General features: G+C 34.4%; 3 protein-coding genes and 1 long non-coding RNA gene across 5 annotated transcripts; 3 read left to right on the forward strand and 1 right to left on the reverse strand.

Moving 5' to 3' along the window:
- The first annotated feature begins 22729 nt into the window (after positions 1–22729).
- LOC138886837 (uncharacterized) lies at positions 22730–27552 on the forward strand. 2 transcript variants are annotated; one of them, XR_011405750.1, is made up of 7 exons: positions 22730–23235; positions 23346–23414; positions 24764–24885; positions 26232–26322; positions 26454–26576; positions 27187–27289; positions 27384–27552. It is a non-coding gene; the product is annotated as an uncharacterized lncRNA (long non-coding RNA). The 2 variants fall into 2 exon arrangements; XR_011405751.1 differs by lacking the exon at positions 26232–26322.
- A 2876-nt stretch (positions 27553–30428) lies between these two features.
- LOC104211400 (adenylate kinase, chloroplastic) lies at positions 30429–37813 on the forward strand. The gene is made up of 7 exons (XM_009760449.2): positions 30429–30696; positions 30781–30879; positions 34143–34271; positions 34399–34533; positions 34764–34910; positions 35433–35507; positions 37401–37813. Exons 1-7 carry the CDS (start codon positions 30490–30492, stop codon positions 37503–37505), a joined length of 897 nt encoding a protein of 298 aa, XP_009758751.1. The 5' UTR covers positions 30429–30489; the 3' UTR covers positions 37506–37813.
- Positions 37814–45358: 7545 nt separating this feature from the next.
- Positions 45359–45988, forward strand: LOC138886830 (secreted RxLR effector protein 161-like). The gene has a single exon (XM_070168525.1). The coding sequence runs from the start codon at positions 45359–45361 to the stop codon at positions 45986–45988; it is 630 nt and encodes a 209-aa protein (XP_070024626.1).
- A 5230-nt stretch (positions 45989–51218) lies between these two features.
- LOC104222309 (serine/threonine-protein kinase-like protein CCR4) lies at positions 51219–53930 on the reverse strand. Its single transcript, XM_009773536.2, has one exon. The coding sequence runs from the start codon at positions 53680–53682 to the stop codon at positions 51298–51300; it is 2385 nt and encodes a 794-aa protein (XP_009771838.1). The 5' UTR covers positions 53683–53930; the 3' UTR covers positions 51219–51297.
- Positions 53931–72089: the final 18159 nt, after the last annotated feature.

Consider the following 72089-nt stretch of genomic DNA (forward strand, 5'->3'; position numbering starts at 1 on the left):
TCACCACGCTCCCCTACTCCTATAAAGATCGGCGGAAGGAATGCTCTGCTCATCTTTCTTGTGATGTATTCTGAAATTAGCAAGTCCATTGCTTTGATTCATTTTCTTTTCTTTTTCCGCTCCCCCGGGAAAAGACTTGTGAAGGAAAGTGCTTCTACTCTCTCTGAGCCCTCCATACAGTGGCACATCACCAGCCTTGCCTTAGTTCTCTTCTCGTTCAATGCTATCTTTTCAGCGTTGATGGAAGCATGCCAAGGTGAAGTTGACGATCTGTTTAACCTTTTTCAAAGAATCCTCTCAGAAGCCCATGTTTATTGACTACAAAGTATTCTGCTATTTTTCTTGATTATTGTTCCCTGCCAGATACACAAAAGCCTCATTTAATCTTCCAGGAATAGCCCATATGATGTTGAATAAGTTCAGAAACAAATCAAGTAATTTCCAGGCCACCATAAAAGGAAACACATAAAAACAAGTCTCCACCTCCATTACACACACGCAGCACATATCAGAGGCGTACGCAGAATTTTTTGTAAGCGGTGTCACATTAAAAAAATAAACAAATAAACAAATTACTATAATGCTACACATTAAAATAATACAAATTCGAATCTGATTAAAAAATAAATTCAAGTATATTGGAGTACTACAATCCCACTCGACAAGTTTTCATTTTTTGAAATATATTTAGAATATCCTTATTAGAAATAATACTAAAAACTACTTTTTCTATATATAACACTAAACAATCACTTAAAAACTTTCATTATTTGACTTTGCAAATTGATTTGGACCAACTTCATCGTCCCCTAAGAAAATGATAGAAAGAAAACGTACCATGGAACATACTTAGAGGAAAAATATTATTAATGGAACATAAATTTTACAAAGAGGGGCAGCTGTGAGCACGTGATTTTTGCCTCACGAAAACTACTCTAAAATAAATCAAAAAAAAATAAAACAATTCTCTTAGTATGCAATTTTTAGAATTTATGTGGCATTTATTAATTATTTGTGTTTTGTCCGTAAATGTTTGCTTTGTTATAGTTAAATGAAAATATAAAATATAAATACATGTTGCATGCATATTTAGGATTTAATTATGCATTTAAGAATTGATTAAATTCAAAAAGGAAATCACAAAAAATGCATTTATCTTATTTTCGTCATTTAATTATGTCATTGTGTGATTAATGTTTTGTCTATGTGTTAATAGTTGTTAAAAGGTAATTAATATTTTTGTAAGGGTAATTTTGTTTTTATAATTAGGAATTTAATAATTAGGAATAAAATTAGAAAATGAAAAGAGTGAGAAAATAATAGAAAAAACGGACTGGGCCATTTAATTAAAAAATATCAGGCCCAAAATGATGCACTTACCCAGCCCAGATCTGTCAACCCAAAAGACATCAAACGACGTAGTATAGGGCAGAAGCTACGTCGTTTTGATGGTACCCATTTAGGTGATTCCTAGACAATCAACGACACCGTATTGGTATGTTTATCTGAACCGTTGATCAAATTGATCTAACGGCCCAGTTCAGCTCTTTCATTAAACCAAACGACGACGTATGTATCATATTTAATCAGGACCGTTCATTGTTTCTGATCCAAGGGCTCCTAGAGTTTTGACCTAACCCGTAACCCCTACCCGACCCATTGCCCCAATTCAATTGAGAATACCTCGATTAAAGTCTATTAGACCTCAACCCCTCATTTAATTTGGGTAAATTTCATGATTGGAAATTTTTTAGGGTTTCAGATTCTTTGATCTCAAATTCGAACACTTCTAGATATATTCGAACCAAACCAATGGTGTTTTAGGCACGAGGGAGGTCAGGTGGATAACTGGTGTGAGTTTGGGGTACATTGGGTAGGGCTAGGTGTTACTCGAATCTTCAAATGAAGATTCGAGTAGTTCCAGGAAGATTTGAACCATGCTATTAACAGGTTCATGATGAGGATGGACAGGGGAGACTGTGGTGTTAATTTGGAGACCATCGGAGAAAGTTGGATTTTCAGACCAACCTTCGATCGAAGATTCGAGACTATGTGGTCTGATTCGAGGGAAACTAACACCAGATCCGTAAAGAGGGGGTTGTGAGGAGTCGAGGGTGTTAAGGTGGGGTTGTTTGGACCACCGGAACCGCCGTGAGGCGATTTCCGGTGGGCGGTGCACGGTGGTGGATGGTGGAGTTCATCTGATCTCTTGAAAGAGATGATGAATAGGACATAGGGGGTATTTGGTTTGGGGGGGCTGGGGTAGGATTTAGGCTTTTATAGGGGTGGGGTGGATTGATAATGACCGTCAGATCAAACATGATCCACGGTCAGGATCAGTTCATTTAACCAAATGATGTCGTTTGATTTAATGTTGGGGTCGGGCTGAATTGGGGCAATGGGTCGGGTAGGGGTTACGGGTAAGGTCAAAACTCTAGGAGCCCTTGGATCAGAAACAATGAACGGTCCTGATTAAATATGATCATACGTCGTCGTTTGGTTTAATGAAAGAGCTGAACTGGGCCGTTAGACCAATTTGATCAACGGTTCAGATAAACATACCAATACAGTGTCGTTGATTGTCTGGGAATCACCTGAATGGGTACCATCAAAACGACGTAGCTTCTGCCCTATACTACGTCGTTTGATGTCTTTTGGGTTGACAGATCTGGGCTGGGTAAGTGCATCGTTTTGGGCCTGATATTTTTAAATTAAATGATGCACTTAAAAATTTTACACGTTGCACTTACCCTGAATCAAACCAACTTTATACCCTGAATGATGGGATAATGAGATAAAAAAATCCAACTTTCTCCGATGGTCTCCAAATTAACACCACAGTCTCCCCTGTCCATCCTCATCATGAACCTGTTAATAGCATGGTTCGAATCTTCCTGGAACTGCTCGAATCTTCATTTGAAGATTCGAGTAAAACCTAACCCTACCCAATGCACCCCAAACTCACACCAGTTATCCACCTGACCTCCCTCGTGCCTAAAACACCATTGGTTTGGTTCGAATATATCTAGAAGTGTTCGAATTTGAGATCAAAGAATCTGAAACCCTAAAAAATTCCCAATCATGGAATTTACCCAAATTAAATAAGGGGTTGAGGTCTAAGAAACTTTAATCGAGGTATTCTCAATTGATAACTTCGAATAAAGTCTGTTCAGCCTCAAAATGTCTGAATCCAAAGTTGAGCTTTTGTCTGTATAAGATTGAAGATTCAGAGGTATTTTTCTACTTCTTTTTGTTTCTTACGTGTATATTATTGCCTATTTTAGTAGTCTGTATAATTTTTCTATTTTTTGTTTATTTGATTCTGTTTATTTGATCAAAATTATAGCATTGTCTCTGTTTGTTGTGATTGTTTACAATGTGTATAATCGACTCGATTAAGTTCGTCGATTAGTTATTTTGTAAATTCTTGTTTCTGTTAATGCTGATTGTAATAACCTGTTTATCTGTTTTGGATTGATTATTATCATTTTGTTGAAATCAGTTAATTAGTTCTTGCCAATTAGTTGGCTCTTGTTTAATAAGTCAGAAAGTTTGTCAAACATTTGTGTGTTGATTTCTGAGCAGTTAGTTTCAGGCAGTGTCAATACTGACAATGCTCCTGCATTTGTTGATCTTAGTTTAGTTTTGAATTTCAGTTGAAATGATCCTGCAGGTTCTGTGTAATGTTAGTATGTTTTATTCAAGTTCAATGTTCAGTCTGTGAATTCCATGTTTGAATTCAATTCTTGTCAATCAGTTATTAGAAATGTGGTATACTGTCTCAATCATAGATTGCATTTCTTTGTTTAGAACAATCTGTGAGGATATAATAGCTGTTTGATGTTAGGCAGATTAGTTTAAACAATTTTTAAGGTTTGGGCAGTTTTTTTAGTCTGGGTCAGTAATAACAGTAGGATTATAGGGGTATTTTGGGAATGAAATAGTAAGAGCAGTATGTTAGTATTAGTGTGTTATAGTGGAATGTTAATGGCTATAATTTAATAGGATAATGGGAAACAAAGGGTAATGGGAGTACTGGTCCAGACAGCATTAGGGGAGGAAAACTTGTATAAAGAGAGGGTTGGGACTGATTTTAGAGATATACACACAGGGAGAGAAGAACCATATAGAGAGGAATCTGAAAGAGAGATTGAGAAGAGAAGAAAAAACAGACTAAGAAAAATAAAAGAGAAGAAAGAATCTGGAACAGAAAAATAGAAGGGAAAGAAAGAAAATCTGAAACATTGTTTCTTGAATCTGTTCGGGTTTTGTTTGTCGATATTGCTTGGTTTTAATCTGAAATTCTTCTTAAATTTCTGTTACTGTTCGTTTGGTTTCACGGGACTTGTTGTTTTGCTCAAATTTGCTGCATTATTGGTATATTCTGTTGGTTTTGTTGCTGCTGCTACTGCTAAACTTTACCTCTTTCACCCTTATTTCCAGGTACATATCTGTAGACTCATGTCATGAAAAGTTTCAATATTGTCAGTAAATGAAATCTGAAATTTTAAATATGTCAGTTGTTCATAGGCAATAGTTGAATTTAATTTTTATTAACTATTAGCTTGTGCTTGACATGATGACTATTAGTTAATCATTCCCTTTTGAAGTTCGTATAAGTGTTGTAATAATGTTATCTATTTCAGAATTTCATTAAGTATAGTTATGATTGAATTGTCAAGATAGGGAACATGGCATAAAGTTGGCCATTAATTAAGTGTTGTGACATTGTTAGTTAAGTAAAGAATAGTATAGAAATGTCAAAAAAACTATATTACCAGCCTATTTTGTCAAATATCCGATTTAGTTGTGGATTGAATGATGTTAGTTGTATTTTGTTCATATATGGCGTAATAATGGTTATGTTTATAATCAATAGTTGAAAGGTGCATTGATACAATCCGTTATGTTCACAATGTTGGAATATGGCGAATGGTGTAGATGTATATTTACGTTATATGTGGTATCATCTTATTAAGTCAACAGGTAGATTAGTTCTCTTTCTTAATAACAAATGGCCTAGTTATTTGAATGCGATCAACTCATTTCTTTAAAAATAATAATGTAAAAGATAACGTCAACAATTTTTACAACGTGTAAAGTTAGTGTTTGCCAATAGTTCGCATAGGTTGAGAATAAAAATTGGTTTGATTATGTATATCCCAAACTCAATCATAAGCAGAATTAACCAAAATAATCATGCCTATTGGATTAAGAACAAGTGATGTAGAAGGAGATTAGGCTTATAAATTGTAACAATTTTAAGAATGTAAAAATAGCATTCGCTACAAATAGAATAATGAAAATTCTTCGAAAATATCACTTCCTTTCATAAATCAATTCTTTTTTCTAGTGTTATACGCCATTCACTTTTTGGGTATACACATATTGTATTTACGAGAAAAATGGTAGTATTAATCACACGTTGTTTATATTTTACTCTTTAAATTTGAATGGCTTGGAGGAATATAATTCATACGCGAAAAAATATAATTTGCGGTCAACATCCAATAAATTGTGAATTCTTTTCGAGGAATTTAGAGGCGTCCCAAATAGTGATTTCTCATGACTTTCACATAAAATATATGAATGTAATAAACAATTTGTGGAAAATTTATACTACCATCAAGAATATTTTGTGCAATTAGGGATGCGTTCACGTGACCTGATTATACTCCCAAAGGCAATTCGGATTATGCGTTCGCGCAACTTCGAGCATACTTTTAATAAAAGAGGTTCTTCTGAGGATGTTAAATCAAACCCGATATGTGCAGTTCACTATTTAATCATACAAGGGTGACGATGTTCTTAATTTTATTTTAAATTGCGAACATATGATTTTTTTTATAATAAAAATATAAAATAATATTATCAATCTTATTGTGTACACGTATGCGTGACACGATTCTTCACGCTTATAAAAAATATATAACACGAATATACATACGCGTGATTCGTTTAAGGGTCTATAATTATAAACAATCTAAGGCGGTAACGGAATTATATAACAACAGAAAATATATTTAGTAAATCAAGATAATTAAGCCAAGTATAAAAATGGTTAAGCGACCGTGCTAGAACCACGGAATTCGGGAATGCCTAACACCTTCTCCCGAATTAACAGAATTCCTTACTCGGATTTTTGGTTCGCAGAATAACAAACAGAGTCATATTCTCCTCGATTCAGGGATTAAAACCGGTGACTTGGGACGCCTTTAAAATTCCCAGGTGGCAACTCTGAAACAAACAAACAAATCCCATTTCGACTGTCCTTTAATTGGAGAAAACTCCCTACGCCCCCCGCAGGGGCGGAAAAAGGAGGTGTGACAGCTCTGGCGACTCTGCTGGGGAACAAAGTGTAACCCAGAACCACTGGTTCAGGGTTTAAGAATTCGAGCTTAAAATAACTGTTATAGATGGCTTTATTTATTATATGATTTTTACATGCTTATGCTTAATATGCTAAATGTTGCTTTTTACCGCTTTAATATTATTTGAATTGTAAATGTAAAACTGCTACGAAACCCACATTCTTTCTGAGTCTTCTAAATTTATGGTGCACACGTGCGCGTGGCCCACCTTTCTGTTAAAGGTCATACCAAATAAGACGAAGTTGGGACAAGTAACTAGGCCGGGTAGACTTTCGTGCTCCCGGTACGTTGCCCCCACTTCGGCTCAAGCTGTCCACTTGGGTAAGCCAGGTTTAGAACAATATGCCTAAGGTTTTCACTTAGAATAACTCAGCCTCGTACCGGATCCCTAGTAGAAACGTCTATTTGCATCATATACATTTGACCTTGGAGACTCAACATAGGGATTGGGTCTGTCTAGGACAGGTGAACCCGAAATGAAAAGACCATTCTAATGCATCCTACTTGCTACTTGTGCATTCATTTGCCTCGGATTTGCTTGTTGACCAGCTTAAATGGGAAAAAAAATCATTGCGAGAGCCGAGAAATAAAATGTTTTTTTTTTAAAAAAAAATATAGTTTTAAGTTTTGAAAAAAAATAAGAAGTGCTAAACAAATAGAAAAAAAATTGATTTTTTTTAGTGTCTGTTTTCAAAAGGAGTCTTGATTTTGTTAAAATTAATTTCAGATACAAAATGAGCACCACACAAAACCCACCGTCCGCAAATGCAGACGAGTTTCTATTTTGGCTTCAGATGTGGTGGTATGAGTTAGGCGAAGATGGTCAAAAATGGGTCATTAAGCATTTGGGAACTCTCACAGATATTATGAAAGTTAAACCGCGTGATGATCTGATTGCGGCGTTAGTAACTTTTTGGGACCCTGTTCACAATGTCTTTCATTTCTCTGATTTCGAGCTTACTCCTACATTAGAAGAGATAGCTGGATATGCTGGTTTTGACGGAGATCTAAGAAATCAAAATCTGATATTCACAAAGGCTCCCTCGGTGCATCGATTCTTTGGTCTTCTAAACATCAGTAATCAAATCAGAAAAAGCAATGTTGTCAACGGGTGTTGTTCTTTCAACTTCCTATATTCAAGATTCGGAAAGCCGGACGGGTTTGAAATTCATGAAAAGGGCCTTACTAACAAACAGAACAAAGACACCTGGCAAATTCACCGACGCTTCGCTTTCATAGTGGCTTTTCTGGGAATCATGGTTTTCCCAAACAAAGAACGAACAATTGATATTCGCACGGCGAAAGTCGTACAGGTCCTCACTACCAAAGAGAATCACACCCTTGCCCCGATCATTCTCTCAGACATTTATCGGGCGTTGACTTTATGTAAATCAGGGGCAAAAGTCTTCGAAGGATGCAAAATTTTGTTGCAAATGTGGATGATTGAACATCTCCAACATCAGCCCAAGATCATACAGTATGGTCAAAGCAATGATAATTTCATCGAGAGTTATGAGGAAAGAATAAAAGATTATAAGTCCATAGAAGGGATGGAAGCCTGGGTATCTCATCTAAGGGCTTTAACGGCGAATCAAATTGAGTGGACTTTGGGATGGCTCCCGATAAAGGAAGTGATACACGTCAACCTTGAAATGTTATTTGCTACTATTGGGATTGAGAAGCATCCAGCCATATGCGCCACAGAGAGTTCTAAGACAACTAGGGAGATACCAAATGGTTCCTGATGATGAAGATTTGAGTATGCAAGTAATCGAGTTACACCCTAAAGCCACTCTTCCCGAGGCTTTAATTCAGCAGATGTGGAATGGATGTCGATACTTGAAAGATGATACTCAAGTTCCTGACACTACAAAGGGCGAGATAAATCCAGGATATGCAAGGTGGTTTGAGAAATGGTCCCGTAATGATGATGCACCAGAACTCGATCTAAGAAGGCCAACAAAAAGACCCCATGTTCAGACCTTTAACGATGACTGATTTTAGAGATATACACACAGGGAGAGAAGAACCATATAGAGAGGAATCTGAAAGAGAGATTGAGAAGAGAAGAAAAAACAGAACTAAGAAAAATAAAAGAGAAGAAAGAATCTGGAACAGAAAAATAGAAGAGAAAGAAAGAAAATCTGAAACATTGTTTCTTGAATCTGTTCGGGTTTTGTTTGTCGATATTGCTTGGTTTTAATCTGAAATTCTTCTTAAATTTCTGTTACTATTCGTTTGGTTTCACGGGACTTGTTGTTTTGCTCAAATTTGCTGCATTATTGGTATATTCTGTTGGTTTTGTTGCTGCTGCTACTGCTAAACTTTACCTCTTTCACCCTTATTTCCAGGTACATATCTGTAGACTCATGTCATGAAAAGTTTCAATATTGTCAGTAAATGAAATCTGAAATTTTAAATATGTCAGTTGTTCATAGGCAATAGTTGAATTTAATTTTTATTAACTATTAGCTTGTGCTTGACATGATGACTATTAGTTAATCATTCCCTTTTGAAGTTCGTATAAGTGTTGTAATAATGTTATCTATTTCAGAATTTCATTAAGTATAGTTATGATTGAATTGTCAAGATAGGGAACATGGCATAAAGTTGGCCATTAATTAAGCCTTGTGACATTGTTAGTTAAGTAAAGAATAGTATAGAAATGTCAAAAAAACTATATTACCAGCCTATTTTGTCAAATATCCGATTTAGTTGTGGATTGAATGATGTTAGTTGTATTTTGTTCATATATGGCGTAATAATGGTTATGTTTATAATCAATAGTTGAAAGGTGCATTGATACAATCCGTTATGTTCACAATGTTGGAATATGGCGAATGGTGTAGATGTATATTTACGTTATATGTGGTATCATCTTATTAAGTCAACATGTAGATTAGTTCTCTTTCTTAATAACAAATGGCCTAGTTATTTGAATGCGATCAACTCATTTCTTTAAAAAATAATGTAAAAGATAACGTCAACAATTTTTACAACGTGTAAAGTTAGTGTTTGCCAATAGTTCGCACAGGTTGAGAATAAAAATTGGTTTGATTATGTATATCCCAAACTCAATCATAAGCAGAATTAACCAAAATAATTATGCCTATTGGATTAAGAACAAGTGATGTAGAAGGAGATTAGGTTTATAAATTGTAACAATTTTAAGAATGTAAAAATAGCATTCGCTACAAATAGAATAATGAAAATTCTTCGAAAATATCACTTCCTTTCATAAATCAATTCTTTTTTCTAGTGTTATACGCCATTCACTTTTTGGGTATACACATATTGTATTTACGAGAAAAATGGTAGTATTAATCACACGTTGTTTATTTTTTACTCTTTAAATTTGAATGGCTTGGAGGAATATAATTCATACGCGAAAAAATATAATTTGCGGTCAACATCCAATAAATTGTGAATTCTTTTCGAGGAATTTAGAGGCGTCCCAAATAGTGATTTCTCATGACTTTCACATAAAATATATGAATGTAATAAACAATTTGTGAAAAATTTATACTACCATCAAGAATATTTTGTGCAATTAGGGATGCGTTCGCGTGACCTGATTATACTTCCAAAGGCAATTCGGATTATGTGTTCGCGCAACTTCGAGCATACTTTTAATAAAAGAGGTTCTTCTGAAGATGTTAAATCAAACCCGATATGTGCAGTTCACTATTTAATCATACAAGGGTGACGATGTTCTTAATTTTATTTTAAATTGTGAACATATGATTTTTTTTTATAATAAAAATATAAAATAATATTATCAATCTTATTGTGTACACGTATGCGTGACACGATTCTTCACGCTTATAAAAAATATATAACATGAATATACATACGCGTGATTCGTTTAAGGGTCTATAATTATAAACAATCTAAGGCGGTAACGGAATTATATAACAACAGAAAATATATTTAGTAAATCAAGATAATTAAGCCAAGTATAAAAATGGTTAAGCGACCGTGCTAGAACCACGGAATTCGGGAATGCCTAACACCTTCTCCCGAATTAACAGAATTCCTTACTCGGATTTCTGGTTCGCAGAATAACAAACAGAGTCATATTTTCCTCGATTCAGGGATTAAAACCGGTGACTTGGGACGCCTTTAAAATTCCCAGGTGGCGACTCTGAAACAAATAAACAAATCCCGTTTCCATATTAAATGTTTGTATTCGGCATTATTTCGAAGATTGGAATGACAAAGGCAATTTATTCTGCTATCCAAACACTGTACTCTTTGCTTCCCCTTTGAGCCACGGCCGTTTCTTTCCTACCCTCTCTTGGAATCAATAAAACAAAACAAAATCATTATTATTGAGGAGTGAACTACGTTTGACCTGATTCCTCAAAGAGGATACGTAGGCGCCTCGCGGCTCGGTCATAGGGTGCATAACATGCATAATGTGCACAAAGTGAAACATCAAGAAACCCCCAATCAAGAAGCAGGGGCAGGAATTGTATTGGCAATGAGAAAAATGATTCCAAGGGTTGTAATTTTTAAAACCCCTATCAAAATTGTTTAACTTTTGATACCCTTTCATTCCAACCACATACCAAAAGACCTTTCGACCAAGCTTAGAAAAGTGTCGAGTCAAGCAAATGGAGATGGTTCATAACACTCTGGTCCAAACAAGAAAAACGATGAAAATGAGAGAGTCTTATAGGTGAAAACCCGCACGGGCACCATGAGATGACGAAAGTTGAGAGAAAGTAAAATGAGAGAGTCTTATTGGTGAAAACCTTCGCAGGCACCATAAGGCGAAAAGGAATTAAGAAATGAACAAATGAGGAAGGTTTGTCGGTGAAAACTCTTTTAGATACTGCAAGTCGAACAAGGTTTGTAAATTGGCAAAAGTAAAATTGGGTTGTGGAAATTTTAGGAAAACAAAATGAAACAATTGAAAAAGAGAATTGGTTAAAAAGACTGGGTTGATTAATCCAAAATGCATACCCTGATCATTGGTGCCAGTGACTCCAATCAGATAAGTTCTTTATTCCAACTTTCTCCGATTAAAAAAATCCAACTTTGATTGGAATTTGTTTTCCAGATCAATTTGATCAACGGTTCAGATAAACATACCAATACGGTGTCGTTGATTGTCTGGGAATCACCTGAATGGGTACCATCAAAACGACGTAGCTTCTGCCCTATACTACATCGTTTGATGTCTTTTGGGTTGACAGATCTGGGCTGGGTAAGTGCATCGTTTTGGTAAAAAATATCAAACCAATTTTTATTCTCAACCTATGGGAACTATTGGCAAACACTAATTCCAGATAAGTTCTTTATTCCAAATTCCAGATTATAAAATTGGCTTTTATAGGAGTGGGGTGGATTGATAATGACCGTCAGATCAAACATGATCCACGGTCAGGATCAGTTCATTTCACCAAACGATGTCGTTTGGTTTAATGTTGGGGTCGGGCTGAATTGGGGCAATGGGTCGGGTAGGGGTTACGGGTAAGGTCAAAACTCTAGGAGCCCTTAGATCAGAAACAATGAACGGTCCTGATTAAATATGATCATACGTCGTCGTTTGGTTTAATGAAAGAGCTGAACTGGGCCGTTAGATCAATTTGATCAACGGTTCAGATAAACATACCAATACGGTGTCGTTGATTGTCTGGGAATCACCTGAATGGGTACCATCAAAACGACGTAGCTTCTGCCCTATACTACGTCGTTTGATGTCTTTTGGGTTGACAGATCTGGGCTGGGTAAGTGCATCGTTTTGGGCCTGATATTTTTTAGTTAAATGGCCCAGCCCGTTTTTTCTATTATTTTCTCACTCTTTTCATTTTCTAATTTTATTCCTAATTATTAAATTCCTAATTATCAAAAACAAAATTACCCTTACAAAAATATTAATTACCTTTTAACAACTATTAACACATAGACAAAACATTAATCACACAATGACATAATTAAATGACGAAAATAAGATAAATGCATTTTTTGTGATTTCCTTTTTGAATTTAATCAATTCTTAAATGCATAATTAAATCCTAAATATGCATGCAACATGTATTTATATTTTATTTTTTCATTTAACTATAACAAAGCAAAGATTTACGGACAAAACACAAATAATTAATAAATGCCACATAAATTCTAAAAATTGCATACTAAGAGATTTTTGTTTTATTTTTTTTTTGATTTATTTTAGAGTAGTTTTCGTGAGGCAAAAATCACGTGCTCACAGCTGCCCCTCTTTGTGCGGAAACTCGAATAGTTTTCGTGCAAAGATAAAGTGAGCGGATACGAGCGATTTTTGCCTGTTCGAATACTCTGTGGGAAGCATATTTTGAAAATTTTGACCGAACCTCTGCTTCAAAGGTTTCCTACATATCCTTGGTTATAAAGGAATCAGGTCAATGTAGTTCGAGAGGTTTTGGGTAGCTGGGACTACCATGGGACTGTGATGTTACTGCTGTTTTGTGCTGCTTTTACTGCTTGCTGACCTCCTTATTACACCCTGCTTTAAAGGTAAAACAAAAAGCTAAACTAGACTATGGTATATGAATTACAAAATCTTATCTAGATCATGCCCTTGCGTTTCTTGTTGTCTTGATGTCTTGGTGACTCTTGGGCATCCTTTGCTTCTGACTTGTTCCGCATTTCCTTTCATTGTGTATCGTATTTCCTTTATCTGTTTAGGACTCTTGTTGTTTCCCGCTGGGGATTTGGTTGGACTCCTCTGCTTTATTGACTCTACGTGTGCTCCTTTCTTATATGAGCGGGCTCTTGACTGCTGACACTTCAATTGTATTCCCTTATTCTCCAGGTGGGCGCCTGACTGCTGATACTACCGGTGACTTAGGACGCCTTTAAAATTCCCAGGTGGCGACTCTGAAACAAACAAACAAATCCCGTTTCGACTGTCCTTTAATTGGAGAAAACTCCCTACGCCCCCCGCAGGGGCGGAAAAAGGAGGTGTGGCAAATGCATAAAAAGTTTACTCGGTTTAAAATATATTTAGAATATCCTTATTAGAAATAATACTAAAAACTACTTTTTCTATATATAACACTAAACAATCACTTAAAAACTTTCATTATTTGACTTTGCAAATTGATTTGGACCAACTTCATCGTCCCCTAAGAAAATGATAGAAAGAAAACGTACCATGGAACATACTTAGAGGAAAAATATTGTTAATGGAACACAAATTTTTAAGAAGAAAATGCATAAAAAAGTTTACTCGGTTTAAAATATATTTAGAATATCCTTATTAAAAATAATACTAAAAACTACTTTTTCTATATATAACACTAAACAATCACTTAAAAACTTTCATTATTTGACTTTGCAAATTGATTTGGACCAACTTCATCGTCCCCTAAGAAAATGATAGAAAGAAAACGTACCATGGACATACTTAGAGGGAAAATATTGTTAATCCTAACACAAATTTTAAGCAGAAAATGCATAAAAAAGTTTACTCGGTTTAAAATAAAGGCTGCTGGAGTTCGAACCCATGATCTCTCCTATAAAAGAGGAACACATGACCAAGAGAGCTAGCAAGATATATCTGCCAATCAGCGTCATTTCATCTTATTTAACAGAATATTGATAATTTACATATTTTTAGTGAATTTTTCCGGCGAAGTGACACCGCTTACACCAATGTTTTGAAATCTCTAACAACATTCTGGAAGGCCATAAAAGATTGTGGACCAATATCAATTATTCTATGCAGCAGCCTTCAGAAGGATCAGCATTATCAAATAAAACTATTAAACTACTGTTGACATCCCTCCTTTCTTTCAATTAATTTTTTTTGAGCTTTTAAGTTATTAATAATTTAAATACCTTATTTTTGTTACTACTACTACTATTGGTATTAATATTAGTATTAGTGTTGCTATAATTACTACGGCTACGACCAACATTTTTTAGTAGTATTATTATTTTATCATGAAATTATTACTATTTTTGTCGTTATTGCTATTAGTGTTACAATTTCACTATACTAATACTATTGTTACTACTACTAATTATTATTATTACTATTATTATTATTGTTGTTGTTATTATTATTATTTTATTACAATTACTAATTAGTAGTATTATCATTATTATTTTGACTAGTATTACTATTAATATTCTTCTTTATATTGTTATTATTGTCGCTATCATCAGCGTCATCATTATTATTTTTTAAACTATAATTTTTATTGTCAGTTTTCGAAAATATAACTTTTCTTTATTTAAGAGAAATAATAATATTTCTTTTATCCTACACTTTATAAATTATTAGACATTTCATGCAATAGTTATTTTATAGTATTTCATAACTATTTTATTAAGTTGCTATAAATTAAATCTTGTTAAGGCTTTTGAATACTTTAATTAACTTATGAGAATATTGTTCTATTTAGAAGCAAAATAAATTAAATGAAACAAAGGAAAAGTCCACAAAAAATACCCATCAGCCCACCTACTCTACTAAAGCATACTCTACCCTACTCCTTTGTCCTCATTTACCACAATCAAATACTCCTTCCGTTTCAATTTATGTGAACTCATTTGATTGGGCACGGAGTCTAAGAAAAGAGAGAAGACTTTTGATCTTGTGGTGTAAAATGAGGCACATATATTTTGTGTGGCTATAAATCATTGTGTAAAGGTAGATTGTTTCTAAATAAGGAAAGGGGTCATTTTTTTTGGCACGGACTAAAAAGAAAATAGGTTCACATAAATTGAAACTTCCTTGTTCTTTCTCTATCCTCTTTTTCTATGGCAGAGATTTCCTTGTCGCCATAGGCATTTTTGGTCAAAGCAAGATGCCAAATAACTTTTGAGAAAACCTTCAAGCTTTTGCACTATTTTAGTGTTATCTCTTTCTTCCCTCTTCCATATTTGTGCTCAAGGGCGTACGCAGAATTTTTCATAAGTGGTGTCGAACAGGAAGTGCCCAAATGAACGAGCCACTATAATAACATTATTAGGGTTTTAAATCAACTCGAGTTATTGCGATTTTTTTTTTTGGACAATAAAAATTACTTACCACTTCTGTGACCTAAAAAATCTTTGAACCTTTACAGCTTCCACTTTTTAATACAAATGAGGATTTACTTTTTAACAAAAGTGGCTTAAGACCTCCAAAACAACACGCGTGCAATCAAGTTTCGAACCCTCGAACCTTGGTATGCTGTAAATTTGATCGCTCGACTAGCAAACCATATGGCACCTGCTGTCTTGCAATGCCACTTACTTTACATATATCTGTATATTCTATATGGAAACAGTATATATAATTAGTAAAGATTTCCGATAAAGCGGTGTCGAGTGACACCGCTTCGTCTAACGTAAATCCGCCCCTGTTTGTGCTTGATGACTCGTGAATCTTCAAGGTCTCAGTCAAAATCACGACATGTCGAACAAGAAGCTGAACCAAATCACGTGAGCACACAGATCGCCTCAACGTTCGGATTCAAACGGACTCTGACTCGATTTTGAATCCCTAATTTTGAAATCCCGCTCAAAAATTCAAACCCTAGCTCTACATCTCCTATAAATACTTGCATTCGGGAGAGTTTAGAACAGGCGGGGAGCCGCCCCTCTATCCCCTCTAAGTTTAAGCTTCAGCCCCCTCCTTTAACCTTAGGACTTCAGCCGCATCTTTCATCCTAAACTTGTTGCTCCTATTTCCTCTAAATATATCTTTATTTCTGTTCGGCATAGCCATAGCCATAGCCGAAGCTTTAAAATATTTTCTAAATCATACCTGAGTTGACGAGTTCGTGGGAATAGCTTGTGACAAGCGCTCTAGTTCACTGCCCGCAAAAAGGTCAGTAACTTCGAAATCTTTCTTCTCGCTTTTTCCTATATTTGAAGTTCTAAAATGTTTGTTTGTTTGCTTTAAAAATCTTATCTCCAGTTTACTTTCCATGTAAAAGGCGTGATTCAACATTTGTTCATGGATGAAATCATGAAAGATTATGTGTTTAAACTATCTCTTAATTAATTAAAATAATTTGTCAATGGACATATGAATATATTTGCACGTTAGTTGCTCTCTTTGTTGTTGTCTTTTTAATAGTGATTTGTGCTGGAAACTACCTTGAATCTGAATGTATATCCATAAACACATGATTTGGTTTCTGTTTAAGTATATATCTTTTAGTCGTCGGTTTTGTCGAAAATTCGGTGAACTGAAATTTTCTTGGAAGATCTAAAGTGGTTGTATGTTCTTTGAATAAGTTTTATATTGTTGTTTTGTCGAAATCGTGATTTAGAGCCAGTGGCGGATGTACATGGACACTTATGGGTGCTTGAGCACCCATTACTTTTAACCAGATTTAATAAATTTACATAGGCAAATATAAAAATCGTTAGATAAATATAGAGTCAGCATCCACAACTAAACTCTTTTTTTCTCTTTTTTCGGATTTTTTATTGACGAGCACTCATCACTTTAAAATTCTGGATCCGTCACTGAATTTGGTCGAAGTTCCAATGTTACCTCTTCGTCCCAAACGTGCCAAACACAATCTCTTTATATATCTAGTACATGTATAGAAGTCTGCTTGTTCTTAGCATTTGGGTTCAAGATCATGTTTCTAAGATTTTTCTCATATTTCTAAAGAAGCAAAAATTGTGGTTATTTAAGGTAAAATGTAATTTCAAGTTTTAAAACACTCCCTTGAGATGTTGTATGAAATTCTAGTATGTGTCTTATACTTTGCTATGATGGTAAGCAACCTCCACTTCCAACCAAGAGGTTGTGAGTTCGAGTCTCCCCAAGAGCAAGGTGGGAAGTTCTTGGAGGGAAGGATGTCGGGGCTCTATTTGGAAACAACCTTTCTACCTCAGGGTAGGGGTAAGGTCTGCGTACACACTACTCTCCCCAGACCCCACTAAGTGGGATTATACTGGGTTGTTGTTGTTGTTGTTAGGAAACACTTGGGTGGCGCTTATTTGTGGATAATTTTTAATCTAAATCTCGTACGAAGATTTTCTTTCTTTCAACTACTCAAAGTCAACTCTTTATTTCACCATATTTTACGATTTTAATTACGATTTCTAGAACTGGATCTGGTTTCTTTTTCCTTTTTATAGTTTACGTAGTGGTCTGATGGTAAGCAACCTCCACTTCCAACCAAGAGGTTGTGAGTTCGAGTCTCCCCAAGAGCCCAAGAGCAAGGTGGGAAGTTCTTGGAGGGAAGGATGTCGGGGTCTATTTGGAAACAGTCTCTCTATCTCAGGGTAGGGGTAAGGTCTGCGTACACACTACCCTCCCCAAACCCCACTAAGTGGGATTATACTGGGTTGTTGTTGTCTTATACTTTGTTCTAGTGATCGTAATGCTAGGTAAAAGTGTTTTGCTTTTATTAATTTTGATATAACAAGTTGAAAGCATCCTGGTTTCTTTTGGTTGATTTTCTCTTTGACAAAGAGGAAACATTATAAATATTACTTTTGTATGTAGTATATTGCTTTTTTTTTAGCTTCGGGATCATTACAAAACTAAAGAAGTAATGATATGCTTATCTTGTGTCTTCTATTTTTGTATATTACATAGAACTAAATCTTCCTCTCTAATTTTGTTTCTTTATTTTATTTGCATATACACTTGGAGCAAAAAAATGGAGTCTCACTCGAAACTCAGCACTACCCGAGCATGGAATCGTCATATCTCATATTTTTATAGATGCACCGGATAGCAAGAAAACAAGCGAAACGCTTGGGACGACTATGGCGTCTTTCATTTTTCTCTTATCATCTGTTTAATTTCTTTATGATTGTCGATTTATTTGGGGTTTTGTCTTATATTAGATTTGGTACTTAAACCTTGTTTTGTTTAGTGGCATTTACTCTAGTTAATAATAAATCGCCAATTTTAATTACATGAGTCTTAAGGGTTTTTTAAATCAACAATTTGAGATAATGGCTTTATTTATTTATTTCTTTATTTCTAAAATATTTTCCCACATCAATTTTGGAAATACTTAGTTTTCTTTGTTAGCATTTGTCCATAAAAAGTTTGCTTCTTTCTTACAATGTTCAAGTCTAATTAAGATTTTTTTTTTGAAAAATGGCCTTTGTAGCATTTTTTTGGCATATCAAACTCAAGTTTTACGCATTTAGTAATATTTTAGTATATAAAAATACTCACATGTTATTTTCCAACTATGTATAAAAATATTAAATTTTTTACTTATAATAATTAACCTAAGTTTAGTCAGTTAACCATTTTTAATGGATCTTAAAAGGTGTCTTACCCCTTCCTTTTGAGATAACTAGAACCCTTACATAGAATTTTTAAAACTAAGCAGGCCATATAAAACAGAGCTAATTTTAAGCATTACTTAGTTAAAATTGGTATCCTAATTCACCGTTAAAATAATTAGGTGGCGACTCTCTTTAATTAATTAAACCTTCAGAATTACCAATATGTTATACTCTAATTTGACCCGTGTTAAAATGGGGTATAACAACTACTATTGACGAATAAGCAGATTCTGATTTTTTAATCTCAATTGGATTTGAGTGTAATTGGATGTAATTACATAGTTTGGCATGCTTGTCTGGCCAAGTAACTACTTGGTCAACATGGAATTGGGTATAATTGGAGAGGTGTAATTACACTCCAATTCTCAAGGAGGAGGTGAGAATTGGTGGTAATTACACTGTGTAATTACAAGGTAACTTTTTAATTTCTTTCCTTTTTGTTTTTACTTTAATTTATTTTCTTTATAACTTTTTGTTTCTATTATTTTATTTTTTTATTTTTACTTTTTAATTTCTTTTTAAAATTTTAAATATATTTTTCTTTGTACATTATTTATCTTTTATTTCTCTACCTTTACTTCTTGTGATTTCATGTAATTGCTTGTATATTTTATTTTTTATTTGTTTTATTTTCTTCATTTAGTGTAACTGCGTTATTATTCTAGTTTTTGAAACTATACCTCCTGATATTAGAAATAATAAGTCATTAACAAACTTGACATATAATGAGTGATGTCATTAAAGTAGAACTTCGTTGTTGAATGATGTTATAAATTCATTATGTTTCTTAATCTTAAGTTGTATTGGAACTTATTTTTATTATGTTGGAATTTGACATATGTTAAACTATTTTTTTTTAATTTGAAATTGTGATAGTTACACTTTACTTGTTTTAGCAATATTGGCTTGTTATTCATTTTTTTTAGTTAGAATTGATAGATTAGTTTTGTCAAACATTTGAATAATGTTATAACATTATATTAATAAATATTAATTTATTTTATCAAACATGCATTCCATGTTGTTCTTACAAGACGTATGTTTTTAGATTTTATAACTAACTAAAGTAAATATTATTAATTTAGAAAATATATATCAATTATTTTTACAATATTAATTATAAATATATGATGACTAATTAATTTATATTCTAGAAAAAATATGCATCTTAAATACCAAATCTAACATCATTTATATATATTTATATAAAATCATTTATAGGCATATATTTATTATATTAACTTTTAAGTTTTGATAATTACTTCATTTAAAATTTAATCCAAGTGTGTAATTACACTTGTACAACCAAACAGTACGCTTGTAATTACACTGTAATTACATTATGACAAACAAACAGGTCGTCGCAATTACAATACTGTGTAATTACTAGGCTGTATAATTACTAGCCTAGTAATTACACCAATTCCAATTACCTGGTGGCTTTCCAAATAGACCCTAAATATGTTAGCAAATATTTACTTTGTTTTCCTACACCTGGGACTCCAAAAGGTCCACAAAAACATTTACATCACTGTCATATTTGAAGTTGCACCAAGAGCACAAAAATTCCAAAACTATAGGGCTGCTTGATTCAAGGTATTAAGTGCATTATCGCGGTAAAAATTTTGGGATTCAATTTATCCTATGTTTGGTAGGAGGTATTAGTTAAAACCACTATTATTTTTATACCAAAATCTTGGTAAAAGTTATCCCACATAGAAGGTGGAATTGATTATCCAGAAGATAATCCTAGTTTTGCTAAAACCAGTATTTTTTTTTTATCCTATATAAAAGGTAGAATTGATTATCCAGGCTACAATCCCAGGATTATAATCCCATATAAAAGATGGGAGTGGGATATCCTAATTTTGAACCAAACGACCCCTAAAGATGTTGTGTATCTATACTGTACTATTTCTTTCTCTCCACAATGTTCAACAAGTACAAAGTGGGACACTTTTTCATGTGTGTCAAATTGCTTAATTACTTTGTCTGCTTACCAGCTTGTCACAGAAGCCTTCAAGAGTAGATTTTGTTTATGTAACTTCAACATTTTCACTCCTATGCAGCCCCACTGTTCCACATAGCTACTATAGACCATTTCACTGGCTGGATCCTATGTCTTTCTGGATTTCATTCACATAGGAAAGGTCTTCTTAGTTTGTCCAATTGATTTACAATTACCTTACGGATTGGATGTAAGGATAAGCAGTATGTTAGTATCTCGTCTACTATGCTATTTACAGGGTGTCCCTCTGTCATAGATAAATAATCTGCTTTTATATTCTCAACTACATTCTACCACATTAGTCTGTCTTCCTTTGCCCTTAGAATCTGCCCCAATTATGTAGAGGGGAAGTTTTCCGCTTCACGGCCCAAAATCTTATTCAAAAACGGAATGTTACAAACTGAATTGACTGGGAATATCATTAATCAACAACAACAACAACAACAATTCTTCCGTATAATCCCACTAGTGGGGTCTGGAGAGGGTAGAGTACGCAGACCTTACCCTACCCTGGAGTGGTAGAGAGGTTGTTTCTGGAAGATAGGAATATCATTAACCCAAGAACATAAATTCTTCATATCCATCAAAACCTAAGTCTCAATCACGTCCCTCAAAATCCCAAATTTCTACACTGGAGGAAAAAAACATTTTCAATCAACCCAATTGGAGAAGTAATCCTCAAAGGACTTTGTTTTCTTCTTCTTTTCATAAGAGTTTTTTTCTATACTTACATGTCCTACTCACCATTTTTCCTTTTTCTGAAAATTATTCCCAAAAGGATAGTCATTTAACCAATCCTAAATATTTCAAATAATCAAATAAGATCTTGTATCCATATAAACAACAACAACTATGCCTTAATCCCAAACAAGTTGAGGTAATCCTCAACCATGTAACTCCATTTAAACCATCTCATGCCAATATTATGCATATACAAATAAATGTTACTCCTTCTAGATCATCTCAAGCCAATATTATGCAAAGACAAATAGAAAATACTAGAAGTTCTGTATATTTATAAGATGTATAAAATCTCTCAAAGGCTAAACCACTTACAGAAAGCATAAGCCCCAGAGTAGAAGTGCTAACATCTAACTCTCCTCTACTAATATGTCTCGCCTATATCGATCTTTTTCTTCCATTGTGCCCTATCTTTTCCTAAGCCTGCATGCCTCCCTAGAACTAGCCCCATAAAAATCTTATACTGAAAAGTACATTTAAACTCAGCCCAAATTCAGATATTATCCTTCATACCATCTTTTTTTTTCAGCCAATTTCAAGAAAGAACATGATAAGAGAAAATATACGCACAACAGAACCTTAACATTGAATTAGATGCCAAAAAAAAAATTGAATTAGAATTCATTCAAAGCAAAATTTCGATAACATTTGAAAATTTCAAAATATACGTACAGGAAATCCAAAGGCGATCAATTATCTTCGCAATTGCTGGTACTGGCTTCACCGCGATCCTCCGATTTACAGCAATGGTGATCTTTTTTATCTGATTGATTTTCATTTTCATCGCCATCGCTGTCATCCTCATCAAAAGGCTTTTCCTTGTGAAATATACAGCAAATCTTAGAGCTCCTCTTGTCGAGGAACTCGTTGTCCACAGTACCTTGCTTCCATGAAACGCTCTTCTTCTTCGGTTTCAGTTTCAGAGTTAGGGTTTCTGTTGGATGTTGCTGCAGCTGTTCAGACGATGAGGAGGAGGATTCCGATGAGTTGTTTAGGGTTAGGGTTATTGTTGCTGTTGTTGTTCCGGTGGTCGCCGGTAATGGTGATTGTCTTCCGCTTCTCGCCATTGTCGGGGCTCCGGTTCTAGCGGTTCTTCTTTTGGAATTTCAAAGTGTCGGTTAACAAAAGGCCAACTTGTTTGAGCCATAAGATTTTGCCATGTAGCAATTTTAGGCCAAATTAGTTAAAGTTTAGGTAATTAGTTATTATAATTTAGGTATAACTAATTTCTCTTTTTAAAAAGTCGATTCCGTTTTACATTGCGAAGAAGTTATCACCACATATAACTCTATTCTTTTTTAATTTTTAAATACTACTATATTTTTAAACTAAAAAAGAACCCACACGCATTCACATTCCAATTCCCACAATCTGCACGATCTTAGTAATTGTATGAAAACAAAGCGTCATATAACTAACGGGATCCATGTAATTGCTCTCTAACATCCTCTTCAACTCTAACCATTTTCTTCTCCGATCAATCCTCTACTACATCGAGATTCTGCCTCCTTTAAGATCCTCTTCAACTCTAACCATTTTCTTCTCCGATTAATCCTCTACTGTACCGAGATTCTGCCTCCTTTACGGGTACCTTTCAGCCACAAAGAGACTCAGAGATTTATTGCACGTATCTTTCTATTTTTTGTTGAGATTAACATTATCAAAAGTAATACTAGCATGTTTTTGTCTTTACGTTGTGGAAGTGTGTCTTGTCTTAAATCGAAACTTAAAAGAGTCTCGTAATTTAAGTATGTGTTTGAACCCAACAATCGTTTAATCAAAACCTAAAATCGCTAAATCCAAGGGCGAAAAGAAATCAACAAGGGAGAGAGGTTTACCGATTGTGATAAAGATTTGAAGGTATAAAGTTTCATGCTTACGTCATGTATCTTTGTATGAAATTCTTCTTCTTCTTTTTCATTTTTTCCATAGTAGGCCTTATATTGGGTTTCCCCCTTTTTGGGATTCAGTTGTCGGAGCCGGAGCAACAATCTATTGGATCACGGGAACTCCACCGAATATTTTTTCTCTTTCTTCAGGTACAGCCAAAATTAGTACATAACAAATCAGTATTTGAATTGTAATTATCTTCTTTCTATCAACAAGGAATAGATTTTTTGAGAGACTAGAGAAAATATTTTGAAAGTTGAAATCTCTTCAATTCTCAAAAGTATTGTGCCCATTTGCCTCTGTTTCCATCTATTGTTCGTTGCTACTGTTGTTGTTGATGATACATAATATGGCATGTCTAGATTTCTTTCAGTTTCCCTTTGTGTAATATGCGTTTAAATCCAAAATTTCATATTTATAGTAATTTGCAAGTTGTGAAATCCTCAAGTACACAAAAATGGGGTGTTGCATTAGCAAGCAGGCGAAAAAAAGGTGTCTATATCAATGAGGAATAATCTGTGGAATCCACTGATCATGAGAGCTATTGCTCAAGTTTTTGGTCATAAATGCTTGTGCCTAAATAAAGTTTTTGCATTTAATTCAGAGGAAAAATTTACCTATCAAAGGGTTTAATTGTTGAGTCTGAAAAAGCCTATTTTGCCCTGCAGCGTAAGGCCAGAATTTTTGAAAAATCAAAATATCTTTTTTTACAGATAAATTAATTAGAGAGGAAACAATTGTAGATAACGGAACGGTCTCTAGCCAACCTAAAAAAAATTCTTCAATTCTATCACTTTATGCCTTTGGGATAGTAAGTACATCCATAACTCAAACCCTTAGAAAGGTTTCTCCATATAGACGTGCATGAGAAACAAAAATGCTTTAAGATGACTAGACATAGTTAATAAGCATCTTGAGAATTGATTTAGTGAAGATTTCTGTGTGTTTTTATGATCATTGGACAAACAAGTGTGCATCGCAAGTGTTGCAGTTATCGAATACGACAGACCTGATAGTCCTTTTTTAATTGAGGTTATTTTGATGGATGAAAAGATTAGGTTTTTACACTTTAGACTTACTTCTATTTTGAACTATTTACATATTCGTTAATATACTACAGTCATATACTATTGTGTTCATTTTAGCACGTTACATATTGACTATTTCTCAATATGCGGTATTAGCACTTGATGCTCATTCTGTTAAGATTGTCCATGGATGAGACTAGCATGGCGAATCCGAGTTGCAAAAAGAGGATAATGGAGTTGAGCTACTATTTTAGTAATTCTCTCAAGAGTTGCTCGATCATTTTGTCCACAAGGAAGTAAATTTATGCAATTTATTTTTTCATTAAACCATTGATTAAAAGTGGAACAATAACATGTTTTTGTTGATTATTGCTTGATTTATTAAGAAAATGGTAATTCCCTATTTGAGCATACTTCCAAGGATGATTTTTCTAGGCTATTTTTTTTGTCCATCATATTGGCTATTGCAGAGGTTCTATTTGATGGTGTCGGGCTACTTTGAAGGATGAGAAGCGATCAAGATTAAAGCGACTATGTGATTTGTATTGGCTCTGCTTAAAATAAAATTTTGTGCCATTTGGGGCTCATTGAGGTAAACATTCTTCTACATTTAATCTACTTCGTACATAGTTGCTCTCTAGGAGTTCTGGTGCTACGTATGATTGTAATGAATTAATATGTTGCAAATTTATTGGCTAAGTAAGGATTTTTGCGTAGAAGATCATTCCTGACCCTCACCAAAAACAAATTATCAATTTTTTTTTTGTAATTACCATAAAATGAACTTTAAACCCAAGCTAAGCAGTTTGATTCCATGACTCTCATACACATCCATGACAGTTCCATTCCTTTGGTTCTCCTCCTCTCTTCGGCATCTAGCAACTTTCCTCTTTCGTGTGTATCTATATTTCTTGATGATTTATGAAGAAAAACAAACTTAAACTTCTTTAGTAGTTTGTACAGTACTTAGAATATAATTGATTTTTTACTATTTTGAAATTGGAAAGACGCTATCTTTCGCTATTATTATCATGGATAAGATCATTTTCATCAACAACAATATTGTGTTTGCTTATTCTGTATTCACTTTGTTGGATTCAATTAGGTAATACTTAACTTTGATCGCAACCTCCACTTCCAAGAGGGGTTGTGAGTTCGAGTCTCCCCAAGAGCAAGGTGGGAAGTTCTTGGAGGGAAGGATGCCGAGGGTCTATTTGGAAACAGTCTCTCTACCCTGGGTAGGGGTAAGGTCTGCGTACACACTACCCTCCATGAACCCCACTAAGTGGGATTACACTGGGTTGTTGTTGTTGTTGTTGTTGTTAACTTTGATCGCAGCGTAAAGTGTTATCACCATCTTGTGTTGTTAGAGAGTTATAAACTTTTATTTGATATTTATTCTGATTATTTGTTGAGAATGTGAAATTCTTTATAATAAAAAATATTTTTAAAATTCTAAACTATAGGAACCCCCCCCCCCCCTTTGGGATAATAACCTCCCATTATAGAACTTTTGGATGGAAAATAGGAAAGAATGTATTTCGAAATCTTACACGCACCATATATAACTATGCTTTTTTCCTATCTAAATATGTTTGCATCTTAAATGGTTAATCAATAATGAAGATGTGCATATACCAAACATGGATCCTTCTAACATTATTTATAGATGATTAGAACCAATCGGCTAGGACTGTTATTTCTTGGCATGACCAATGCACCAATAAATCTGACACAAAATTAGCGGAAAGGAAGACGAGAACATAAAAAATATGCTATGATGGATGTGATGGGTTTAAAATAAACTTTAAACAGAATCTAAGTGATTTGGGAATAAGTAACAACTATTCTACTTATGGTCTTACGTTGTTGTGATGATAAAGCAATAATCTTATTTTTAATAGTCTACATGTTGAAGCGAATGAGTTCCTGTTGCAGATACATATAATATTGTACAACCAGTTGTCATCCGTGACTCTCATGTTCTATAGCCTCAATGTTACAACAAAGTTATGTCAAAATTAGGCATGTAAGTATATCAACAGGCTCATTATGGGGATTGTCTAGAATTAGATTTCCAGCAACAGTATAAAACTTTCTTGATTGTGAAAATATTGTACATCTCTCACTGATATTTGCTTCTTTCGTTATGTACTTCAGGATATGAGACGGCAATCAAATGAAACTAGGGAGACAATAGTAATACTTACTGTGCCACAACTAGAGGCTATAGTGAATTGAGGTGTTGCTCTGCTTTTGGATTGAGACCCTTTTTTGGGGAATGTAAGAATACTCTTTTCTTGATTATCTATGTTGATTTTCTTTTGAATTTGAGATAAATTTTAACCTTGATCTTTACATGAGTGCATAAGATGGAAGTTCCTTTTAATGTCTTTGCCTTGAAGTTTTCATGTTCAAGTAATCTAATACATCGTTGTCTTTTGCTAATAAATAGAGAACTTTTTATTGCCTTATAGCTGGGTAAGTTTATTTTTTTTGCCTTTATTGATACCTGGTTTTACTGCATGACATACCCTTATTAGTTTTTTTTTATTAGATACTAAATTTAGCAGCACACGGTAGGGTGACCAATATTAAAGAGGAACGAGGAACAAATGTTTTGCCGATCAATTCATCTAATAGTTTGTAATATACATCTGTTTCTACGGGTAGCAATAACTTACCTTAAGTATGCAACAGAGAACTTTGTTCCTAAACTGTAAAGGAATAAGTAGTTTCTAATGAAGGTGTTTTCGATTGGAACAACATGATGGCTGCTATATCAATAATTGACACATAATCTTGATGAGAATTAATGTTCTTATTGTATGCATTTTATCTAATACTTAAAACTGTTATATAGATTCTGCTAACAAGGATTAGGTATTTCTAGGATTTTGGTTATCGATACGAGTCTTCATTTGTATCATCGACCAACATGATTGACTTGCTCATGTGCGCATATACTTGTGATCCAATGTACAACACAATTGAAGGTGATGTCTTAATTACTGTGATTATATATATCTTTAACTGTTTTTTATTTTTTGTTGATCACAACATGAGACAATTTTTTTTTTGTATTCTCAGGTGGACTAATCCTTTTAAAGCCAAGTACTGGTGTAGCATTACCCCAGTATGATGTAACTTCTCTTGATAATTGGTGGTCCCTGTCAATAATTTTATAGAGAAAATCCGATAAAATTCATCTATTTGTTTTTTTGGTTTAATTCCTCTGAATGTGATTGCTAAATGTAGTCTGCAATTTATATATGTTTCTAATATCTTTTTCCCCTCTTTTTTCCTTTGAAACGATCCGCGCATCGCGCAGGTAAGTATACTAGTAACGTATGTAAAAACAAAGGCAACTTGGGGTGTGTTTGGTATAACGAAAAATATTTTCCGTGAAAAATATTTTCTTGGAAAACAAGTAGTAATTTTATTCATTTTCCAGTGTTTGGTACGCAAATTAAGGAAAATGACTTCTAAAGAGTATTTATAAATAATTTAGATATAATAAACATGAAGCCATAAACTTTCAAACCAACAACCTTCTGAACCCACAAATTTCATAAACTTTCGAACCGCTAAACTTTCTAAACTGTGGAATTTTGAACCCGTAAACTTTATAATTTCTAAACCCGTAAACTTCCAAACACATAAACCTCCAAACTCATAATTTTAAAACTTGTAAAATTTTGAACCTTTAAACCGATAAATAAAAAATTAAAACTGAAAAATATATTTAAAAAATATTTTTTTTCCGGAGGGGGAGGGGGTAGGGGCATGGGGAGCAGTAAAACAAAAAAAAAACAGAAATTTAAATTACAAAAAAAAGCAACTTTTTTGAGCGGGTTGGGGGGTTGGTGCAGAAAAACGAAAAAACAAAAATTTGAAATTGTAAAAAAAAACAGTGTGGGGGTGAGAGTGTGAGGGGGTGCAGTGGGATGGAGGGGTAGTAGGGTGGGTGGTAACGGAAAAACTGAAATTGAAAAAAAAAGCCTTTTTTGGAGAGGGGGTGGGGTTGGGAAGGTTGAGAAGGAGTTTTGGAAAATGTTTTTCTTGTTTTTGATAAGAAAAATATTTTCTTCCAATTAGAGGAAAATAAGTTCATAAGGAAAATGTTTTCCAAAACATTTAAGCCAACTAAACATGGGAAAATTGGAAAATATTTTTCGAAAAATATTTTCCTTCATACCAAACACACCCTTGTCCTTAAACAAATTTGAACTTTTCTAAATTTTACTTCCACTAAAATATTGTGTACAAATTATGTTGATATTATTATATAAGGATTATAATATGGAATTAAATAATAATAATAATACTTATAAATATATTTTTATTGGTAGTTATTTGGTTTATTAGTATAAAATATGTATTTGATTTTACGTGAGGTATATTATAAAATGAGTTACATGGGGTGTAGTATAAAATATATGTTGATTTTACGTATGATAAATTTGGATAAATTTTCATTTTCAATTTTAGTCTTGACTCTCTTAAATGTCTTTGGAAGAAGAACTTTTAGGAAGGGCATTTTTGTTATTTGATTATTTTATATAATCCCTAGATTGCTATTTCACGTTAAGTTAAATATAAATATACAATTACGATATAATTAATTCAGAGATCATATATACAACAACAACAACCACTATAATCTCATGTGTGGGGGTTAAGGATGATAGTGTGTACGCAGACCTTATCTCTACCCCAGAGGATACATAAATTATTTCCGAAAGACTCTCGGCACAAGGATCCACATATCATATATACCAAAATCAAAACAACAAAGCGTAAAATAAAATAATCTCATATTTTGTTCCCAGATTTTTATCTCTTATTCTTGCAATCAAATGTATAATTATGTTAAGTTGAGATAAACCAATAGAATAGACTCTAAACTATTAAGTTTGAATGAAAAAGATCAATTACAAATTTACTATAAATTTCATTAAAAATTGAATTTGATTTGGAAAGAAAACGAGTATGAGCTCAAATTTATATTCGAGCTTTTATTGCCCCACTCATGAACGTGTCTGGGTTTATTATCGTGTATTATGCCTTTATTAACAACGGCTAAGGGGTCGTTTGGTATGAGACATAAGAAGGTATAATGGTTGTATAAAAATTTAATACCATCTTAATATTTTGTTTGATTAGCAAACTAGATATAAGTTATCTCGGTGTTAATTTTAACGCCGGAATAACTTATACCTTATAGAAGGTGGGGTAATTAGCAACGGTATAACTTATACCTTCTTTATTAGAAATTATGCAATTATCATTCTTAATACAATATACCAAACAATGAATAAATAACAATCCCAACATTAGGGGTGGGCATATATCGGGTAAAACCGATAACCCGAACCGTTAATTCTTTATTAGGTTATCGGGATTGGGTTATTGAGTTAACGGTTCGGTAACAGGTTAAATTTTATTTTTTATTGGGTTATCGGTTCGCGCTCGGTTCGCATTTTTGTTATTGGGTAAAAACCGATAACCCAATAAGAATGATGTAATTTACTAATTTACCCTTAAGTATATACTAGGGTTATTTATTTTCCTAATTCCCTCTTCACTCTTCACTCTTCAGTCTTCAGTCTTCAGTCGTTTGTCTCTCAGTTCTCATTCTTGTTTCCGTCGCAGCCCCCAAGAGTCAAGATGCAAGACTCACCACCAGTTCTCCGCCAGACATCAGTAGATACTGCATAGAAGTGAGAGCGTGCTTTTGTTAAGAAACAACAAAAGTTGGCAGTTTACACGTTCTAGCGTTTGATTTCTTTGTTTTATGTATTGCAAATTTTTTTAGTTGTTTTATCTTATCGGGTAAACCGATAACCGAACCGATAACGATATATAACCGATTAACCGATAACCGATAACCAATATCTTATCGGTTTGGTTATAGGGTTATGATATTTGTAAACCGATAACCGATAGACAAAACCGATAATGTTCAAAACCGAACCGAACCGACCGATGCCCACCCCTACCCAACATAACTAATTTCACCACAACTTATTCCAATATAATTATACCGGTATAAATCGTATTCCAACCAAATAAAAAGAAAATAGGAAAAAAAATTGCAACAAAACACACATAAATTCACTTAAACTCCAAAAACGTGAGGCTATAAATCAGGCACAAAAGGAGATAGAGAAAGGGACAGCAGAGAGCAGCAGCCATGGCTTTTTGCTCCTCTCTCAGCTTCACATCTATCTCGTCGAAGTCAAACCCCCAAAAGCATTCCTCCTCTTCATTAGTCCCTTCTCACCGACCCTTTACCTCCTCCCACTTGTCGTTTTCTAAATCTTCTTCCCTTCACTCACGTCAAACCCTTTTCAGAACTCATTGCCGGAGAGTTCCGCCTCCCAACGATGCCAGTTTCCTGGTATTTCGAGCTTTGAATTGCACACCCTTTTGATTATTTCAGCTAATTTTGAGTTATGATTGAATCTTGATTTGTAAAATTTAGGTTTTGGGATGTGCTAAAAAGGCAGAGCCTTTGAGGATAATGATATCTGGTGCTCCTGCTTCTGGGAAAGGGACACAATGCGAGCTCATTACCGACAAGGTACTAGTTCTATTCTTTGTGTAGAAGTGTTGACTTTTCTTTTCCTAATGAGTTGGTCTAGGATTTCTAGTATGCATTTGGACAAAATTTGAACTGAAGCTGAAAGAAGTGAGAAAGATTAGATGAAGTTGAATTTGAATGAAAACTTGCTTAAGTTGAACTTGGGTTTCAATAGATCTAATAGATTTTTGGAAAAAAAATTGTTAGTGAAAGCTAAAGATTTGTGAGGGATTCAGCCTCAATAGGACTACCATCACGGTCAGCCTCATGCGATCGTGAATTATGTTCCAAGGATCACTGCCTCATTTTCTCTCTTTGCTCCGACCACAAGTCTGCTGTTGCGACCGCAACATCACTTGATTTTGGGTTGTTTTTTCCTTTTCAATTCTGAACCTCCTTAACTTACTCGTAACACATATTTCACCATCCCAAATCATAGTGTTGTTGAATTGTGTCACCGTCTCATCTGAAATCTTAAACTTTTAGAAAGAACATACTTTTGATTACTTAGTTATGTTTTGAACACGCCCCCTCACATACGGGTAAAACTCTTTTTCTTGTGCCAAACATGTGAAAATTCTTTTCAATTATTGGGTCATGGATGAATGTGAGACTTGAAATTAGGAGCTCTGCTTGCTATGGTACCACGCTCTATACCATGTGATTGTCATAGAAACTTATGCTAATAGAAGAGGTTCACTTTGAATTATTTAATTATGTTTTCGACAAGTGCGAATTGTCACGCCCTGAACCTGGGCGGAACATAACACTGCACCCAGTGCCTAACTACATGTGGTGGCTGAATCAACATGCAATATCATAACATACTCTATGCGGAAGATAAACTAACATATGCTGATATACTGAAAGTCTGGATGATATAAATTAAAGTACGAAATATAAGTCTGAAACATATTTGTAGCCAACATTATTTAACATGAAAAGCCATTGTTACTCTAGTCTATGAATCCTCTAATGAATTACTGAAAATACTGACTGTCAGTAAATACTAAAAGACTGTAAACTAATGATAATGCCCCGAAAGAATTGGGGCTCGCCAAATAGCTGGTACGAGAATCCTAGCGCTCTGGATTGTCAACCTGGAAATCGTTACTTGCATCGCAAGATGCAGGCCCTGGGCGAAAGGGACATCAGTACATTTGAATTGCATTGGTATGTTTTTTGATAAGATAAAGGTTAAATTGCATTGGTATGTAAAGCAACTGAAAGAAAGAACCGTAAATACTGAAACTGATAACTGAGAACTGAACTGAACATAGGAGTAAAGACATGAATACTACCTGTTCTGAATGAGAAATCACCTGTTTATCTGAGTAAGTAAGCTGCGGCCTCAGGCCCAATATAAATGTGCACAAGCTGCGGCGTGGGGCGCAAGTATACGTATACATAACTGCGGCTTCAGGCCCAATGATGTATAAAGCATAAACTGCGGCCTCAGGCCCAAATACAAGTGTTCAACATTTATGGATTTAAAATCAGGGACTAAGAATCATACTGCAATATATGATACTGAATCATACTAAGTTACCTAATACAGGAATGTTGAATAGGACTAGACTGAGATATGTATTCATGAACTGAAGCTTCAATTGTTTATGACATGTTGAGTAATCTAGACTGAGACTCATGGGCATTAAACACAAGTCTATATTGATTACGTATTGAGCTCACAACGTTCGGAATGAAAGTCTTGAACTAATTACGAAGCTAGAGAATAGATTCTGCAACTATTCAAGGAACTAAGCTTAACTATATTTCTGAGGCAATCAGTAATGCTGTAAAAGAAAAATAGTGTAGGGAGAATCATTAACATTCCCAAATATAGAGAGTTAATCTGACATACCTTGACTTTGGTCTTTTTAAGCGTATCACAATGTTTGTCGCCTCTTTCAACGATGATCTATGGCAATATATATCAAGAGGAACCAATATTAGCACTAATGCTCATGTTTTAGTCACTTAGGCATTTTATCAAACACCTTATGGGTGTAAAGCCTCATAGCCCTTTTTAATGGTGTTTTCTTCAGCCAATTCTCATTCTACTTCTTCTAGGTGATTCTACAATCCCAAATAGATGTAACTAACACTGTTTCTCATTACAACAATCTTAAGTCAACAACCCCCTAGCATAGTTCATATAATTCTCTTTATCAAACTCATTTACTATTCTCCCAAGAACTCATCAACTCATGGCTATAAATGATTAGGGAGTAGAAGCATTACCTTTTTGAAGTTCAATTCTCTTGAATTCGAGTTCTAGGGTTTCGTTTCTCAACCAATGATGTCTCAATCGAATATCTAGTGATTTGCAAGGTTTACCCATGTTAATAAGGTGGTGGGGAATTGAAATTAACTTAGAGACGTCATTAGAACTTACCTTGGATGATGGAGGGACCTTGGAGGAAGTTGGGTTCTCGAGAGCTTCCCAAATCAAATTTATGTATTTGGCGGGTAGGGTACGGGTAGGGCTTAAGTATACACGTCCAAAGTTGATGAGGAAATAAAAGTGGCTCGGATAGACAACGTCAAGGTCTCAAGTTTGAAACTTCCCACAATCATTTGCACACACCATATTACTGGACAACCATGTACTTGAACTTGACCAATCCTGCATCAGCTATGCACTAGCAATTGCTTGCAAACACTTCTTTGCTAGTATCGTGCTTACAATCTCCAGCTCTTGTTTTATCCAGGATTTTTTGGATTTCTCTAGATACCGTAAACTACATAGAACCACAAGAGTGGTCACTCAGCTCCAGAGTAGGCTAAAAGCTTTGTTCTCTGGCTCATACTACATTTTTGAAGGAGACTCTTGGTGTCCTAAACCAATATTGCTTTCCCTATGCTTATTCCGTTATTAATCTTAGGTATCTTTATTTGTGTCTAAAGTGAATTCTTATCAACATTCCTGTCAATTTGATATGTTCTCTCATGTACATTGTGGGCTTAACCAATATGTAGAAAATGCCTCCCAACCAAAAGTGGGAATGAAATAAGCTTCTCTGTCTTATTTGTAATGGAAGCCCAGGCTGCTTGAATTCACATGCTTTATGGGTCTCGGATAATTTAGCTTTTGTTTGATCGATGTGCTGTTTAAGTGGTTATTCCTTTCCTCATTTGGGATGTAATGTACAGTGGTTCCCTGAATATGCTTTTAGTTGCTTCCTATACCCTCTGTGTTCCTCAGTATGTAGTCATCTGTGAGGAGAAATAGTGTCAATCCAGTTTTCATGTGTGTGCAGTATGGTTTGGTGCATATTGCTGCTGGAGATTTACTGAGGGCAGAAATTGCTGCAGGATCCGAAAATGGGAAGCAAGCAAAGGAATACATGGATAAAGGGAAATTGGTACCCGATGAAATAGTTGTGACGGTAGGTTTACTTCATGCACTGCCTGCTTTGGTCAGTATGCTATTGCTTAGTATGCTTTCTAGGTCGGAAACTGACATTAATTCAGGCAATCTTATTGATTGGTAATAAGTGGTTCCTTCTGGTGCAGATGGTCAAAGAACGGTTAAATGGTCTAGATTCTCAAGAGAAGGGTTGGCTTTTAGATGGATACCCTCGGAGCTCCTCTCAAGCCATAGCACTCAAAGAATTTGGCTTCCAACCAGACCTCTTTATTCTTCTGGAAGTGAGGTTCTGCAGTGGCCCTGTGCCTCGTGTTCTTTCATTCTTTTCTTAGTGAAGTTCCTTTTGTTAAGGCCATACGGAAAATTATGTGATTTCATTACTTAGAGAGAAACTTTAAAATACTTTGAGGTTCCTTGACCTTTCCTTTGTTTCTCTTGCAGTAGACTGTAACTCCAGGAAGTTTCACTATGTAATCCACCTTCATTCTATCACAAGTTTTTTTGTGTATAGGTACCTGAAGAAATTCTTGTTGAGAGAGTGGTCGGCCGTAGGCTAGATCCAGTAACGGGGAAAATTTACCATTTGAAGTATTCTCCACCAGAGACGGAAGAAATTGCTGCTAGGCTTACTCAGCGCTTTGACGACACTGAAGAAAAGGCATGTTTTAGTCCATGAATTAATCAACGTTACCTTTCTTGGTTACTTATAAAAAAATACGGTATCATTGTTGGTTTAACTTTCCTGGTATTTATTTGCAGTTGGTTTGATGTGAAGCTTTTGAATCAAATTCCTTCATGTGAAACTCATCTGGCTCTCAGTTGACATTTGCCTCCCTTTTGACTCATTAGTTTGCCTTTAAATAAAGTTATCCCCCTTCTAAGCTCCTTCTCTCTTCCTCACAACTGCGGTCCACCCCCTCCCCCGCCCAACACAAGCCAACTGTCTCGCCCTCCAAAAAAAGGTGAAAAAATTAGAAATCCAACCGGCAATCTTTGACCTAAAAGGACCGTTTGGACCTGAAAATGCTGCTGCTGTTCTGCAATTTTCCTCTTCAACTAAACCATTTTGTTATTATGTTCTCTTCTTATTCCAGATTCAGTTTATGTATCTTTAAAGCCAGAAGTATATATTATTATAAGCTTGGTTTTTCTCTGATCGTTCTTATAATTACCTTTTCAGGTTAAATTGCGTTTGCACACTCACCATCAAAATGTGGAGGCAGTTCTCTCCTTGTATAAAGATATCACAGTCAAGGTACTCCTTTTGCCAATCTTCTTTTGAAAAGTTACTTGACCTTAAACTGCGAAATGAAATGACTGGATACTGAAACTGTTGAATTTACATAGCAAATGAAAACCCCATTAATGAATTATTGCTTGATAATTTTTGAGGTATTATGGATCAATGTTATTTTCCTAAAAAGAAAAAGGGTATTATGGGTCCATCAATAAGATATGGATTCTCAATTATACATGCATTATATTTGCTCTAAGAAATGAAGTAATCAATTGTTGGTTCAAGTATACCATAAATCTCGTCTTGCTGTCCTTTCTGTTCATTAATTGACTTTGATTAGAAAAATAGTACCAAAAACTGCAATTTTATATGGGACACATTGGTAGTGAGGCACAGAAAATCATCTAAGCTTGTGACTAGTGTTGTTGTGGTTATAATCTGCTGTCCTCTAAACAGATACTGCTCTGCTGTCTTTTTGATTGATAAATGAGAAGCTCTTTCAATTTCTTCGATAAAGCATTGCCTTGGCCGCATGATAGTGTCTTAACTACCACTTTCTTCACCGCGTTCTTTATCCTAGATGCTCTTGTTTGTTCTTCTCTTTCTCGATGCAATTCTTTATCTGTTCAAGTATCTCCTTGCTTATTGAAGAACCTATTCAACTTTCTTATTAATATGTAAAATTTGGAATAGACCCTTGAATAGTTCATTGACCGACACCATGCAACATCATAAGTAGCTTTGAGTTCATCGACCGACACCGTGCAACATCATAAGCAGCTCTAGAAAGAGGAGTTATAGCCTGTTTGGCCAAGCTTCTTTTTGGCCAGAAGTGTTTTTTTTTTTGGCCAAAAGCACTTTTGGCCAAAAATTGAGGTGTTTGGCCAAGCTTTTGGAAGGAAAAAAAAAAAAAACTTTTGAGGAGAAGCAGAAAAAAGTAGCTTCTCTCCAAAAGCACTTTTTAGAAAAATACACTTAGAAGCAGTTTTTTAAAGCTTGGCCAAACACTAATTGCTACTCAGAAGTGCTTTTCAAACTAATTAGCCAAACACAAATTACTTCTCACCAAAAGTACTTTTGAGAAAAAGCACTTCTCAAAATAAGCTGATTTTTGTAGCTTGGCCAAACGGGCTATTAGTTAGCATATCAACCATGGAGCAATTCTAGTTTTTAGTTATCCTAATTCTTAAAGCTGCTAGTACATAAACTAGTTGTAGAGGTAATAAAGAAGTAAGAACTAAATGTATCTAGAGTTTATGGTCTTAAGTTCCACCTTATTTTCCTTAATGCACTTGTCACATCATCGTTAAGGGAACGGAACGGTGTGATGCTGTATAACAAATGAATGCACCCTGATTGGCATCATTATGCTCAATAAAAGGACTGAGAGGAGTTACAGCAATACCTTGCAAGATTTAAACAACCCAACCTCCCCCCTCCCCCCCCCCAAATCCCACCACCCAAAAGACAAAGGAAAAGTATTTTGAAGATGAATCCTATTCTGGGTACTGTGAATGTGTAAAATGTAATAGCCCAAGGCTTTGGTTGAAGTTGAACAATAATAGTACACACAGGACGTGTAATAGATGCACGCCATTAGTTCAAATTTCGCAAGGTGTCAAAGTGAGGTTTTAGTGTTACCCCCATAAAGTAACTTCTTGAAACTTTCTCATATGAGATGAAAAGAAGCTATTCTCTCTCAATTGGTACCAAACATCTTCGATGAGCGATATTATATTTTAGCTAAGGGAAGAAGCAAATCGGTGAAATGGTCCCTCTTAACACTCCTCTATCCCTTACTTGATCGAGACATATTATAATTCCTCTATTTCCAGGTGCGTGCATGAGTTATCATCTCTTAACCTTAAAAAGGCAATATGATTCTGTTCTTCTGAATTATTTTCGTTTTAGGTGAATGGAAGCGCTTCCAAGCAGGATGTATTTGCTCAGATCGATGATGCATTAACACAGCTTCAAGAGCAAAAGCAAGGAAAGTTGGGAACTGTGGCAGCATAGAGGAACAGAACAAATTAGCATGTAAAGAGAGGAAGTATTATCCAATTAGGTGAAGAAAAGAGTTCAATCATAGGATGCATTTTGAATATATCATGAATAATTGTCATTGTTTATTGCCATTCCTCTTGTATTAATATGCTGAAATACCATGTATAGACGAGAATAAGTGAAAAAAGAAAAATTATTTGTCTGGTTTTCAGCATCTAGTTGTATACTCATGGTTTTTGCTTTTGATTTTGGCCCCTCTTTTGTATAATTGGAGATTGGTACAACACTTAATTGTTTTTAGAAAGTTTTTGGCCTCTTAAGTTTGTTAGTGTTCTTCTGTTATCCACAGGAGGCATATCAATTGGGGGGGGGGGGTCTTAGGGCGCTCCCCTCCCTAAATCATGTATATATATACACACACACATATTGTGTGCACGCGACACCCAAGCTCAAAGTATCAAATGATTATGATACGATGTGTATTGAGTGTACCTCTCTAAGGTTTGGTAGTTCAAATTTTATGTCAATCTTCTTGGTTTTTTCCTTATTTTTTTCTAGAATTGGGCGCACCCACGGGGTACGGGAATGAGGCATCTGTGGGGGGGGGGGGGTCTTAGGGCGCTCCCCTCCCTAAATCATGTATATATATATATATATATATATATATATATATATATATATATATATACACACACACATTGTGTGCACGCGACACCCAAGCTCAAAGTATCATATGATACTGATACGATGTGTATTGAGTGTATCTCTCTAAGGTTTGGTAGTTCAAATTTTATGTCAATCTTCTTGGTTTTTTCCTTATTTTTTTTCTAGAATTGGGCGCACCCACGGGGTACGGGAATGAGGCATCTATGGTGTCAATTTTGTGTATTAATTAAGTGCAACGTGTAAATATATAGTTAATGAGTTAAATTGATCCCAACAATTCTGATACAGAGTATAGATATATGTAAGAAATTACTATTTAAAAAATTAATTTTGAATTTATAATTTGAAAAGCATAATCATTGCAATAGTAAGAATTAAAGGTTAAATCCGTAAAATTTATATTTTGAATTCACCTCTTTGTAATAGTGTATTTGTCTTTCCAAAATCCTCGATCCGCCTTTGATTATCCACTCAACATGTGTAAACTAAAAGCACGTTGATTTTGTACACGTTGGCGTAGGGTTCTATTTTCAAATTATGGGAAAGCATTAGAAAAACTATGTGAATCTATCTTCAAAGATTGATTCTTTCTTTTTTCTTTTGACTTTTCGTCTTTATAGTGTGTGCGTGTATCTCATTTTGTTTAACAACTTTGAGTAACAACTTGTTTGGATGAATACAACGTTTGAATAGATTTTATTATTTTTCGTTATTTTATAATGTCACGCACCAACAATATAAAGAATTAACTTGTAATATTATAAAGAAAAAGTAGGGTACATGGTAGGATTATTACATAAAAAGGTAAGGTAAATAATAAAATAGGATTATTTAATAATAAGGAAGGACAAGATGAGAGAAAAAAATATGGTAACGATATAGTCACACCAAATCGGTCATTACCCAAAATGACACTTTTCATCGTTATATAACGATGTATTTAATGATACGATACAACTAAATTTAAGTAACAATCAAAATAAATAGTGTATATAAAGTAACAATCTATAGTACAATAGGTAACAACTAACAACCGTCCAAACAAGCTATTAGTTAAGTAAAACTATTGTTTTTTTAAAAGTTATTTTTTCTGTAGTTTTGAGGTAAATTATATGACATTTGAAGTGAGAAATTGGAAAAATGGGGATATAGAAGTTGGAATATCTAAGTACATCTTGGAGAACCTAGGTTTGATGATTCCAAGTTTTGGCTTGAGTCTTAATACTTGTATTTGTGGATTGTAGCTTGTTCGTTGAATCAGTTAAGATGTATGCAAGCTGATGTAGAACTCTATTTTAAACAGTAGACTTTTCAACCATTTTTGCTCGTGCTAGTGCCCCCAGAAATTCTTGGATTTCTTGCAATATGAGATTGAATGCCATAACTCTTATTTGTATTTTACTTTTTATTGGTGCTGTTGGGAAATCTGGAGTGGATGTCTAGATCAGGGTGTCGGCATCACACATATAGCATGTGTGCCGTGAGTGAGCGGGTGATCGGAGTAGTTAAATAGAAATATATTCCTCGCCCTAGAAATAGCCCGCTCTAAAAAGAAGTAGTCCGTTTATCGTCGTAAAATTAAAAAACATAAAGCTAGATGGAAGTAGGGGCGAGGCTAGGTGGGCAGAAAGGGGATTCGCCAAAATCTCTTCACCGAAAATTATATTATGTATATAATGTTAGACATTTTTTGTGTATATAAAATAGATGTTGAATCCTCTTAGCTTCTTTGCGTGTTTACTTCTTCTTTTTTTGATTTCCCTTGGTGAGTGTTGGGTATTAAAATTCGGATACCGGGTCACTCTATATGGGCTGACCCAACCCATTTGGGAAGAGATGGAGTTTGAGTACAAAGTTACTTCTCTGGAGAAGTTACTACACGTTGGATGCAGTTGAGCAAGTTTCCCATAACAGTTAATTTATTTTCTGCATAATAACTTGGCCTTCATATTGAAAGGAAAGACACGAACAGAAGAAAAACAAAAGGGTGGGTTCTTGATCTTCCTTTTCCATCTATTTTCTTCTTCCATAACAGTGAAGATTTCTCTTCTTCTTTTCGCAAAAACACACAAGAACAAAGACATATAGTTTGTGAAACTAAACTTTGTTTTCCAAGAGATTCAAAGTTCGTCTTGGGGCAATTCTTTTGGTGGTGAGTTCAACAATTCTTCCGCAGCATTGACAGGTACGCTAATGTTGTTCTCGCCCCGCGATTATTAATTAACATTGGTATCATAGCAGGATTGTGTGTTCTGTTATTTTAAATACACGACTGAAGAATATTGCCTTAAAGTTCTTGAACAATTTGTTTACTGGAAACTGAACGAAGTGAACAAAAGATATTTTTTTTCATGTCAATGGCACTACCTGCAAACTTGCCAGAGATATGATCAACATTGAGATATACACACAACATGCATATTTTTTTTAAAAGGAAAAACACTGAAGAAACCACCCCTCTCACAAATCTTCTGATTACAGAAGTGGTTGATGTGATGCTGATGTTTTGTTTGAATCAAAATATCAAAATTTTTAAAAGTTAGTTACAAGTAGATATTTGACCACACCTTCTTTTTTGGTCAGAAAGTATCTTTGGCTATATGATTTATTGTTCTTACATGAATTTGTGATTCATTTTAGTGTAGTAAATATATTTATGATTTGTCAAAGTCTTCTTGGGAAAATGACTAGACAATGACAGTGGATCAAATGGTTCGTAAAATCAATGATATGTCTTTGACTGTATAGAGTTACTACGTGATTTTGTTATATATCTGTGACAGATTGACTCATTTTTTTTTGAATAAGGTGCATGATATCCATATTTAACATATCAACAATATGTACTGATTATTCTAGACTGCCATAATTTTTTTTTGAATATATATATTAAATAATCACTTCGTTTAAGCCACTCTTATATTGACATACTTCTACGAGTTATTGTGACATATGTTGTCACATTGAATGGTTTTAACCATTCTAAGTGTTTCCCTGGTCCTATTTCAGATATGGTTGAAGAGGGACAAATTCGAATTACTCCAAGTGGGAGTTCTCGAAGACAAGGAAGGGGACAACGTAGAAGGGTACGTCGTCGCAGGACTTATTTCTATAATGATTCAGACTCGGAGCCTGAAGTCATCAGGAATGTCCCAAGGGCGAGAAAAAATCAGTTAAGAGATCGGGCTGAACGAAGGGAAAGAGAAAAGAAATTTAGGGAGTTTAAGGAATTTAAAATGGGCCCTGATGTTTCCATTCCTGAACATGTACACCTCTTTAAGATAAAAAGAGCTGAATTGGCTAATTACGTAGAAATTACTGATTGGGAAGCATTAGCTATTTTAGCGGACTCTCTTCGAGAGCCTTGGGGTGAAATTTTAATTGAGATTTATCATGATGTTTGGCCTAGTGCACCTTTTAGCGTATATGAGCAAGAGTTAATGTTCGATTGGTATATGGATATCCTAGCAAACATGTAAATTGTTATTATGTGTTTTATTTTAATGAAATTCATATTATGTTTTTTGTCTCACTACTTACATGCATTGTTTATTGTATCCTTTTGTAATGGATTGAGACTTAAAATATGTACACACTAAGAAGTTATCTTAATATTAATTAAAATATTTAGATATAGATGATGAATGGAAACGTAGTGACCGTTCGATTCTATACTAAATGTAGAATTAATATTACAATTAATTTTCTTGAGTGTGTAATCACATGCATAAATTAACTGAAGTACATATTGATGAGTTAAACTTGTAATATTGTCTCTAATAACAGACATGGCATCAAAAAGTATCATTACTGACTTGAACAAGGGTGACAAACTGAACGGTGAAAATTACGATATCTGGAGTCGTAAGATGTGGTATGTACTCGAAGAGCAAGATGCTCTTGAAAGTATTAACCATATTATGAGTCACCCAGAGGAGGGTAACACTGCCCAACACAGGAGGGATCTGGAAACTTACAATGTTTGGAAAAAGAAAGATTCCACTGCACGTGGAATTATTGTAAGTTCAGTTGCTGATGATCTCATTCACGAATGTGAGCAATATCCTACTGCTCAAGCCATGTGGGCACATTTAAGGGAGGCATATGGGGGTACCACTGTGACTCGCCTTCGACAGCTGACAATCAAGTTTGACACGTACAAAAAGTGTCATGATCACGGTGTCAAGCAACATCTAAGGGTGATGTCAAATATGATTGCCCAACTCAAAAGTGCTGGCCATGTTCTCTCTGATGAGCAACAGGTTCAGGCAGTGATTCGGTCTCTTCCCAATAATTGGGAACATTTAAAGGTCAACTTGACCCACAATGATAGCATCAAAACTTTTGCTGATGTTGCCCGTCATGTGGAGCTTGAAGACGAGCAGCTTGGTGCTGCTAAAGCTGTACCTAATACCTTTGTGGCAGAATCAAGTGGTACAAAGAGATCAAGCTTCAAGCGCAAGAGAAACTGGAAAAATGACGGAAAGGGTAAGGAGACCAGAGAAGTACCCTCCAAGAAAAGAAACAAGCCAAATTCCAAGAAAGGAAAACGGTTCTTCAAGAAGAAAGACAAGAGCAAGATGAAGTGTTACAATTGCCAAGTTCCAGGGCATTTTGCTCGTGAGTGCACTGAGCCGAAAAAGGTAGCATTTCAAAACGCATCTCTTAGTGCTATATATGTTTATAGCACTGTTTTACTAACTGAATCTTATCCTGTGTGGATTGTAGACTCAGGGGCCACCGACCATGTGAGCCGCGATAGAGAAGCGGTTATAGAGTTTCGTCGAGTTCCACCTGGATCAAAGCATGTATATGTGGGAAATAATGCAAAGCTTGAAGTCAAGGGGATATGTACTTGCAGAATAGACATGCGTGGTGGCCGATCTTTGATGTTGCATGACGTCCTATATGTTCCAGAGATTCAACGAAACTTAGTATCTGTGTCTGTTCTTCTAAATTTAGATTTCAATTTGAACTTTAGTTGCAGTGGTCTTAGAATTACTCAAGACAATGTTTTTTATGGTTTTGGACATCGTTACGATGGTTTTATTGTGCTAGATTGTAATCCTTCTACGTATAACTATTATGTTGACCGTTGTGTTATGGCATGTTATTCTAGTAACAATGATGTTGATGTTATTACATGGCATGCAAGATTAGGTCACATAGGGCAGGATCGAATGAATAGATTGGCTAAGGAAGGACATCTAGGTCCTTTATCTAAAATTGAAATGGCAACTTGTGAAAATTGTCTTGCTGGAAAGATTACAAGTAAACCATTTGGAAAGGCTAAGAGAGCTGATTTTCCATTGCAATTAATCCATTCTGATATCTGTGGTCCAATGAATATGAGGGCTAGGTCTGGTGCTTTATACTTCATTACGTTCATTGATGATTTCACACGCTTTGATTATGTCTATCTGATCTCTCATAAATCTGAAGCACTTGAATGCTTTAAGAAATATATGAATGAAGTTGAGAATCAATTAGACAAAAGGATTAAGACCTTAAGAACCGATAGAGGGCGTGAATATCTTTCAAAAGAATTTGAAAGATTGTGCAATGAAAAGGGAATCACCAGATAGTTAACTATTCCGTACACACCTCAACAAAATGGTGTAGCAGAAAGAAGGAAGAGAACACTACTGGACATGATAAGGTCCATGACAGTGCAAGCAAATTTACCTATCTCCTTTTGGGGAGATGCTTTATTGACTGCAACTTATATATTAAACAAAGTGCCTTCTAAATTAGTTTCTTCCACTCCTTATGAGCTATGGACTGGTCATAAACCAAACTTAAAGGATTTACGACCTTGGGGTTGTGCTGCATATGTAAAAGATTCTTTTAGCAAGTTTGGTAAATTAGGTCCAAAAGGCAAGAAATGTATCTTTATAAGATATTCAGAACACTCCAAAGGATATGTGTTCATTGGTGAATTAGAGGATGGAAGTGTTACTGAGATTGAATCGCGAGATGTCATTTTTTTGGAAAATGATTTTCCAAAGAAGGGTGAGGTAAAGAATGAAGAGCCTCTTTATGAAATGTTGAACTCAGATAGTCAGCAAGTGTCTTCTGACACAGTTGATAATCAAATTGATCAAGATCTTATTCTCGATCTGAGTGGGAGTGGGAACTCTCAATCCCAAAATCCTTATGACGAACCTGAATTTCAACTACGAAAGAGTGCCAGGAAAAATATACCCAAACGTACTTATGAAATTGAAGATTATATTTTCTTGGCATCTCCCACAGAAATGGATGAGCCAAAGTCTGTGACTGAGGCTTTGTCGAGCCCTGGAAAAGATGAGTGGATGAAAGCAATGAAAGAAGAATTAGAGTCCATGAAAACCAACAAAGTCTGGGATCTAGTTGATCTTCCGCCTGGGCGTAGAGCCATTGGGAGCAAATGGGTTCTCAAAGTTAAACTCAAAGCGGACGGGTCAATAGAAAGATACAAGGCACGATTGGTGGCAAAAGGCTTTACTCAAGAAGCTGGAATAGATTATGAGGAAACATTTTCACCAGTTGTGAAGTTTACCTCAATTCGCTTACTTTTGGCTATTGTTGCACGTTTGGATTTGGAATTACATCAAATGGACGTGAAGACAGCTTTTCTCAATGGAGAACTAAACGAAGAAATCTACATGGAACAACCTGTAGGCTTCATCGTTAAAGGCCAAGAAAAGAAGGTCTGTAAATTAAAAAGATCTATTTATGGCCTGAAGCAATCTTCAAGGCAATGGTATTTGAAATTTCACAAGGATGTGATCTCATATGATTTCACCATGATCAATGAGGACCATTGCATTTATGTGAAGAAGTCCAATGGGATGTTTGTAATTCTTTCTCTTTATGTGGACGATATTTTATTGGCCGGAAATAATTTAGAGTATTTAAAAACTACCAAGTCATGGCTTTCAAAGTCATTTGACATGAAAGATATGGGTGAGACAGACTATATCCTTGGAGTTAAGATCCAAAGAGACCGTTCCAAAAAGTCATTGAGTCTATCTCAAGAAACTTATATAAAGAAAATTTTGGAGCGTTTTCGCATGAATGGTTGCAAATCCATGGATACTCCTATAGTGAGAAGTGAAACTTTAAGCCTTAAAATGTGTCCCATGACTGAAAATGAAAAGGAAGACATGTCTTGAGTTCCATATTCAAGTGCTGTCGGGAGCTTAATGTACGCTATGATGTGTACTCGCCCAGACATTTGTTATGTCGTAGGTCTAGTTAGCAGGTATCAATCCAATCCTGGAAGAGATCATTGGAAAGTTGTGAAGAGAATTTTCAGATACCTGAAGGGAACTGCAGATTATTCACTATGTTATAGTGGAAATGATTTATACTTGAGAGGATATACAGATGTTGATTGGGCTGGTGATCGAAATGATAGAAAATCAACATCCGGTTATGCCTTCTTACTTAATGGTGGTGCTATATCATGGAAAAGTAAGAAACAAACCTGTACAGCCCTTTCAACAATGGAAGCTGAGTTCGTAGCTTGTGCGTCTGCAGTACAAGAAGCTGTTTGGTTGAAGAGATTCTTTAAACATTTGGATATTGCAAAGAACTCTCAGGGTGCCATAACTCTATATTGTGATAGTCAAGCGGCTATTGCATATACAAAAGATCCAAAGTATCACAGCAAGACCAAACATATTGACATCAAGTATAACTTTGTAAGAGACATGGTAGCAAGTGGAGAGATAAATTTACAGTACATTCCTACGCGAAACATGATAGCTAATCCTTTTACAAAGGCGATATCTATAGACATGTTTGAGAAACATGTTATGGCTCTAGGTTTGCGAAGGATATGAATATATTTATGTATTGTAAAACGACTTAAGTATTATAATACACTCATCAATATTTGACTCATGAATTGTGCTTATATCTCGTATGCATGTGATGAATATTTTGTTGATAAAATGTGTCGAACAAGTCGCGCGATTGGCTCTCTCGCACGAGCAATCGCCTCTTATGTTAAGAATCGTGAAGAGATGAGACCTTATAGAACCTTGGATAATGTGAGGTTATATTCACTTGTAGAGGTCGGTCATGACAACTAATTAGACTTACGAATTTTACAATTCGATTATGACTTGTTTTGTAGGCCAGATGGAAGTTTCTCTAAGATGATGGTTTGAGGATTATTGAAGTGAGAAACTCAGGTTAGACATTTAGAGGTGTCTATACCAAAATCTGTACGGTGTTGAATGAGTAAAAGAATAAGACACACGCGCCAATATAAGGTGAGAACACCGTAACATGTGTTTCATACCACGTGTGCTATCGACCATGGGATAATGGAAGAATGACTCCCTGCGTCTTCATTGTGTGAGATCCCAAAGAAGTTATATCAACTTTTATAAGAATACCCTTTGACCTTTTACTGTCTCTTAAAGTGCCAATCAGTGTTGCTACTTTAGCATGTCACTAATAGCCATGAGTGATTCGGCAATGCAGTGCATGTCTAGGAAAGCAGTTGATTTGGAATGGAAAGATTCGAGTAAAAAGGGAAGACGACTAAAATTTAGTAATTTAACCTGTATTCATAGGTCGACCATTACACTTACCATGAGGGTATTGGGTGTAATTATGGATACAAAGTTAAACATAAACTCGAGTTCACATCTTTTCGAGGATAAGGGATCGGATAACTAGCTACTAGAATAGCCAACAATGTCTAGGGTATTGCGAGTAATAATAAGATCCTCATGTTAGTAGTAAATCCCTTCCACATGTGATTGGATTTTTACTTAGAGCTGTTAAACAACCTTAAAGGGTTTGATTATATTATAGCTCTTGATGCTCGCAGGTCGCATGAACTACTTGTCTGTATGAATTAAGTGTGTTATTTATTCATGATACTGGTTTGAGTTCCAGCCCATCATGAGCGAAGTGGGAGAAATTGAGTATTAAAATTCGGATATCGGATCACTCTATATGGGCTGACCCAACCCATTTGGGAAGAGATAGAGTTTGAGTACAAAGTAACTTTTTTGGAGAAGTTACTACACGTTGGATGCAGTTGAGCAAGTTTCCCATAACAGTTAATTTATTTTCTGCATAATAACTTGATCTTCCTATTGAAAGGAAAGACACGAACAGAAGAAAAACAAAAGGGTGGGTTCTTGCTCTTCCTTTTTCCATCTATTTCCTTCTTCCATAACAGTGAAGATTTCTCTTCTTCTTTTCGCAAAACATAAGAACAAAGACATATAGTTTGTGAAATTAAACTTTGTTTTCCAAGAGATTCAAAGTCGTCTTGGGGCAATTCTTTTGGTGGTGAGTTCAACAATTCTTTCGCAGCATTGACAAGTACGCTAATGTTGTTCTCGCCCCGCGATTATTAATTAACAGTGAGAATCCTGCTTCTCCCACTGGATGGATACCGGGGGAAAGCTACATGTCTTAAAGGGTGGTCAATTGACTAACTTCGTCAAAAAATTACATTGTATATAGGTAAAATATTAGGTTTCAGAGGTATATAACTTTTTCCGAACACTCTTTGTCGAAATTATTTTACCACTTCTTTCAAATTTGAATAGTAAATATTTATGACTTCCACACTGTCCGAATGGGAGGTATAAAATAGTTCTCAAATTAGAGAACTGTCCATTTAAGGTTCAACTACATGTAAATCCGTTTTATTATCACCTAAAATCAAAGTAATATCTATCCACATCAATCTTTCTATTTTAAATTTTTAAGAAAGTTATACCAATTCAAGATACAGTTCTAGAACTAAAAACAAGGGTAGTGAGGCAATTCATAGTGCACGTGTTTGAAATATATTCTATATTTTTCTTGCCTATTTGGTTATATTTAACTATTTGAGCATTACAAAAAGGACTTTATTTTGGACAATGTATGTATGAATGAAAGACATTTGTACTTTTAAAAAGGTGTAAAACTATTTTCAAATGCATATTAATTTGAAAGAATTACAAGAAAATATACATGACTTCACACCATAACAAAAAATGACCCATGTTTTTAAGTTTTACCCTACTTAGCCCATATTGTACATATTTTGAAAGCACTAGCAAACGCAAAATCATTATTCTTACAACCATTGCTTCAAAAAGCTATGGAGTTAAATATGCGTTCTCACAACCATTGCTTTCACTCTCTCTTCTTCTCACATTTTCTAAATATGCTTCCAGGGGCTGTCCGCCATTACTGCTACTCTCCCTGTGTCACCTGGTTGCAATATAAGAAACTTGAAGAGTAGAAGTCCACCATTGAAGGCCATTCAAATCTTTGCTTTAGAAAATATAATTTTTTGAGTTTGTTAGTTGTTTGAATTGGGTGTTGTTTCAATTGATTGAAAATATCAAAAGGAGTTCAAAATTTAAATTTGAAGTGATTTGGAGTAGATTTGAGCAAGATTTGAGTTAAATTTCAGAAAAGACACAAGGAAGAAGACGAAGTCAGTTTTCTGTATAATTATGTATAATCTTGTATAATAGTGTATAAACGCATCTTATACACTATTATACACTTTTATACACCTTTATACAAGCGTCTGTAGACGATCTTCTTCCACGATTTTCAGTTGCAATTATTGTTCAAAACCAGTCCAAATCTCCATTAAATGACTTCAAATTTTATATACAACCTCATTATACTATTTCTTACAAGTCTAAATAACACCCATTCCAAATTTCTTACAAAATCAAATTCGGAATGTAGACCCACATATTTAAGCTTGCTAAAAATTTAATTTTCACCACTCAAATAGATTTGGTTTGTTGAACTAATATTTGAGTCATAGTTACTGATTCGAAAATTAACTTAAAGGCTTGAGCAATCTTTTTTAAAAATTAAATTGTAATTTTGAGAACCTATTAGCCTATTATTTTTGGGTTAGTTGACTGTAAATTGAAATATGGGCTATAAAATTTGAAAGTAGGGAGCCTAGTTGTTCTTATGTGAAATTTTTCCTATTAATTTTCAATGGAGTAAGGTTCCCTCTTCCCTGCTTTTGTAAATTAAAGGCCTGTAGCAGAACCATATAGTAATAATTTCCTCCATCGCAATTTTGTCGGGTGAAATTAAAAAATAGCCATATTTATTAGTGGTAATTAAAAAAATAGCTATAATTTTAAAAGTAATCGAAATTTAGTCACTTTTCATGTTAAGATAAATCTGAACGAAATCACTGCTCAAAATCCAAAAAATATTCCACCATAATATACTGGACTTCCAGCATAATATATCGGAGTTCCAGCATAATATAATGGTCCAACATAATATGTTGGAAGTTCATACACAGGTGGTCCAATCTCTAGTATATTATGCCGGAGCTTTCTGTGTGTTAGAGTTCCAACATAATTTGCTGGAAGTTCATAAACAGGTGCACCAATCTTCAGTATATTATGTTGGAATTTTTCGTGTTGCAACAAAATATTGGCTATTTTTCAATGACTTTACAAATGCTGGCTATTTTTTAATTACTAGTCTGAAAACCCCGTGCTATTTAGAGAATTATGTACGATGTTTGTCTGAAGTTTAAGAATAAAAGAAATATTTTTAAAACTTGTGATCTGAAACAATATGTAGAAATCCAGTGGTTATAAATCATCACATTAAAAGTAAAATGGTACGTTTAAAGTTAAATTGTTACTAAATATAGAAATATGTTATTCATTTTAGTACGGAATGGAAAGGAAAAAAATATCACATAAATTGAAACGGAGGAATTATTCTATTTACAACAAGGAGTCATCAAATTATTGAATTTGTAGCAATTGTTGTCATGAATTGAACTTTAGCAATTATGGTGGTTTGACTTGGCAAAGCCCATTCATTTCTAAAAATATTTAACAAAAAGAAAAGAACAAGAGAAGAAGGTGACCTTACTATCTGCCTTTGTCATAGCAAGTTGACTTTTTCTTCATCAATATTTTTCAATCATTTTGAACCAAATTATATGCTCTTTAATCTCTGGAAACTTTTGTTAAAAAATACCTTCAATGATAGTTAAATATATATTAATAATATAAGGCTTGTTCAAACAGACAAAGGAAGAAAATACAGGTCAATTTGGAAAATTGTTGAATTGTATGCACATTTCTACAAATTTGACCTAATCACCCCCACAAAAGCAAAAAATGGACCAAGCTATAGTTGGTAAACTCTCTATATTATTTGATTTTCAATATTTTCTCTTTGACTTATGGTAGTACTAATTGCCAACTCTGTCTTTGAAAAACTATAAAATTCAAAAGGAAAATTCAAATGGAAGGTCAGAAGGAAAATTTTAAATTATTGAGCTCTGTCATCCACTTTTGTTAAATCACTTTGTGGTTGGTATTAATTCATACACTTTCTAAATCATGGAGGACCTTACCCCTATCCTAGGGTAGAGAGGGTTTGCTCCGATGGTAAGTAACCCCCACTTCCAACCGAGAGGTTGTGAGTTCGAGTCTCCCCAAGAGCAAGGTGGGAAGTTCTTGGAGGGAAGGATGCCGGGGTCTATTTGGAAACAGTCTCTCTACCCTAGGGTAGGGGTAAGGTCTGCGTACACACTACCCTCCCCAGACCCCACTAAGTGAGATTATACTGGGTTGTTGTTGTTGTTGTTTCTTTATTACTCTAGATTCAATGTAATGTAAACTTTGACTATTACTTAATATTTTATTTTATTTTTTTACTATTTTGATTGAAAAATTACAATATATTTTTTTAATGTAACTTCTAATATCAAAATTTCTTAGTGGAAAGATGTTACATAAATAGCCGGCCAAATTATTGTTTATTTTTTCTATCTTGTGTACATAAATTATACATCTCCCGCATTTTTATTTATATAAGTATTTCACATTTACGATGAAATTTCTGAAATTGATTGATCATGTATTGTTATACAAATATTATACATATATTATTCGTCGGCCGACTATTTTTAGTTTAAGAAATTAGATGAGAGACTATTTAAGTTAAACATGAATTAATCTAATCCAGTTTACTTTTAAAAATTGATCAGATTGAAGCGAAAATTGTCACAAATTAAATTTAGAAAAGAAATGGTCTGCGATGAGTGGAAAAATAATTTAAATATATATAGGAAAATAAGAAAAATGTGTAATTACAATATACATGTGTCAAAGCATGCTGCTTATGTGGACGAATCATCGGTGTTAGACCGAGAGAAAATTGGAGTAGCCAAACATGCCTTTAAGGCTCTTTCTAGCGTATTTACAACTTGAGTCATAGTTGGACGATCTCTACCTTCTAATGTGGTACAATCTGCTGCTAGATAACCTACATATGCCACAGACTCAATTTCAAAAGGTGTTGGTGGTGGAACTCTACGATCCAATACCCTATGAATCTCATCTTGTACTATGTATGGCACAACAAAATCAACCACATTTCTTGGTACCTTATTCTCATTCTTGTGAATTGCCTTGTAACCCGACAACAACTCTAGTAACATTACTCCGAAACTATACACATCACTTTTCGTCGTTAGTTGTTGCAGTCTGTAGTACTCGGGGTCCATGTAACCTACCGTGCCAGCAGCGCGCATAGAAAGGTGTGTTTCGTCATCCTGAGGTCCCATTAAGGACAATCCAAAGTCGGACACCTTGGCATTCCACGTGACATCAAGCAATATGTTGGACGACTTGATGTCACGGTGGATGACAGTTGGCACCGCGTACTCATGCAAGTACTCGATGCCACGTGCCGCGTCCAATGCCACCTTGATCCTACCAACCCATGACATTAGTGGTGAGCTTTCGAGCCCGTGGAGATGGTCATGGAGAGTGCCATTGTTCATGTATTCGAAAATCAAGACACGTTCATTGTTATCTTCACAATACCCTAATAGCTTAACAAGGTTTTTGTGATTGAGGCGCGACAAAAACTCTAGCTCATTGAGGAATGCATTGTCTTTGTCCTCTTGTCTATATTTTGTGCCTCCAGCATAGGAAGATGAGGCTGAAGCTTCTGCTCTTTTTATGGCTACTTCGCGCCCATCTTCTAATGTAGCATGATACACAGCTCCAAAACTTCCACTCCCAATTTTGTGCTCGTCGGAGAAATTATTAGTCACTTGAAGTAACACTTGCAATGAAAATTCTTCTAAATGACCCCCATTTCCTATACTAATCAATTGACTAAGTCTTTTTTCCAAGACTGGGGGCTGAGGAGTACCTTGTTGATCTTGAACTCGAGACGTCTGGCTGCCTTGCTGGGGCGGTGACCCCGCCTCATCAAGGCGGCCAGAGTCGTGTACTCTGCATCCTCTGATCTTGCAATACTTGAAAAACAAGATAACAAGGACACTCAACATCATTAAGGATCCAACACAACCTACCACTAGAAATGCCACATTCCTCCTACTCCATGGATCGCTTCTTCCACTCGTTTGAGATGGCGTTGGCGATGGCATTGGTTGTGGGGGCAATGGTGGTAGTGAAGGACCCGACCCGTTAACGATTGGTGGATTCACACTGGAATCTTGCCCAACACAATGTTGACATATCATTAGTCCCCGACCACAAAATGACTCATAATTAGGTAAAGGTACACAAGGACATGAAGTAGTACATGGTCCCGGAACTACTCCTACACCATTAAAAACTGCTGGATTTGAATTGAAAATGTCATTGCCCCAACAAAACAATGAATAATTTGAGGTCACAATACCACAGAAAATGTCTTGTTTTGCTTCCAATGTTTCAAAAAATTCCCCACTCAAAGATGAAGGCAGACTAAAACCAGTTTCTCCCCAACAAACAACTTTCCCATTAATCCTCAAAGCACAACTCCTATTATCACCTAAAGCAAGTGATTTGAATTGGCCAATAGGCTTTTCTCCTACCATATTTCCCCAACAAACCAAACTATTATTCTTGGAAATAGCACAAACATGTTGTGAACCAGATGCAATTTCACTGTAATTCCCTGAAGGAATAGCATCAGTGACATTTCTAAAGCTTCCTAAACATTGGATTTGACCAAATGTCAACAAACCACAAACAAAATCTTCTCCAACGGCAAGATTTGAAGTCATCAAACTTCTGTTTGATGAATTAAATTCATGCCACTGCCAACATTCAAGCCTATTATTGGTTCCATTAACAATTCCACAAATGTGGGAATTACCGGAATCAAGATTTGTGATCAATGGACCAAGATAAATACTTTTGTAAGACAAGTTGGTACCATTGTTTAAGAATCTCCAACACACCATGATTGAAGTAGAAGAAGAGTAAGATGAAGTCAACCCACAAAGGAAACCATTCCCACCTACAATTCCAGAAAAGTAAACTGAAGGATTCAAAGGGATTTGAATTCCTTCAGGAAAACTAGTACAATTGAGAGAAGATTGTTGAGGAAATGAGGAGGAGGAAATCAATGCACAAATTAGTGTTTGGTTAGAAGTTTTTGAAATGGCAACAGTTGAAAGTGAAGAAATGGGTGAAAGGGAAATGAGAAAGCAAAGAAGTACTAAAGAAAAGAAAAGGTGAGTTTTTTGATCAAGAATGGCCATAGAAATGGTGTGATGGAAAATGCTTTCATGGTGTTTTAGAGAATAAAAGAAGGAATTATTTTCAAAGATTTGTATAATATTGTGAGGTTTGAAGCAGCTTTAAGAGGGAGAGGATTATGATTTGGGTGTGTTGAAGAATCAAAGTAAAGGAAAACGCGGCTTAGAAATGGCAGAGAGTGAGGACTGAGGACCAAAGACTAAGTCCCCATTTTAGGAAATTTGGAAAAGAATACGCAAAGGGACAGCGTGTGGTCACAGGATACAAATGGGTTAAGTTATAGGGATTTGTACGCAAATAGCCGGCCAGGTTCAATGTTTACTTTTCATATCCGATATATATAAACCCCTACTTCCAACCGAGAGGTTGTGAGTTCGAGTCTCCCCAAGAGCAAGGTGGGAAGTTCTTGGAGGGAAGGATGTCGGGGGTCTATTTGGAAACAGTCTCTCTACCCTAGGGTAGGGGTAAGGTCTGCGTACACACTACCCTCCCCAGACCCCACTAAGTGGGATTATACTGGGTTATTGTTGTTGTTGTATCCGATATATATAAATTATCGACAAAATACATAAGTTATCACCTGACTTATGAACCAAATCCCTCTTATACACTTTTTGTGAACCAAAATTATCTTACACACTCAACCTTTCCAAAGTGTATCTAAGACACACCTTTTTTATCTTTGACCACTTTATCTCAGAGATTGTATCACATGTGCTAATTAAATCTTGACACGTGTTATAACTCAAGTAAAAAAAGAAAATGCATAATTTGTATCAGGTTTTTATTTTTTACCTCTTCACGCGCCTGTTTTGCGTGTAATTTACCAGATCAAAAGGGGGTGTCTTAGACACACTTCGAAAAGGTTGAGTGTGTAAAGTAATTTTGGTCTGCAAAAAGTGTGTAAGAGGGATTTGGTCCATAGCTTGGGGGGTAACTTATGTATTTTGCCTAAATTATACGCTAAATATATAATTATACACATTATATAGTGATTATATGTACATTATACATCCGTTTGCTACTTTTAGTTTAAGTGGTTGGATAGACGGCTATTTGAGTTAATTCTTCTAAGTTTTAGGTATAGTGACTCTCAAAGTTTACGTCAGAATCTATCGGAAATAACCTTTTCACCTGCACAATATACGAATTTACTTGTAGAAATATACTGAGAATGTTGTTATTGCTATTACTTCCGTCAAATCATGTCAACTTATTATGATTAGATAATTTAATAAAGTCATAATATTTATTAATTTATCATAATTAAAAGTGAGAAGTCTATACACACATATTATGCATCCATCTAGTGTAAATACCATGATGTGGGTGATTTTTAACATAAATCTCTATAATCAGCTTTGATTTAACTTGAAAAAAAATACTAGAAAATAATTGGGAAAAATACGAAATTGGCCTATCAGTCAAAACTAATTGCATACGCTAGCAAAAAATTGTATAAAATATGTATATTATATGTATATAAAACATACATATACAAAAATTATACATTTTGTCATCTATGTTTTTGCTAGCAGCTAAAAATATACGTTTCTCAAAAAATTTATTTTAAATAATCGATTAAACTTTACTTATTTAACATAAATGTACTAATCTATAACCTAAATTATATTTCTTCTGAAGTACAAATTAGAAATGATGGGCAAATTTGGTCAATATAGCATACTTTTCTTCCATATAGTTTTCTAAGTATATTTTTAGTCGAGTCAACAGTGTCCGCAAGCTGTATCTTTGGCCTCTCTATTTAGTCCTGACTACACTTTGAACCATCCCTCACTCTATTAATTGCTCCTATTTGGTCCTCAAATTGCTGTTATATAGAGCCCGTTTGGATTAGCTGATTTGAAGTAGCTGATAAACATTAACTGCTGAAAAGAACTTTTAAGTGCTGAATCTGATTTAATAAATAAGCGGTTACGTGTTTGGATACAAATGTTGAAATTGATAATAAGTTGCTTCAGTATTTGATAAAAAGTGCTGATAAGCTCTTTTTCTGTTAAAATGACTTAAATAACCTTATAACTGTTTACAATTATAAGGGCATAATTTTTTTAAAATTTTAGATCCAAATCGATTCAAATACAAAATATTCTATTTGTCATTTTATTTTAAATACAACTATGCTTAGATAAGATAACTTTTATGATAAATATAATTTATTTTATGAAAAGCATATAATCATAAGTTACAATAATTAATAAATTGACAAAAGTTTCTCAGTAAAAAATAAATCTAAATAGGACAAAATGTTTGAAGAGAAACAAACAGTCTTCATCACCACAACACTAAAAAATAATACACCAAAAATTTGATATGTCCTCATTTATTACATACAGTTCAAAGATTAATACACAATCACATAAATATAAATATGCAAAAGAATAGAGAATTTGCTTATCTTAAATAGTCAATGAGAATTGCAGACTTGGGTGGGTGGGGGGAGGAGTTTAAGGGAAGGGGAGGGGTTTAAGTTGAAAATATACTTGGAACTGTGAGTATCGATTTAGGAGTTTTGTTCTAAAAAGGAATATTTTAAGGATAAAATAGTAAAAATCTTGGTCAAACTTAAAGTGCTTATAAGCTAAAAATTCATAAGCTGAAGGTGACCAACTTATAACTTTTGGCTTAATTTTGACTTATAAGCACTTTTAATTTTACCAAACGCGTAGATAAGCCGAAAAAATGCTTATAAGCTGGTCAAACTAGCTTATAAGCTTAACCAAACACCCTCATAGTCCTTCATGTTGAAAAGTAAAGATTGATTTAGTTTTCTGCTGTAGGTGTGGCGGAAATTAATTAATTCAGATTTTTGTAATAAAAAAGAAGATAGAATTCCTCATTATTCAGGCCTTAATTGAATTATATGTGCTAGTCACTATAATCTCGTATATTCATCTATTCTCATGCCAGAAAATTTATTTATTAATAGTGTTGTTGCTTTTTGGTTAACAAGGGGAAGGGTATGAGAAATGAAGGCTTATCCACATACTTGTTTGCATCAATTAAATACATATAAACTGTTACTGCTTAATCATCGGGCACGAGAAAGTACTTTTCCGAAGAAAAAACAAGATAAGAATTGAGATAAAAGGATAAAAAGTGCAAGTTTTGAGCGTATTTGTACATTGTTTCTTGTGTGAGTTGTAGGAATTCAAATTGCTTTTGAAAAGAAAATATGCTCACTACAAGTTTCTTACGTGTAGAAATAAACTTAGGCGAACAAAGGATCAAATAGGAGAAAAAGTAGCGGAAAAAGAGCTGAAGAGAAAGTCTCGAACAACAAAGCGAGGTTCACTCACCAGACGGGGAATAGAGCAGAAAAAAATAGCAATTGGGAATGGCCTGAGTTACGTGTCTGGACGTGCCTCCAACTTCTACAATCCAAAAAACAAGAAGTCAAATACGCCTCAACTCAATCCTACTTCATATAGATATGATTGTTAGCCACTTTTGAGAGACACTACTTTGGAGAAAGACAACACTTTTGGAGGAAAGAATATGCTAGAAGCAAGACGAAAGATTCGGCAACGAGTTTTTTCTTTTTTCTTCCTATTTTTAATTATTGGTTATGAATTTTAGTATTGTAGTTTTACATACTATTAGGAATAGGCAATTTTATATCTAGGGTTTTCATGAACCTGTTGTATGATGAATTTTTGATATGTTCTGTTATAATTGAGCCATTAGATTTCTCTATTTGCTCAATTATTCGTGCTTATTTTAGTTAGTTGAAGATATCTCAATTTAACGGTACATATTTAATTTTATATTGTAATGCTCGAGAGAGAAGATGTATTTAGGTAGGTATTAAACAACGTCACTCCCTAGGTATATGAGAGATCAATACTGTAGGTTTAAAAGCGGGATCAGAGATAACGAAACTTTGGCGTGTTCATAGTGAGTATAGGTGTGTTCATAAAAGTCCGAAAAATCGAACCAAACCGACCAAAAAATCGATACTTTTTTGGTTTGGTTTTAATTTTGAATTTTAACAACTGATCAAATATGGTTTGGTTTTGCTTTTAATAAAAAGATAACCGAAAAATCCGAACCAAATCGGCTATAGAAGTAGCTATTTAAAATTTATTATTACACCTATATATAAGGGTAAAGCTGCGTACATCTTACTCTTCCCAGACCCCACTTGTGAAACAATACTGGGTTATATATATAGTACGAAATTTCTAAAATTTTATTGTACACGTTAATCGTTTGCACTTTTAGTCTAGTTCTTTGCTATTATATTAATAATCTTGTTCTTTGCCTTTACATTCTTGTTTAATTGGTAGTTTTCTTTTGCTAAGCACAAGAATCTATTTCATGTATAAAAATAATCTATTTCTAATTGAGTCCTTAAATTATTCATCATTATTTGATTCATTTATCATCAATATATCTTGGTAAATGATAGATTTCTCAAAGAACAATTGGTTAAATAGTGTTACATTAAAAGAGTAGTTACCGGAATATGTATTTGGTAGTGTATGTCTCATATTTAAGAAAAAATAGATAAATAATTGAAGAATTCAAAAATCGACAAAAACCGACATAGACCGAATTAATAAATAATCGACTTAATTGGTGTGGATTGGTTTCAATATTTGAAAAACCGACTTACTTGGTTTGGTTTCTTTTTAGGGAAAAATCGATCCAAACTGAAGCATGAACACCTTAATAATGGGGTATGAGAAATTGTCAGCTAGCGAATTGTTTAGTAAATTAGCGTGATTGATTGAGAGAGAATTGCGGTAATTTGAGTGCTCACGATCAGTAGAGAATAAATTGACAAAATTATAGCTAACGTTACAAGAAGGATTCCGATAATTGGTCGTAACCCTAGGCCTCTTTAATTTTCTCTTCAACCTTTAATCTCCTTAGTTAATATTTTTTTAGTGCTTTTAATAGTTGTTAATTAGTTAGTTTAAAACAAGAATTGCAATCAATATAACTCAGAAATTGTTGGAGCTTGTCTTCTTAGCAATATTATACAGTTATAGCTACGTCGTAATTCTCTATGGAATTTGACTCCAGACTTTTAGACTGAATCATATTTACAACGACCACTTATTCTTTTTATGATTAGAGCTAAATGTGATCATACAGTAGTGAGAGGTTACATGGGTCAAAAGTAATCGAAATTTAGCCACTTTTCATGTAAAGATAAATCTGAGCAAAAACACTGTTCAAAACCCGGAAAATACGCCAGTATATTATACTGGAGTTCCAGCATAAGTATGTTGGAACTCCAGCATAATATGATGGAGTTCTAGCATAAGTACACTAGAACTCCAGCATAATATACTGGAGTTCCAGCAAGTATAATTGTCCAGTATAATATACTGGAGTTTGGAGCACCGGTGCTCCAGTCTCCAGTATATTATATTAGAGTCAGCAAAGTATACCGGTCCAACATAATATGTTGGAGTTCATACACAGGTGCACCGAACTCCAGTATATTATGCTGGATCGGTCTCTGTTGCAGCAAAATAGTGGCTATTTTTCATTGACTTTGTAAACGCTGACTATTTTTAAATGATCAGTCCGAAAACTAGTTATACCGTGCTATTTTTACGGGTCAATCTTCCTTCTCTTTTTGGTCTTTTCTATCTTTTGTTAACATAATTTCTAGGTTATCTTGCGTAAATATCGATTATTCTCAAGTTTTGAGTACCTCTTACTTTTTCCAGCATAAATATAAATAACTTTGTCCACAAAAATTAAAACAGATTAGAATAAATCATCAAATGTTTTTTTTTTTGTTTCGAATGATTTTTTTTTTGAATTTTTACATTTCCTTTATTTCTTCATGATTAATTGTGTTTCTTTTATTTATTCTTTACTTTTCTTTGCAATCTTTTATTCCTTTACTATGGTCTCTATTTGGTCCTGACTACACCTTGAATGTTACCTACTCCTCACTATATTAATTGCTCCTATTTGGTCCTCAATTTGTTCTAATATATAGTCTTATCAGAGGCGGATCCAGGATTTAATATTTATGGGTTCCTGCAATGATTTCGAGTAAATTTTCAATAGTAACTGGATTCACATTTAAATATTTGTAGATATTTAATGAATTTTTAGAACACATTTACACTGTTTGGACAAAAGCTACTGGCTTCACGGGAACCCGTATATGACATGTTAGATCCGCCCTTGAGTCCTACATATTTGAAAATAAAGATTGATTTTCCTGTTTACCGCCAGAAAGTTCATAATGTTGATGATGGTTGTTTTTTATTTACTACTATTAATAAGGGGAAGGAGTATGCGGTAATGTTTGGTACAATTATTTTTCCTTTGAATTTTGGTTAATTCGCCCTTTATTTCTTCATTACTAATAATTGTTTTTCTTTTACTTATTCATTTCTTTTTTCTTCACAACCTTTTCCCATATTCTTTCAAATCTCCCATTTTCAAATATGTCGGTGCATCCTGTGGTGTCGACAAAATTTGTTGCGATTTTGCTGTCAAAACCGAGGGGATTTGCATCTATACCCGCTTTTTGGGGTTACGTTTTAACTTATATCCGCTTTGCAAAAAAATTGCAAGCGTACCCACTTTTTCGCGTAACTTCAGCATACGGGGCTGAAGTAACAAAGACAATCACACAAAACTTCAGCATTCTAGTAGACAGGTCTGAAGTAGCAAGTGTGCTGAACCAAGTGTTTGTAATTGATGAACTTAAGAATAGTAGCTAAAGTTTTCTCTATTTGCTGAAGTTTTTGTTTGTAATTGCTGAATTTAAGCATAATAACTGAAGTTTTGTTCTCTATTTGCTGAAGTTTTTATTTGTAATTGCACTAAATAAGCTGAAGTTTTTTTTTTGTCCTGGATTGATTAGTTTTTCCAAAAACTTCAGCAGAAGATGCTGAAGTTATTTAATTCATTTATAAAAACTTCAGCACTGAATAAGCTGAAGTTTTTTTGTCCTGGATAAACTTTTTCAAAAACTTCAGCAGAAGATGCTGAAGTTATTTAGTTCATTTGTAAAACTTCAGCACTAAAAGTTGAAGTCTTTTTGTCCTGGATTCATTAGTTTTGTCATAAAGTTTTTTTAAAAATTTCAGCAAAAGATGCTGAAGTTATTTAGTTCATTTGTAAAAACTTCAGCACTATATAAGCTGAAGTTTTTGAAAAAGCTTTCTAACATACTAGATAAATAATCAGATTGCCAACAGTATCTAAATCATAAATTTTGGAAACAATAAACGTGAAAAGAACAAAATTATCATTGTCTACTAACTTACGTACGTGGAAATATTCACAAATTATTGTCTACTAACTTACGTAATTATTTATAATTTATTTTTAAATAATCTGATAAACATATTTATGGCAAACATTCCATGAACTGAAGTTTCATAGCAGAACCAACAGCAGAAGAAAGAAGAAGAAGAAGAAAACGAAGGAGGAGAATGAGAAGGAGAAAAGGGGCTGAAGTTATTTAAAAAGTGGGTAAAAGTTAAAACTTTTTTAAAAAAATGGGTATACGTTAAATGAGGGCGACCAAATAAGACACCCGGTGCAATTTCTACCAAAACCGAAGAGCTAACAAAAGCAAATGTAATAATGGAATAGAAATACGAATAATTGACAGAGTGACAACTAAATCTTATTAACCAGCCCATGCGTTTCTCTATCTTAGTTACAACTATTAGTAAATTGTGTTCATAACTACCAAATCAGTAATGTGACGAATATTCCAAATTCACAATTTTCTTTTGTATTCTTAGGGAATTTAATCCCTTCATTGTGCCCAATGTATTTGAATTGTTTTTTTCCAGTATAAAACGGAAACCTATTCTATAAAAACGACACATCAATTTGTAGAACTTCGTTGAATTCAAATGACGCTGCAAATCACACATGACACCCATGTTCGTTTTGGGAAAACAATGCACAAAAGGGAGAATTTTAGATTTTTTTGGTGTATGAAAAATGAGGCAAAGCCTCTCTGTTTATAGCCAACGAATAATGAAAAGAAAAAATATCTTTTCCGGTGATGCCTTTTCGGAAAACAACTCTTCATTTCTCATTCACACCTTATGAAACCCAGCAACAATGATACAACAAAAGTTCTTATAATTATGTAATGCAGAGATAAAGCAAGTAGGTTTGTAAAACATAATTAAAGGCTATCCCAAGCAAATTTTTGCAATTTATCAAATGGACAGGCTGGGGTGTTCAAAACCAATCCGAAACCGAAAATCGAACCGAATCGAAGCTTAATGGCTTACTGGTAATAGCTTAATGGCTTAACGGACGGGGACCAAATTAAAATTTTTTTATTAACGGCTTATCGGTTTGGGGGCGGATTATTCAATTTTCTTAACGGCTAATCCGTTAACCCGTTAAGAATATATATATATATATCTAATCCGTTAACCCGTTAAGAATATATATATATAAACCAAGGAGTTTAAACGGGCAACTAACAACATGATGTAATCACAAATCATAATACCGTCAAATTGATATCAACTGTGCATTCTCATATTTGAAGCAATCATGTTATTGGTCAGCGCTTTATTTTTCAAATAGCAACTCTTTTGAAAGAAAGTGAAATTCAACAGAAGAAAATCTAACGGCCAGTTAAAATATTTCTTATGATTTTTTCTGAGAATGGTGAAGTGGTCTTATGGTTAACAATAGAAAACATTGATATTGCAACCATTTTGGGTTTTCAAAAGGGGGTGGGTGTGGAGGTTGAACTCTCTTCCTGCACTTCTCTATTATCCCTGATATTACGAATAGAAAGCTACAGAGTTTGATACCCAAGATGGTCAGTGATGTCCTGTATAACTTGCATAATTCTTGATCTTTGAGCGAAAAAGTTAACTAAAGAAAACACCATCTTCACCGTAGATCAAACCAGCCATGCTATCATCTGAACCTTATTTGCAGAAGCCAACATATAGTGATACAAAAATTATGGAGATGAACAAGTATTTGCCATGTCGGAAATTCTTGCTAGTTAGCAATATCCTTTTAAATTAAGTTTCCAATTAACAAAAATAATCACTGGCATGCCAATGTCCGAGGCTCGTGAATGTATATATATATATGAATTGCTATACCGATAAGAGCTAAATCGATACCAATTCGTCTGATACCTTATCGGATGACTAGTGGATTAATACATTTAAAAGCCGATAACCGATAAGCCAAACCGTTAAGAGTAAATAACCGCCCAATCCGCCCGATAAGCAGCCCTAGACGGGCAATCAACCAGGGGCGAAGATATAAGCACATATTCGATCTAACTTAATAATTTTTACTCAAATAATATACTATTGTATGAAATTTATTAAATATGTGCACATATTAAATTTAAAATCATATTAGCATTTAAAAGCGTCATTCTAAAATTTAAAACTCATACAATTGAAATCCTGATTCCGCTATTATAATCAACTAGACTTAAACCGGAGATCTCTATATTTATAGTTTAATACAAATTATTACACTAAAGTCTATGTCTCAACTAGAGTTCATGATTTGTATGAATACATGCCTCTACAATCTTTGTAGTCCAGAAGTCTAGCTTGAGCCGTCATATAATATATATAGTTAAACGACATTTTTTAGTTTTTAGTGGAAATTCAAACATCAGTTTAACAACAACAACAACGACCCAGTATAATCTCACAAGTGGGGTCTGGGGAGGGTAATATGTACGCAGACCTTACCCCTACCTCGAAGGGTAGAGAGGCTGTTTCCAGGAGACCCTCGGCTCAAAAAAGCAATAGGAGATGATATATTAGTACCATAAAAATGCATAATAAAAATAACAACAATATATAAGAGATATGAAATACAAAATACGAAATACGAAATATATGGTTGGTATAGTACAACTAGAACAGTAACTTCGATGCCTAGTTTTTAGGGGTTGTACATATTTGTCCTACTTTTGAATTGTGCACATAGAACAGTAACTTTTACGATTTCAACCATAACTTAAAGAGAAATGTTGCTGATTAGGAAGTTGTTTACTTTTAATTATCACTTGTAAATAAAAATTACAGTTAAATAATGAGTGAGAGAAGCATTAGGTAACCTAAGCTAGGGGTGGGCATCGGTCGGTTCGGTTCGGTTATGAATATTATCGGTTTAACATATCGGTTATCGGTTTACAAATTTGATCAACCGATAACCGAACCGATAAGATATCGGTTAACGGGTATCGGTTAATAGGTTATCGATCATTATCGGTTCGGTTATCGGTTTATGCGACAAGATAACTCAATCAAGAGTTAAGCAAAAAAGAAAAGACAATTCACCGGAGTTAAGCAAAAAAGAGAAGAATTCACATATAGCATCCTAAAGACTTACGCTAGGAGTAACTAGTAAGGTCTATGAAGAATGAAGATGAAGCAACGGAAGAGTGGGGTTGAGAAAGAATAGGAGAGAATGAACTGAAGCCGTAGCATTTGTATATACTTAAGGATAAAGTCATAATTTTATTAATTCTTATTGGGTTATCGGTTAACCCATTAACAAAATTGGCAAACCGAGACCCGAACCGATAACCCAATAGTAAAAAAATTCTGAACCGTTACCGAACCGTTAACCCAATAACTCGATACCGATAACCCAATAAAAAATTAACGGTTCGAGTTATCGATTTTACCCGGTATATGCCCGGCCCTAACCTAAGCCGTTCGAACTGAGTATCCAACTATTTTAGTCCAACAAATACTATCACAGATGAACCCAAAAACTCCCTTTTCATTTTGATGCTTTTGTTTTATATTTTTCTTATAGATGGTTTATTAATAGTTGTTAATTTGAATCAATCAATTTATAGGAAAAAGATTCTTGAATTGCACAATTCCTTGTCAAAAATTCATACCAAATATTCTTAATCCTATTTCCCGAGTAGGTATATCAAGAATAATAGGGCATAAGTTAGACCACCATTCACTCACAATTTAAGCAGGGAATTAATCAATTGGTAATAATAATATGCCCAAGCAATCAATATCAATATGAAGCAACATATCGAGGTCGTTTGGTTTAGAAACAAGTTATTCACCGTATTAATTGTTTAACTAAAAAGTGGAATTTCGGTTAAAGCCTTAATTTTAAAGAACTCGGATTGCCGATAATCAAAGAATGAATAAAGGAAAATGACTTTTGCCAACAATAAGATTCAAAATAAAACCAAAGTATTCAGATTGTATTTCGTGTGTCTACAATTGACCCATTCTTTCCTTTTTATAGCTATCTTGGAAATATGCGTTTTGCCTTGGTCATAATAAGGCCATTATAGACAATTAAAGACATTAAATGCTACGTTACATAATTATTATATTTTAATACAGATTCTCTAACGTTTTTAGTATTTAATGCTCATTAAATACTGTATCTGTACTCTCTTGTGCTGTCAGATTCATTTTCCTAATTCTCGGACTTAAATAGGTACGGCGTTGAATCTTTTGAGTATCCGCTCGTGCCTCCTCTTATGCCTCTGCTCGTATCTGTTGCAACTCGTGCCTCTTTGCCAATCATAACTCTTTGACCAGTCTACGTGTCATGACACATCATCTTCCAATCACTTTAATATGTAAACTCAATTTTTTCCAATATATTAATAATGCGTGGATTATAATGCAAGAACTGAAATGCAGGGTTTTTTTTTTTATTGAATATTTAGTTTTATTTAATTACATATTACTATACCATATATAATTTAAAATAATTTTTTTGTTTTTTTTAAAAAAAAATTCTTTGTATTATGAGGATTAGTTTAGTTATTTTAGCGTTTTAATCCATCTATTTACTTATCTCCATATTCTTATTCCATTTTCAATTCAACATAAAATAATACATAGATTCTTGCATAACTTATGCATGTATTATTTCTGTTGACAAGGAAAAAAGCAACCAAAGTAATGCTGAATTTTACGCAAGTTGATATTTAAATAACCATGTATTATTTAATTTTATGTTGATATTAAAGTGCTCCTACTTTAAACCAAAAGGACCCATAAATATTCCATAATCATAACAAAAGAACTTGGTGTAGGACTAAGCTAACCCAATATTGAAACCAAAAGTATTTTTGAAAAAAAAAAAACCCAATATATTATGGGCAATGGAAAGAAAAGTATTAACGTTAACGACATGGCTAAAGTGAACCATGCTAGTACTTGGATCAATCACAACCATGGTCTCTGTCTTTCGCTTTCCCTTCCATTCTTATGGTAACTAGGCCTGATAGCATCTTTACTAGTTTTGTCGGATTAGGAGCAGCTAAATCTAACTCTGATGGTGTATCGGCGGGTCTCCATTGATACAGTCTTCTCTAAGGTTCTCTAACAAGCAAAAAATTGTTGTGTCCTGAATCGCTAATTTAAATTTCTTGACATGTATTGGCACTGTTTATCGGGTACAATTCGCCCCGCCTTGTTCCCATGTTATATATGTTAAAGAATAACGCCCTCTCTGTTCCAGTTTATGTGAACGTATTTCCTTTTTGGTCCGTTTCAAAAAGAATGACCTCTTATGTATAAGTACCTACACATCTGGCAACCATATGTATAAGTATGCCTTTTCCTTATTCCACTAACATTACATTTAGTAACCTTTTAAATTAATTAACATTAAATTTTCGAAAAGCAAACAGTAAGCATGATAGATTTGTATCTAAACTAAGTCTCATAGTTGGCATATGCTAATTATTTTGTATACAAAAATAATATTCTTAATTGTATTACTCCAATTATTTTGTAAAGATCATTCGTGTTAATTTAAATAATATCTTTAAAGATAGAAATTTCATATGTATCTTTATTCAATAAAAATTATTGTGTTTTTGAGTGAACTATTTGATGTTAAACTTATTTTGTTGGAATTAAACATCAAGGAAAAAGAAATAAAATGGTACCAATATTTCATCAACTTGTTTTTTCTTTGTGTTTGTGTGTTGTTTTTTCCTCGTATTCTAATTTGAAATTTACGCTATATCTTTTTTTTAGTAAAATAATAAGTAGGCTTATTGGTAGCACAATAATTCATAGGCAACACATTTTGATAATTTTCGGGCGTGTTAAATTTAAGGAAAAAAAATCCCTAATTTATTTAAACCTCGTTAACTTGTGAATAACTAAAGAGTTTGCATTTTTATTCGTCTATAATTCACTTGTTAATAATATTAAATAAGATGAGATATCTTCTTTTAACATAAGAAAAAACATGTGTTACATTATAGGTGGACTTCCATATATAGAAACAAATATTTGTAAAGGAGTATCAACTGTACTCTTTCTTTTTATAGACTTTTCTCATTAAATTCTTGAATTAAAGATAATTGATTGAGCAATTGCACCTTGAAATATTTACTTAGCATTCAAAATAATCAAGAAAATTCAAATGGCGAAATTAATGCAGCTTGAATAGTAATACCGTGAATTCTAATTTGAGTATGTGTTATTTCTTAATTAGATTACTCTTTTCTATATATATATATAATGTATGAGTTTACTATTAGTATTTTCAATTAAGTCGAGCAAATTTTTTTCTAAATGAGAATATCTTAATTAATAATTAATAAAAGCAACTTAATGTTTTGGTATAAAATGGCATCGCAATATTAAGGATTAAGTTTTTGTAAAATAATTTATATTTTGCTTGGTTATAGTAGTTAATATTCTGCTTATTCTTATTTTTAATATCAAATAGAATATTAAGCCAGAAAATGTTACTCGCTTTTAAACTATAAAGCAAGAGAAAAGAATATTTACACAAATTTAAATATTACATAATTAGTACACTATTTAATTAGTGTATTCATTTAAGAGAAAATTTATTTTTCAAATTTGATGTAATTGCTTCCTTTGAGTTGAGAGTCTATCTGAAACAGTCTGTTTACTTTTGCGAGGTAAGCGTGAGGTTTATGTGTACATTACCATTTCCAGATCACATACTGTAAAAATATATTTAATATATTATTATTGTTGATTTAAGGAGAAATTGGATGTGAGATGATAAATTTAAGTGGAGTTCACATAGTCAATAAGCTAAACATGTGCATAGGAACGTAAATTGTAAAATTATGGTGTGAAATAATAAATTTAAGTGGGGGCCATGAATATAGTACTCATTTAAGGGACCCACTGTTTCACCATTTTGTCTAGACCGCTAGATAAAGGCAGTGACAAGAGGGGTTGCTCTGATGGTAAACAACCTCTACTTCCAACCAAAAGGTTGTGAGTTCGAGTCTCCCCAAGAGCTCTTGGAGGGAAGGATGCCGGGGGTTTATTTGGAAACAACCTCTCTACCCCAGGGTAGGGGTAAGGTCTGCGTACACACTACCCTCCCCAGACCCCACTAAGTAGGATTATACTGGGTTGTTGTTGTTGTTGATAGATAAAGGAAGAGTATTAAAGCACATTAGATGTGAATACCAAAAATGCCCCAGATAAACAAGGAGGATGACAAGAGATAAACTGAAATGATTTGGGCTTTTCAGTCCATTCACTTTGACCGGAAGCAGCTCCCGATTATCCTTTATTAATAGTAGTAATATATGTGTATTGGTGGTGAAAAAGGGCTATATGTGAAATATTAGACTGGTGACATGACGTAACGTGAAGAACAATAATATAGCAATACGTGGCAGTCTTATTTAATAAAGTAAAAAAAGGCATGGAAAGAAATACCCACGAGATAGTACCGAGCCTAACAGCTGGCAAAGAATGAATAAATAGTAGAAAGAAGGAAAGAAACATGGAGCGGAAAGAAACAAGGAAGGGGAATCGTAACAGATGTAAGGCATTTATAGCAATAAATGCATCGGTTTTGAGAATCCAAAATAATGGGCAATCAATATCATTAATGCCCAATATTAGCTCAAATTATGGGGAAAATCGTAACTACTGTACATTCCTATATAAGGGTACAAAATATTATTTGTAAAGACACATCTGAGACTATATTGAAATATACACTTTACTTTTCTGCTTTCTCGAAATTCTCTACCTTAGACTTTCCAATCAAGTATTTCCTTAGTTATTCTTGTCATTTTCCTTTGATACTATTGAGAAAGTGAAGCTAAACTTGGTTATCAGTAACCCGTTTTCTTTTAAAATTAGACTTTGACCGAAAGCCATATTTTTGGTTAAACAAATTAGTTCTATTACCGGAAAACTGATAATCTTTTCACTTTCCAAATTCATTTTCTGTCAAACAATTATGTCGACTGCCAACGACAACAACCAACAAAACCAACAAGAGGAAGAAACCCCAATCCCTTCACCTCAAAGTTCTTCTCGACACTCCCGAGAGGGGTCACCTCAAAGATCAACATCACATACGAAAAATCAACAAGGGGAGAACAAACTACTGAAGACGCATTAAAACAACTAATTACAGAACATGTCAATAATGCCCTTCAAGCTTTCGTCAGTAGATTGCCAACTGCGCCACCAACTCCGCCTTCAAACAATATCGTTACTATAGAAAACCCACGCTCGGGACTTGCTAATTCAGGAAGTGGAGGAACTCCCAGTGAATCTCGCGATGGAAGGTCAGGTACACCAAATAATTCTGATTTACAAAGTTTAGTACTAACTTTGCAAAAGTAGCTCAAGGAGCAGAATGATCGCATAGAATAAATACCTGGTGTGCCACCCGTGAATAAAGGAGTGGATATTGAAAAATATTTACAACAGCCATGGAAACCAAGTGCAACTCCCTTGTTGATACCAAAAAGTTTAAAATACCCGATATTCTAAAGTATGATGGAATGACCGACCCACAGGATCATGTAACTGCGTTTACAACTGGCGTGAAAGGCAATAATTTAACCAAGCAAGAAATTGAGTCGGTGTTGGTCAAAAAATTTGGCGAAACACTTACGAAAGGAGCACTAATGTGGTATTCTCTTTTACCAGAAAATTCTATTGATTCTTTTGCTGAGCTTGCAGATTCATTTACACATTCGGAAGCTCAAAAAGTGGAGAAGAGGAATAAAGACATCTTCAAAATAAAACAAGGAGATACGGAACTACTCAGGAATTTGTGGATAGATTTCAACGTGAAAGAATGATGTTACCACGCGTACCTGATAATTGGGCAGCCATGGCGTTTGCAAGTAACTTAAATGAAAAAAGCTCAGAAGCCACGAGGAGACTCAATGAAAGCTTACGAGAATTTCCTGCTACAACTTGGAATAATGATGTATACAACAAGTACAGTACAAAGTTGCGGATAGAAGAAGACACTATCACTCGGTCAAGGGGTGATGAAAGAACAAGTTCAAGGCGACTAGAAACCGAAAAAAGGTCCGGTAAGAACATGTATGAACCTTATATGGGACCAGCAGGACAGGATTCATGCTCTAAACAAGAAAATCCAAGGTATGGTTCTGGATAAAGAGACAGAGATGGGGGGTTCGTCATCCAAGTTCGGGAAAGAGCGAGATGCGCGGGACAATAATGTTAATACAAAGGCAAAGATTGGTAATTACAGTTTCAATGTTAGCACTTCTGAGTTGGTAGCTTTTTTAAGAAGTATGGGAGATAAAGTGTGGTGGCCAAAAGAAATAAGATCGAACCCTAGCAGAAGAAATCCAGATTTGTGGTGCGAGTTTCATAACGACCCGGGCATAAAACAGCAGATTGCAGATTGCTACAAGGTGAAATAGAGCATTTGTTAAAACAAGGTTATTTAACCGATTTGTTTAGTGAGAAGGGTAAGCAAACGTATATGAAGAATAGACAAGAGCCACCAAAACCTCCATCACCAAAAAGGATGGTTAATGTGATAAGCGGAGGAGAGGAGGTCAACTACGTGACATATACGGCTACAAAAAGGACATTAAAAAGTCATTTTTACCCATGGAAAGAGAGTTCGCCAAGTTTTGGAAGAAGACATCATAACAATTGATAATGCAGATGGAGAAGGCGTGATGAGCCCTCATAATGATGCACTGGTAATATCTTTACTTGTACATGATACTAATGTGAAACGATTTTTGATTGATCCAGGTAGCTCCGTAAATATCATTCTTCTGAGGGTGGTAAACGAGATGCAAGCTGATGATAAAATGGTGCCCAAAGCACATACCTTATCTGGATTCGACAATTCAAGCGTGGTTACAAAATGAGAAATAATGTTTACCACATTTGCAGAAGGAGTTGTCAAAGATATGAAATTCCAAGTAATAGATATGGACATGGCATATAATATGATTTTGGGTAGGCCTTGGATTCATGATATGGATGTTGTTCCATCTACTTTGCATCAAGTTATTAAATTCTATTCACAATGGGGGATTAGACAAATTCGTGGAGATCAGCAGGCTTCTAGAAGTATCAATTCAGTGGCGGATTTGAGCATAGCCAATGATGGTGTAGATAAAAAATAACAATTACAGAATTCAGTTGAGGACAAAGCAGCACAAACCTCAACTAAAAGTGGGCAAACGGACGTAGATTCAAGGCATGATACCATTCAAGATCCAGAAGAGAATGAACATATCAAAATAACAATAGAAGAACTTGAGGCTATCACGCTTTCCGAGCAGTGGCCAGATAGAAAAGTTTATATTGGAATGAAGCTAAGTCCAGAATGAAGGGTAAAATTTTCAAATTTTTACAAGCTAACTCAGATTGCTTTGCTTGGTCACATTCAGATATGACAGGTATACCACCGGAGGTAATAACCTACAAGATGAATGAAGATCTGTCGTATCCACCTGTCAAATAGAAGAAAAGGAAGCATGGATCCTTCAAAAATCAGGTGATCCAGGATGAGATACAAAAACCTTTAAAAATTGGGTTCATACGAGAGGTAAAATATCCTGACTGGCTAGCTAATACTGTAGTAGTACCAAAAAAGAATGGAAAATGACGAGTTTGTGTAAATTATACTGATTTAAATAAATCTTATCCTAAAGACTCATTTTTTTTACCACATATAAATCAACTAATTGATTCTACTGCAGGACATGAGTTGTTTAGTTTTTAGATGCCTATTCAGGATATAATCAGATAAAGATGGACCCTTTAGACGAGGAAAAACTTCCTTTATCACAGACATGGGAACATACTGTTATAAAGTCATGCCTTTCGGATTAAAAAATGCTAGAGATGCATACAATAGATTGGTAACAAAAATATTCCAAGAACACCTGATAAAAACTATGAAGGTCTACATCGATGACATACTGTTCAAGTCAACACAGGCGGGGGATCATATCCAACATTTGTCAAATACTTTTTAGATTCTCCACAAGTTTAATATGAAGTTAAATCCCGAAAAATGTGCCTTTGGCGTGGCTTCAGGTAAGTTTTTAGGTTTCCTTGTTTCTAACGGAGGTATAGAAGTAAACCCTATATAGATCAAAGCCATTGAAGAAATACCAGACATACTCACG

Source organism: Nicotiana sylvestris, chromosome 3, assembly GCF_000393655.2.
Source record: "Nicotiana sylvestris chromosome 3, ASM39365v2, whole genome shotgun sequence".
Classification (NCBI taxonomy): domain Eukaryota; kingdom Viridiplantae; phylum Streptophyta; class Magnoliopsida; order Solanales; family Solanaceae; genus Nicotiana; species Nicotiana sylvestris.

What these genes read in the sequence shown, in the direction of transcription:
- LOC104222309 (XM_009773536.2), bottom strand. Translation starts at nt 53,682, where the DNA reads ATGGCCATTCTTGATCAAAAAACTCACCTTTTCTTTTCTTTAGTACTT.
- LOC104211400 (XM_009760449.2), top strand. Translation starts at nt 30,490, where the DNA reads ATGGCTTTTTGCTCCTCTCTCAGCTTCACATCTATCTCGTCGAAGTCA. An exon ending in CCAACGATGCCAGTTTCCTG is followed by an intron (nt 30,697 to 30,780) that starts GTATTTCGAGCT and finishes TGTAAAATTTAG; the next exon opens with GTTTTGGGATGTGCTAAAAA. An exon ending in CCGATGAAATAGTTGTGACG is followed by an intron (nt 34,272 to 34,398) that starts GTAGGTTTACTT and finishes CTTCTGGTGCAG; the next exon opens with ATGGTCAAAGAACGGTTAAA.
- LOC138886830 (XM_070168525.1), top strand. Translation starts at nt 45,359, where the DNA reads ATGTGTACTCGCCCAGACATTTGTTATGTCGTAGGTCTAGTTAGCAGG.